Source organism: Cibotium barometz, chromosome 29 (assembly GCF_041138505.1).
Source record: "Cibotium barometz isolate CiBa-2024 chromosome 29, ASM4113850v1, whole genome shotgun sequence".
NCBI lineage: Eukaryota > Viridiplantae > Streptophyta > Polypodiopsida > Cyatheales > Cibotiaceae > Cibotium > Cibotium barometz.
Window position 1 is genome coordinate 12,622,303 of NC_141074.1, and position 69,421 is coordinate 12,691,723.

General features: G+C 39.2%; 2 protein-coding genes across 2 annotated transcripts in view; both read right to left on the reverse strand.

The window, feature by feature from the left end:
• LOC147621859 (small acidic-like protein) overlaps window positions 1-15,805 on the reverse strand; it is an 18,650-nt gene extending 2,845 nt beyond the window's left edge. The window contains exons 1-7 of the mRNA XM_086822881.1: window positions 15,648-15,805; window positions 15,485-15,567; window positions 15,348-15,386; window positions 15,038-15,090; window positions 14,859-14,922; window positions 13,435-13,477; window positions 13,306-13,353 (exon numbers count right to left, since the gene is read on the reverse strand). Coding sequence (XP_086679007.1) covers window positions 13,306-13,353; window positions 13,435-13,477; window positions 14,859-14,922; window positions 15,038-15,090; window positions 15,348-15,386; window positions 15,485-15,567; window positions 15,648-15,743 — 426 coding nt within the window. The 5' untranslated portion in view covers window positions 15,744-15,805. The remainder of the gene's footprint in view (window positions 1-13,305; window positions 13,354-13,434; window positions 13,478-14,858; window positions 14,923-15,037; window positions 15,091-15,347; window positions 15,387-15,484; window positions 15,568-15,647) is intronic.
• Window positions 15,806-27,735: 11,930 nt separating this feature from the next.
• Window positions 27,736-36,816, reverse strand: LOC147621860 (uncharacterized). The gene is made up of 2 exons (XM_086823512.1): window positions 35,884-36,816; window positions 27,736-27,813 (listed from the first exon to the last, which is right to left on the reverse strand). The coding sequence occupies exons 1-2, from the start codon at window positions 36,814-36,816 to the stop codon at window positions 27,736-27,738; spliced, it is 1,011 nt and encodes a 336-aa protein (XP_086679638.1).
• Window positions 36,817-69,421: the final 32,605 nt, after the last annotated feature.

Genomic DNA, 69,421 nt, shown 5'->3' on the forward strand with positions numbered 1-69,421 from the left:
CCTCCCCCTATCCAGGCTGTATGGACTGATTTCTAGCCTCATTTCTGAGATGTACCACTCCAACTGCTTGTTCTATTGCTGCCCAGAAATGCTCCAATGTTGGTCGGCCTCTTTTATGACTGCTTGAAGGCTCCAAAATGTTGTCCAACCTGATTTTAAGCTGTGAGTATAGCCTACCATATATGTGAATACATCCAACCAAGGCACTTTTTCCCCCTTTAGGAAGTTTTTTCCCTGTGCATGTGAACACCCTCTTATCCACTTATTGGAGTGTCCTTATCTTTTGTACTTGGCACTCATTTCATTATTAAATAATCCACATCAAGTTGTGTGCCTCTCTCACACACAACTGGGTTCATTGTGTGTCTTTGTGTGTGTGTAGTTGCTGCCCCCGACTCTACCCCAACATTTGGTATTAGAGCAGGTTTGCCTTCCCACCGTGACGACCCATCAGCTATCAGAGCACGCAGCTGGAAAACCACCACAGCCACTCAGCTCGGCCCTCTGGGGGGGGGGCGGGTGTGTGGGGGGGGCAGAGTTTGAGGGGGCAAGAACTTGGGCAGCGTACAGGCAGCAATGGGCTGAGCTCAGCCCCATGCAGCCGTACTTGGGCACCCTTAATTTTTCGCTCAGCTCTGACCAGAGGATTCTTTTTTGGGGTTTTCCATCGTCTTCGGTCCTCTCCAGTCTACTCTGACCTCAGCGTCGACCTACAGCAACCACCTCCAATCTAATCCAACCTTGGCGTCAACCTGCAGCAACCAACCTTCATCAATAGGTCTATATACTCTCTATCTTTACACGACTCTGCATTTTAGTACACTTGCAGGAGTTACTTGCGGTCATCACCAGTTTGCAGTCAGTGCTACTTCGTGTTTGGGTCAAAGAGATTATCTACAGGTCTATCAGTGGCCTACTTGCAACCATATAAGTTGCATTCATTGGCCTTGCACTCGCAAGAGTGTTGAGACAGTAGCATTTGGTGAGGGTCAGATATTGCATCTATTAGCAGTAATGGCTGGCAATGATGTATTTAGAATGCTTGGTATTGAGGATAAGTTGGATGGCACCCACTATCCACTGTGGTAATACATCATGAGGCATGTACTTATTGCCAAAGGCTTTTGGAATGTGGTGAGTGGGCTTGAGGCCCGCCCTGCATCGCAAGCACACCAACAGGCTGCTACAAGTGTTTTGGAGAGTGATACTGTGTCTACTTTGACGGCAGATCCACCACCCCCTCCTACCGTGGAGCAAACAAGATGGGATGCCAATGCACGTGCTTTGATAGCATTGTCTGTGAAGAGAAGCATAATTCCTCAATTTGCTCATGCAAGACTGCCAAAGAGGCTTGGGATGCGCTTTGTTGTGCTTTACCAGATTCGCAATGAGGTACGTGTTACCTTCTTGCGTGGGCAGCTTGAGTCAGAGCATATGAATAAGGGAGATTCTATTGGAGTGGAGATCAAGGCACACACGCAACAAGCAAGAACAGAGAGAAAAAGGTAGAAGCACAATACTCAAAGTAGATTGATGACAATGAGTAAAGTACAAGTGAAGTGACATGATAAGGTCACTTACACACACTCATAAGAGTGTACATATGCTCAGGGGGGAGGGGGGGGCATGGGGAACTCCTATAAAGGGAGAGTGCCCCAGCCCATTGTTAGCCTAAGTCCACACGTCACTACCATATAAATGCATACAACCCCCCTATAGGATGAGAGAGTCTTCGTGAACATATCTGCCATATTGTCGTGTGTAGAGATATAAGCCACGCTAATCTCTCCTGCAATGAGCCTCTCCTCGACATGGTGATAATCCTCCTCAATGTGCTTTGTGCGAGCATGAAACACTTGGTTCCTCACAACAGCTAATGCACTCTGAGCGTTAGTGAAGATGGAGGTGGTAAACTGTTCTCCAACACTTAGATTTGCCAAAAGGCATCTGAGCCATACACAGTCTACAGTCACTGTAAAAGCTGCCTTGTATTGAGGTTCACAGCTTGAAGTGGCCACTATCGGCTATCGGCTGCTTCACTATCACCAAGATGAAGGAAAAAGCCACTAGTAAACACTCGGGTGTCATAACATCTAGTCCAATTGAAATCACTGAAAGCATGCAAATGAATATCACCCCCATTCGCATAGAATAGACCAAGGGACTGAGTGTCCTGTAAGTATCTAAATATTCGCTTGGGCAGCTTGCCAATGCTTACTTCTGGGACCGCACATAAAATTGCTCAATTGGGAGACCCCAAACTAAATGTTTGGCCTCGTATTACATAGATAGATGTGTTGGGTAGGAGGGAAGCTAGCCTGCACACACACACACACACACACAACCTCAAGCACAGAGAAACTTGAGAGTGCTGGAAAAGATGTACTCAATAATGATATGAAATGAAAGTACAAGTGAGTACTAAAAGGCCTAGGGCAAAGTGCCCAACACGCATAAGTGTGTTCACACGGGGAAAAAACCTGTGTCCAGTCACAGGGAAAACGTCCCGTGAGTAAGCTGGGTTCACACCTGAACTAGCCGGGAGTGGACATGACCAACAAACCCCCCTCAAGTGAATGGTGTGAATGGGTAGCAGCAGGGTGATAAAGCTGTGAATGCTGCCCTGTACTATGCTCCACAATAAGAGTGAACTGCAGTGCCAATGGAAAAAGCAAGCACTATATGACGGGAAAAAGGAGAATCCCCAATGTCATAGTGCTAATGCTAGAGCACAGTAGTACATAGATGCATCACTAGAAATCCATGGAAAGATCATGTGGACATCAACTGCATCAAATCAAGAGGCATCGCATAATACCCCCCTGAAGGCAAGTACCAAATGCCAAGCTGAACTGCATGTAATCCACATCAATGCTCTGTAACTGCACCAGTGATAAGCATAAGAAGAGGTAGCAGATATACGCATGTGTAAAGGCAACAGGATCCAGAAGTCATGCTTGTGAGACATGCAATGTAAGCTGCAAAAGTGAAACTCATCAATGGAGGATCCGATGAGGAAAAATCAGCAATGGGAAAAGCTGAAAATGGGGAGAAAAAGTGGGGGCTCAAGGCGGGCATCAGCCAATGCTATGAGAGGATAGGTAAACTCTCAGCGATGCCATGATCAATGTGGCATGTATGGCAAATGTAAAGATGCATAATCCCACAATGAATAATATACATGTGACATGTCAAAACCATGAGAGCAAGCCAACACTTGGCCAAGTGAGTAAAAGGCACTCCCAGTAAACATCACATGTGAGAAAGTGACAATGTCAACACTATAGAAACAATCCCGCTGCAAGGGAAAACAGCATAAAAGGCATCTCTAGTAGACATCACATAAGAGAAAGCGTCTAGCATAGACGAGCATAGGGGTCAACAAGCATAAGTGACCATGAGGCATCACCAACTACATGTGGGCAAGTAGAATCCCCCCCTGAAATGCATCTACCAGACAATGCATATCATGGAGTACAGACTATAAAGCATAGTCATCAAAAGCAATGGCATCAGAAGACATCTCTGCAGGCAATGAAGATGTAAGTGTCAAGACTGACACGTGTGTAGCCAAATTGGCCTGATCTGCACCTGTGGAAGAAGATGCCAGCTTCTTCTTTTTTTCACTCTCAATACACTTCCTGCATTCCTCTATGGTGTGCCTTGTTTTCCTGCAATAGTTACAACACTTTTTCTTTTCAGGCTTGTCCTCTGTCTTGGGAGGATTCGATGGGCTAGGTTTAGGCCCAGATCTATTCCCACGAAAAGGAGCAACCGTTGCTCACTCAACAGACATCATGTTGTTCCTGTTGGAACGAGATTGCTCTTCACTGAGCAAGAGAGTCACAAGGTTGTCAAAAGTGACCGCATTAGGTGCATTGCCAGTCAACAACCGCAAAGTGGTGCCAAATGTCTGATAAGAGTCAGGCAAGTTGCACAAAACCGTCTGAACAAGATAGCTATCTGTCAAAACCTCATCAATGTTAATGAGATGCTCTCGTAGGTCCTTCACATGCGTAAGGTACTGATCGTCGATAGAGTCACCTTCAAGCATGCGGTCAGTCTCAAGCTTGCCCCGAAGGTAAGCTACACGAGCCTCATTGCGACTTGAATACAATGCCGCCAAGGTATCCCAAGCACCCTTTGCAGTGGTGCAAGATCGAATGTGCGGTATGATATGCCTGCGGCACGAGAGAGCAATCAATGCATGGGCCTGAGCATCCCAAGTACGCTGCTGCAGAGTAGGAGGAAGACGAGGAGGTGGACCTGCAGGAGGATGAGCGGGACCTGCAGGAGGATCACCTTCTGCTGGAGCAGGTGCAAGAGGACGCTCCTCAGTGCCATCCACATACAACCATACATTTTTGGCAACCAAAACATGACGCATCATATAAGCCCACATAGGGTAGTTGTCCCCATTGAGCTTGTCCTCTTGAGATAGCATTCCAAAGAGGTCATTATTACTGTTGGCCATGATAGGACAGCAAATCTGTCACAAGTCACCACGAGTATGCAATGTCCAGCAAAACCGTAAGAATGCGGGAGATAAGCAGCAGGATAACCAATGGACTGAAAGGGAACTCCTTCACTAGGAGAAATACATATGCATGTCCCAAATCTCCAAGTGTACTGCACGATGATGCAAATCTATCAAAGTGTCCACAATGGCATACATATACTGCAGCAAACCACAAATGTATACATGTGTCGTGAAAAACACAATCAACTAACACCTATAAGAGCTGCAAGTGCTCATTCTTGGCAGATCAAATGTAAATTGGTCGAATGCTCCAAAAATGGGCTCAATGTAGAAAAGCCCTAATTTTTAGGCAACCAATTAGACCACAGCTGAACCGGATCTGCACCTGTAAATCTGCTAATGCGATTGTCACATGTACCAAGTGCTGCAATGCCCAAAAATTGGGGGAAATGCCCCAATGCCAACCAAATGTGCGGGAAATGCCGCAATGCCAACCAGATGTGCCTGCAATACCCAAAATTGCCTGCAAATAGTGCCAATTTCTGCAAAATCGAGTCAATTGCTGCAAAATAGTGCCAATTTATGCAAAATCGAGTCAATTGCTGCAAAATAGTGCCAATTTCTACAAAATCCCCAAATCTCTAGTACAATTATGCACCAAATCTGCTGAAATCAATGCCAATGTGTGCCAATGTTGCAATTGCAAGCTCAATGGTGAAAAGCCCCAAATTTCAACAGGTAAAATGTGCAATTTCAGGTCAAAAATTTATAAATCCCTCAAACCTTGCAGATATGTAAACCTGTGGGCTGAAATTTTCGAAAAACTTCAAATGCCCCAAATTTTGTAGCGTGCTGGTGGGTGGAGATGTTGGGTAGGTATAGATCGGGCAGGTACAGCCAATGTTGGGTAGGTACAAAAGGCGAAGGCAGGGCGACGCAGTGCAACTGCAGTGGTGCTTGTACGATCGCGCGGCGCAAGTCAATGGTCAACACTGGTACAATCGACGGGCGGCGCTTGTACAGTCGACTGCGACGGCTCTGGTACAAGGCGGCACAGGGCAACGAGTGCGACGAGCAGCGCTCGTACAGTCGACGTCGACGGCGCACACAATCGAGTGCCGGCGGCAGCAAGTACAGTCAATGGTAATGAGTGCGATGGGATGCGCTCGTACAGTCAACGGCGACGGCGCACACAAGGCGGCGCAAAGCAGCGCTCGTACAGTCGACGACGACGGCGTAGAGTGGCGGCAACGGCGGCGCAGATCTGAGCGGCGGCGGCGGCGCACACAGAGGGCGTACGGTCGTGGGCACACCTGTGCGGAGCAGAGAATACACGCAGATCTAGAGAGAGTGTGTGGTGTCTAAAGTGTGCAATAGGCTGTAGCAAGGGGCAAACCCTAACCCTAATGTTTGGGAGCAACAGGGTGTAACCCTAACCCTAACCCTAACCAAGCTCTGATACCAATGTTGGGTAGGAGGGAAGCTAGCCTGCACACACACACACACACACACATACAACCTCAAGCACAGAGAAACGTGAGAGTGCTAGAAAAGATGTACTCAATAATGATATAAAATGAAAGTACAAGTGAGTACTAAAAGGCCTAGGGCAAAGTCCCCAACACACATAAGTGTGTTCACACAGGAAAAAACCTGTGTCCAGTCACAGGGAAAAAGTGCTCGTGAGTAAGCTGGGTTCACACTTGAACTAGCCGGGAGTGGACATGACCAACAAGATGCATAGTTGCATTCCGTACTGGTACGGAAAGTTAAGTCCGTACAGTACGGATCCGTACGCCGTACATGACAGGTCAACTTGTACTTTTTTTTATATTGAATCCGGTTCGCATCGCCTAGGGTTCCGTACCCTTTTTTTTAATCTCTCGTGTTTTGGGCCGCCCGTACCTGCGCTGCCCATCGCGTTTCCGTACCTGTGCACCGTACATGCGCCGTGACCCGCGTGACCTGTGCGCCCATCCGTCTACTACTGTACAGCTTCAAGGTGCCTGCCCATTGCCTCTCTCTCTCTCTCTCTCTCTCTCTCTCTCTCTCTCTCTCTCTCTCTACTTACTACTTAGAATTTAGTACCTATAGACTCTCTCTCTCATGAATCATGAATGATCATTGGTGACACACAAACTCTATTTTCAGCCTATTTTCAGCCCTCTATTAATTTTGTATTTTTTCCAATCATTCCCTCTATTTTCAGAAATTCAGCCCCTTGAACAATCCCTTTTCAATGTATTTTTTCCAATCTTCATTCCCGAATTCCTCTATTTTCAGAAATTCAGCCACTAATGTGGCTTCTAATGTTGATTTTTTTAAATTGCAGCTTGTCCAAGATGCCAAAGGCACCAAATCCTTACTGGGCTGCACACACCATCATACTTAATAGCACATCATCAGCAGGTTCAGGCACTCGTCATTGGAAGTGCCGTTATTGTAACTTGCAGCAGTCTAGCTCGATCACGCGGGTCATCCGCCACATGTCAAAGTTGGGGGGCAAGGGAATTGGTGGGTGCCCGTGTATTCCACAGGAGATGGCTGATGCTATTATAAGGGAGAATCCCAAGAAGTTTCCACATGGCACAGAGATTCGTAGCACTATCGTTGATGACGAAGTGTTGTTGGATCCTTTGCCTACAGATGCAGCACCTAGCAGAAACAGGGCTAGGATTTATGAGGATGAGGAAGTGCCTGCTTCTTCTGCACCTGTTGGGCAGCCTTCTACGCAACACAACATTAATTCCTCCTTGCACTCCATGTCATGGATCAAGGAGAGGCAACGTAGGGCTGAGATTGAGATAGAGCGCACTCTCGTTGAGTGTAATATCTCTTTCAATGTGCTACGCACAAACCAATGGAAGAGGATGATTGTCGCTGTTGCAGCTGTAGGTAATGTGGATGGGTGGACAGGTTTAGAGTACAATAAGATGAGGACCACCATGTTGGAGGAAGAGAAGGAGAGGATTGAGACTTCTCTCCAACCTGTCAAAGAAGGTTGGAAGAAGTTTGGTTGCACCATCATTTCAAATAGTTGGAGTGACACGAGGCGGCGCCACATAATAAATATCTTGGTCTCTTCATGTCTTGGCACCTACTTTTTGCGTGCAGTTGATGCAGGCAAGGCAAGGAAGCGGATCATAGCTAATTTTATCTACCACCACATTCGTCAAGCTATTGTGGAGGTGGGGGTAGAGAATGTGGTGCAAGTGGTAACAAACAATGCCTCTAACTGCAAGAGGATGGGTGAGCTGATTGAGGAAGAGTTTCCAAGCATTGTGTGGACTCCTTGTGCTGCACACTCCTTGGATCTTCTTATGGAAGATATTGGGAGCTTTAGTTGGGTGAAGCCCACTATCGAGGATGCTACACGCACAGCTTCTTTCTTTAGAAAGAAGCACTAGGCATTGGCTATTTTTCGCTCTCATAGTGCGAAAGATATCATACGACCCTCCAAGACCATATTCGCTTATATGTATTTGGTCTTGGAGCGTTTGTATGATGTTCGAGATGCTCTTCTCGCCAATCAGTGGTTGATGCACCTTGGAGGCAAATGCATAATGCAAATCATGAAGCCACAAGGACCATCCAAAGAAAAGTACTAGATGAGGAGTTTTGGACATAAGCACATAGCATCATGAATTGCTCAAGCGTTGATGCTCCTATATGCTGATGGATGAAACGCTAATGGATGATGTGCTAAATTCTCCAATCGTTTATGCTCCTTGTGCTGAAGGCTCCAAGCGTTGAGGTCTTCAAGGCTGAATATGAATGAATGAATGAATGATAAGCTTAGCTATTTATATGGACAATTGATGCTGGTCGGCTGGCTACAAAGCTGGCTGACTGCATCTTGTCCTGGATAAATGGATAAATGATGTCAAAATGCCCAATAAATGCTATAAATTATGGAAAAAATATTGGGTAAATTCTAATGAATGCTAGATGTTATCTAAAGGCTTTTGCAATGGTCTAAATGCCGTGGATGAATGCTATGCATTATGCAGAGTGCTTTCTAATGCAAACCCTAAGGCTTCTACTGACTCTACATGCATGAATGCATCTTCAAGTGGGTTAAGGGATTTGGACTGATTGACTGACTGTCTAAGGCTGGGGAATAACCTACATAGCTCGTGCCTGACTTATCCTGGATTGAGGATTACAATGGGGTTACGGCGTACGACAAATATCATCCTAAAAGGTACTAATAATGTACAATGTTGCACTAATGATGATGAGCCATCTTGTCACCATGCACTACAGTGCAGAGTGCATGTGACAAGGCATTTCAAAGCATGTACACACAGGCATAAGTCCCAATGGAAAGCCAAGTCCACCAGATATTTCGAACATGTACAGACGCACAAGTCTTAGCGGAACATCTAATCCCAAACATAACATTCAAGGCATAAACACATCGAGTCCCACTGGAAGATCATGTCCACAGTATCACATGACAGGCATCAATCCCATGCATAAGCATAAACCAATAGCCATGGACGCTAGTACAACGCATATACATAATGAGAAAGCAAGGGTGGACCATTTGGGTGGCCAAATGGTGACACACAACCATGCCTGACTCTTTCTTCTTCTCCTTCTCCAGCGGTTTTCTACATTTATTGTGCCTAGCTTTTGACACTAGTTGCTTTTGCCTTTCTTCTTAGACTTATCACCCCCCCTTCTCGACTGTCGACATCCTTTCCAAAAGACTTGGTTGATTTTACCTTTTGGCTTAACCCACCCTAAGAAAAGGCTTTGCCTTTACCTTTTTAACTGACAGCAAATGCATGATCTCCCACATGCAAACTAGTTTGGTTTTTTCGAGAATGATCTTCTTGCAAGAGCACTACAACGACCTCATCAAAAATAATGACATTAGGGTTAACCGTTAACCTTATCATGAGCCCAAGTGTAGATGCACAACCTTGGTATGAATCTCGTAGAGCTATGAAAACAATAGACACCAAAAATCTGTCCGAATAGGCCTCATCAATAAATGCAAGCTGCTTCCTGAGATCTTTAATCCTTGTGAAGAACTCATCCATTAAATCTCCCTCATTTATATGCTCTAACTCTAACTGCTTACGCAAGTAATCCACTCATGCCTCATGACACACGTGGTAAAGCACGGCAAGCGCATCCCAAGCATACTTCGCAGTTTTACATGAGCGAATATGAGAAATAATGCTCCTTTTCACTAGAAGTGCCACCAATGCATATGCCTGTGCACCCCTGCCATCCCACATGGCTTGTTCCGCTGTTGGAGGTGGATGCCACAAGAACTCATATCACAATCCAAAGTACATATACTATGTTACTGCGTTGGCGAGACAGGGCATGCCTCAATCCAAATAACAACATTTCAAATCCCTTTGGCGACTAATACATGGCACATCATATAGAAACACAATGGATATCCTCAATGGAAAGCATCCCAAATACATCACTACTTGCCATTTCAGCCTGCAAATAACTAATCTCTGACACAAAATGCAAATATCCCAACTACCTGCAGATATTGTCAATATCCATTGAATGCAATATGCAACCGAGATGGCTGCCGCTAGATCACCGATGGCAAACGAAACCTACAAAGTGCAATGTAGAGTGTGGAAATGATACTTAGCAGGAATACAGAAATCGATGATAGCATTGATGATGTCATTGAAGCTGTTGAAGATAATCTTGATGATACGATGTCCAAGATGACAAGAGCCCTGGCCCCTGTCTACACACCAAATGTTGTTGCTACAATGTAGAAAACCTAAAATCAAACAAAAGCAGTTCGAAGTGACACTCCCGAAATGTCTGCAAAAACCTTACAACATGCGGATGAGTCCCGAAACGCTCCGAAATGCGCATATATTCTCTTAACATGGTTATCGCAACTATAGAGTATACTTCTCCACCTAAAAGAGGATAGCTCAATTTGAGACCATCAAAAGAACAACTCAAGGAGAAGATGACAAGGAAGTGATAGCCAAGAGAACTTGCTCTAATACCAATTGTTGGAATGAAGATCAAGATAACACCACACGGATAGCTGCAGAAGCAAGAGAAGATAGATGGAAGCATAACACTCAAAGTAGATTGATTAGCATGAGCGAAGTACAAGTGAAGTGACGTGATAAGGTCACTTACACACACTCTTAAGAGTGTGTAATGCGCTCGGGAGAAAAAACCTCCTAAACATGGTTGTTTCTTGTACCGGTACGAACCTATTTATACCATACGGTTCGTACGATACGGTACCGTATAGTACGATATGACCGTTGGATCGTTTACAAAAGTGTCGTTTGGCTCGTTTTCTGCCTGTTTTTCCTATTGTTTTTCGACCTTTTTTTATTTGCATGTCTTGGCTTTACGCTTGAGCTCTTGAGCAACACCTTTAAAGTGTCCTCCCCCCTTCCAACCTTCCCTCACATTCAAGCTCGAAGCTCCGTAGTTTGTAAGTGTTTTTAAAAAAAACCATATTTTATCATACGGTATCTCAAAATTTTATATCGTACCAAAAATTCTCGTACGGTATCGTACCGTACAGTATCATATTTTCATATTGTGACAACTATGCTCCAAAAGAGGAAAAATATACCCCGGCTCATTATTAGCCTACGCCCACACATCACTACCATATAAATGGCTACAGATTCAATGGATGTTTTTCTCACATCAAAAATTCGAAAGAGCACCTTGCAAGTGTACATAAGATGTATCTTGATAACTCATTGGTTCCCTTTGTTCTCAATGCATTGCCGAACTCGTACCACAGTTTTGCCTCTACCATTAGACTCATGATGAAGGGCAATCCAAAGCTTTATCATTTGATGAGTTGGTGTCAATGCTCTTGCAAGAAGAGAAATCAAGCGAAGAACACATCTATTATGCATTTTAAAGAGCCAAAGGCAAAGCCTCCTCATAGGGTGGCTACAAGCCAAAGATTGATTCAGCTCAATCTGAAAGAACGCGGAGCACGGAGCACGGAGCACCATGCGGAACAGAGACGTAGCAAGCGGAAGGCCAACAACCTGGCCGGGTTCCCCCTTCCCTCCCCCCACCTTGAGATCCCATGGAACCACCAATAAGGTGGGGAAAAGAGGAGAGACCAAGGACATTTTGCCCTATATAGAGGGGTGAATTTACCCCAACCCACTATGTGGGATAAATGACTACCACATGACAACATGAGAAGCGGAGGGCAAGAATCCACCATTCCAACACCCCCCTGATGCGAAGCCCGAAGCCAAACAGCAAAAGCCGACGAGGCTTTGATACCATGAAAGAATGTAAAGCACAAAGCACCAAGCGAAACAGAGATGCAACACGTGGCAGGCCAACAACCTAGCCCCCCGCACCCCCCCCCCGCCCTCGCCACCCCACACCTAGAGATCCCATGGAGCCACCCATAAAGGTGGGGATAGAGAAGAGACCAAGGGCATTTTGCCCTATATAGAGGGGTGAATTTACCCCAACCCACTGTGGGATAAATGACTGCCACATGGCAGTGTGAGAAGCGGAGGGCAAGAATCCCCACCCCACATCCCGATGTTCACCATAAGTGGGAGATGAGGGAGACCATGGGGCAAAGTGCCCCATACAGGAGGGCCGTGAAGACCGAAACCACCATGTGAGATAGGTGCTGCCAACATGGCAATGTAGGAGCTGAGGGGTGGCGACGAATTTCAACGCCAACACCCCCCCAAAAAGAGACGCCCGAACGTAGCCAAGCAATAGCACTCAAACGAAGCCAAGCAACAGCCCAAGAGCCGAACAAGCTCTGATACCATGAAAGAAACGTGGAAGAGCCACCCAAGAGCACCGCCAGAATGCGAAGAGGACGGAGTTCTAGCCTGGCTGAAATGGTCTCCCCACCCCCAATCCCGGTGTCCACCATAAGTGGAGGATAAGGGAGACCATGGGGCGAAGTGCCCCAGATAGGAGGGCCGTGAAGATCGAAACCACCATGTGGAATAGCTGCTACAAACGTGGCAGCATAGGAGCTAAGGGGTGGCGAATTTCAACGCCAACATAGTCCTTTGGCAAGGATGCAGAGAAAGAAGGCGACAAACCTAAGAAGAAGCGCAAGTGCAACTATTGCACGAAACCTGATCATTACATAAATGAATGCAAGAAAAAGGCTAGAGAAGGAGAAGAAAATTCAAGCATGTTTGTGGCTCATGCAGTCATCAAGTTATCCACATGATGGTTGGGCTTTCATCGTGCGTTGTAATTATGATCTTTCTATTCATGATGTATGCTTATCAGGAACAGATGCACATGTTTGGTTCTTTGATAGTGGTGCTAGCAAGCACTTTGCTTCTCGGAGTGTTTTGTTTTCCTCCCTTGAGTCTGCTCCTTGAGATGATATAGTCACATGTGCAAACAACTCCTCATCCCTGGACCTTGGCAGAGGCGGGAACTCTACTAACCTGCATGTGCGCCACCTACAGTTGCCCTGCAATTCAATCCCCTCTCTAGTTAGCATGATTATCTCAAGTTCACTCCATCCCTCTATTGAAAAGATTCTTATATATAGGCTGGTTTTGGGAATCATGCAGCCGAGGGTTTTAAAAACAAGACATTTTCTAGTTAGTATTTTTAAACCATTAACTAGCATCAATCCCCAGAGTTAACTTGCGTATCTTTACAGCTATGGCAAACATGCATTTAAGTGCATAACATCACTCTACGAACTGCAAGCACATGCTCACCATAACAAATTAGAATTTTCACATGCAATGTTTTAAGAAGCTAAACCAAGCTTTACAAAGAACAAAAACTGCAAGGTTGACTAGCGCTTTATCCCTTCAGTCATCACTTACAGCACGAAGCAGAGTTCTTTTGTCCCTTTCCCGTAAGTTTCTCAGTGCCTGCAAGAATGAATGACAATTTAAACAAAATATGTAAAAATGTGCTACTAAACCAGCAGCTCACAACAGGCTTAAACTCACATGTTCAAGGATTTGCTGTTGCTCTTTTTCTTTCTCAGCATCCCTGCAAAAATCTACCATGTTTATTAATCACCTCTCTTCGAAAATAACCACCTTGACACAACATTGTGCTAGAAAACAGTGCCAGACAACGCGACCCAGTTTTGATCGCATTCAGAAATATGCGCTGTCTAGCACAGTCAGATTCGTGTGACATCTTTTTCTCAGCTCAGAAACAGAACAATTGATGAGAACAAGGTGACACCAAGCAAATGACATGACCTTAAAAAGCACCAACATCACATACTCTCAAGAATAAGCCCTTACAGCAGCCCAACTTTAGAAGTACAAAGCACATTCTTAAGTAGACCAGGAATAGACCAGAACGAGATTCACTGTTAAAACACCTGCCAGCATTCTTCTTCTGCAAGCCCCTTGGAAGCTCTCACATCCGCACAAGCTTCATGGTCACACGAGCACACCAATAGTCTGTAACACACATCACCTGTAGAGTAGCGTGTACAAGCCCGTCAGGGCAAGCACAGGTGCCACATTGCAGTGACATGTTGCAATGATGATGTGGTGGCAATGGCGTGGCAGGCTGTGGACCGAGCCAACTGCAGTAAAGTGAACCGACCGGTAGCATGGTGCATATATGTACATGGGTAGCCAAATCGTCATAATCATATGCTTTCCTCAACATTGGACTTCACAGAGCGTTTCAACTTTCTTTGTAGGCAAAGTGCTAGCCAAGAGTGTACTAGGTCATAGGGCTGCAGTTGACATTTTCACTCAGCCATAAGGTCGTTGATGGCTGTGCGTGTGTGTGTGTGTGTGTGTGTGTGAGAGAGAGAGAGAGAGAGAGAGAGTACTCTAAGAGAAAGAGAGAGAGGTGTTGCATGACTCAATGATATTGATTCATGTGATAATACTTAACCGAGTACAATGCTTTTATAGCCTTAGAAGCTCATATGAATGACATCATTGCTTATGTCATTCAGGTATAATATCTAGATATTTTTTCTAACCACTCTTTAAGAGTGGGTTCACACACACACACACACACACACACTCACCTACACTCACAAGTGAGTGTTTTCACACACACACACACACACATACAAGAACAATAACCCTTTTAGGGACTGTTCACACACTGACACAAATGAGTACACAAACAGGGATGCACGACCGATACGCACATACGAGACTCCGAATCCCTTAAGCCATCTCATTTTTCCAACAAAGGACCTCTTACATATTACAACTAATGGTTTCATTCGAAGACCAACATATTCACAAAGGCACATGCCACTGCTATGAGAGTTACCAAGGAGGAACATTAGAGAAGGGACAAAAGCGGAAAATTCAATGATGTGAAAGAGTTCAAACATTCAAACAAGATTTTGGTCCACTGAATTGTTTATGTAAGTTTAGAAGCTTACCTTCCAACTATCGTTTCCGAAGGCTGACAACATTTGGCACAAACATTTCTTTCCCTTGCACAAGCTGCAAATTAGCAATATGTTAAGAGGGACAAAGTTGGACAGCTGCCAGATTCAAGCCGATAATTTGAGTTTCACTAAATCTACATATGTCTTCACGAAAGTAATAAAGCTTCAACCTGAGCACAAGGCATGGTAAGCCTGGCGAACTGCCCGTTTGCTGCACTGGTTACTGCAGAAAATTATCATCATGGAGATGGAATGAAATTGCAATCTTTTCTCGAAAAAAGGGGAAACCAAAAGCTTCAAAGAATTGTATGCATGTAAAACAATCATACATGTATGTATCATGTGTATACATGGCATGGATGTGCTTGTATGTATGCATGTATAAACGCATAAGCATTACCACAGTAGATTCTTCGCCACCCAAAATCCTTATGCCACCAGAAAGAGTAACAAGAGATCCGCACAAAACATGCATCTTACCATTTTACTGGCTCAATCAAAGCCTTGTATTTACCATACCTGGAAAAACAACAAACTATAAACGATCTTTTCTTTGAAAATTACCAAGGATTTAAGAAAACAACAATGTAAACATCGATTAGGGTTTCTGTGCTTACTTTCTGCGCCATTCGATTTGGGCTTTGCAGCGAGGGCAAACCCCAGTGATTTCCGGATATGGGTGCAGCTTCCCTCCGAGTTCCTAGAAATGCTTGCATTGCTCAGCTTCACCAGTGTGTGTGTGTGTGTGTGTGTGATGAACAGGAGATGTGCTTCGATTACCTTGTCGTTCTTCTTGATCCCGGCATTGGCCTTCCACGCAGTCCTGTTTTGGTGTTTGGGAGGACCCTTGATAGCGCTCCCGTGTTTCGAAGACATCACTCTCTGTGGGCTGTAAAAGACATTAATCGCCCTAGATTACCCTTTTTGAACCTTTGCTTTGCTGGCACAAAGCAACAAGTCATTCTTTTTTAAACAAAAGATATTTAGTGGTCGGGTTCGATACCTAGGGGCTACACGACGGACAGCAGCACACATGGCACGCACAAATGCACCCTCTCGAAAAAAATAAAGATAAAATCTAGCATTTACAAAGGATCTCCTGCCACAACCATCCTACTCCAAATCCCGATTTGGTCCCACCTCTCCTCCTCCCAAACAAAAGATGAATGCTCCCAGGAAACATGATAACCCAATTGCATACATGCCACAAGTAGAGACTCAGAGGTACATCCCTTAGGAGTCTGTGCTTCAAAATAATCTCCCTTTGTCCAAATTTTCACATCTGGTCTCAAGCCCAAAGGATTTTAAGGCAAAGAAACACAATGTAGGCATTAATATAAGGATTGTGTTAGCAATTACAATCCTATCATGAAAAGGTACTCTAATCCCTTCCCATTTCTTTATCTTGTTAAGGAACCTTTCAATTGCCCAATTAGTTACATCCTTGCTTGTCACTCCAACTCCAAAAGGTACCCCCAAATGTCTAATGATTTGCCCCTTCTTTATAGCTTCATATCCCCATCTCCCCATGTCAAAGCTATCCTCCTCAGTCAAGTTTATAATACTAGACTTGTGTATATTACATCTGGAATCATAAGCATCATCACAAATAACTGAACTATTTGCAAGGCATTCCTTAAATTCTCATTATTAGCCTTCAAAAATAGAAGAGAGTCATCAGCAAAATGATAAAATGCAAGCAAAGTGATGAGCTATGGTGGATCAAATGCAAGAATCAATATCATTAGCATGTAATTAAGATGATGATTAAGATGAGATTAGTGAGTAATTAAGCTAATAGGATAATGTAGGCATGGATACTCAAAAACCAACAAATACTCATTAGGCCAATGCCTCAATTTATAGGGTTTATATCCACAAGATGCTAAGCATCTAATCCCACTGATTTCTCCTTGATTTGTGGCACCTCCCCTGCATCTAAGGGCACCTTTTCCTAGAATCTTTCCACACCCCTATATTCACTCATTCTACCCTTGATTCTCTCAGTAGATTCCTCTCACCTTTTCACTGCTACCCACTTAATTACAGACTTCCTTTTACAGCCTCTTGCTAAGGGCTTGTTCCCGCACACACCCATTCACTCGTATATTTCACTTTATGCTCCCCATTCTTTAGCTTTAACCTAGTCATCAGCCCTCTTTCACAAGCTTCTTCCAGAGCCACTATCAAGGGGCTAGAAGCAATGGCAAAGAGTAAAGGGGCCAAAGGACATCCCTGCCATACATACCTTTTGATTTCAAATCCCCCCACTAATCTCCCATTTAGCAACAACTGGAGTGACCTCTAGCAACAGTAAGAGTATAAATGCATGTGGCCATCCTACTTCCAATCCTACTTCCAAAGCCCAGTTTTTCCATAACCCTTGCTCAAAGGACCAATGAACCCTTTCATAAGCTTTCTCCAAATCTAGTTGAAATATTACACATTTTTTACTAGTTCTTTGAGCCACTTCCTTCCCTAGAATTCCTAAAAGGATGTTGGCATATATGGATCTTCATTTAATGAACCCATATTGTTTTTTGAAGATCACCTCTTGCAAGGTTGGACTGATCCTCGATGTAATGACCTTCGCTAGTACCTTGTAAATCACTATAAGCAAGGTAATAGGTCGCCAATGGTTGAAGTTGCTACAAGCAAGCTGTTTAGGAGTTAGCTTCACAATACCTTCAAATCATTATCTAGCCTTCCTATGGCAAAGAATCCCACCCAAGGGGCTTCTCCTTCCCAAGATTTTATAGAGCCTCCTAGCATTCTTCCATTTCCACATCCCTTTCCAACCACCTAGCTCTATCAAACCTAGTAGCCTGTTTATTGCTTGAAATCTTCTTTGGGACCCTTCCTCCTTTAGACTCAAAGTGACTCCCAGGAACTCAACCCATTTTAAGGCAATCTGATTAATATCCCCAATCTCTTGACTTCTCTCACCCCTAATCTGTCCTAACACTTCCCTAGTCCCTTTTTCTTTCGCTAACCCAAATAAGTACCTAGCTAGCTTCCTCCTGTTATTAAAAGATTTCCACTTGTCCCCCTTTTCTCTTTCCCTAGTCAGCTTATCATCTTCTCCCTTCAAATGAACTTGGCACTCCACATATTGATTAATATCTGCCTCAAAAAGACCTCCAACTTGTCGTAAATTCTCCAAAAGTTCACCCCAAACCTTCCTCTCCTGTCACTTCTCCTCAACCCTTAGCTTACCCATTCTCCTGTCACTTCTCCTCAACCCTTAGCTTACCCACTCTCCTGATTATACCTTTCATCTTATTAGCAAAATTCCTCTAGGATCCCTGTTGGATAAATGTAATCCCAACTCCTTAGTCCAATTTAATGTGTGGTTGTTAGGCTAGTGGTCAGTGGTTGGTGTGTAAAGCCTACAAATGGTTGGTGCATGTTGTTCATGCAACTCATGCAACTAAAAATAGGGTAGAGGAGTCTCTAAATAAGATACAAGTCGTGATCAAGTGATTATTTAAGTTTGGTTCATGCCTAATTATAATGTTAATTAGTGTCTTCTTGTGTTAATCTCAATACAATTTTCTACATATACCAGTTTTTATTCCTCATATTCATGATGTTTTGTACTTGCTTTGATCCACCTTGAGTATGTTTTGATCAATCTTCATAGTTGAATTGACACATCCAACATTTGGTATCAGAGCATGACCCAATTAGGTTTAGTTGATTAGCAAAAATCTTAATCAATCTCTTAATCACCATAGCCAGTTTTTCTCTATTTGGACAGCATGCTGTAGATTTCTTCCATGCTTGCATTTGAGGAGATGATACTCTAATATTTTGATATAGGCTTTTAGCTTTGCTCCCACGCATGTCCTAAAACGGAAATCATAGGCCGATTTGATCGCTGTTGCACGAATTTCTCATCGCCATCAACGCAGTCCGTTTTCTGCGCTCATCGCATCAATTCGTCGTCGTCTCAACGAATTCGCCTAATTCCTCTGAGGTGATTCAAGGGTATCATGTGAGGATTCAGCATACAAAATCTTGAAGCATATGGTCCACCGAAGTTGCTGTACGAAGCTGTTTTCCAGTCGCCTATTTTCTGTCTTTTTTGCTCCAACAACATGGTGATTCTTATTTTGATTTATATTGATGATATTTGTATTATTTGGGCTTAAATCATCTATATGAGCAAGTTATCAACATCAAGTATCATATTTCATCATCATGAGCTCCAAATTCCCCGACAAATTCAACGGAACTGGGTTTCATACCCGGCAAATCAAGGTGAAGGGCTACCTCGTGAAGAAAAATCTGTGGAGTACGATCAAGCCACTTACTAAAGATGAAGCAGGTATTTCTGCTGCAGTTACAAGAGCTACATCGGCTGCACTTCAAGCAAAAGATGAGCAAGCACTTGGTATTATCATTACTGCTTTAGAAGATGATTTTATTCATTATATTGATGATGTTGAGTCAACTATGGAAGCTTGGGAATTACTAGAACGTACTTTTGGTGCAAAGGCAAAGCATTCCAAGATCAGTTTGAAGATGCAACTCTTTGATCTAACCATGGAGAGTAATGAAAATGCTTAATGACACAATTGGTTTATGTTAAATCTCCTGTTCCTGAAGAAGATGCTATTACTATATTGCTTAAAAGCTTACCTTCAAGCTTTAAGCAAATTGTGACGGTACTTAAAGAGAAGGAGCCAGTCCCTTCCTTGGAAAGTATCATAAATTCTTTGCAGGAAGAAGACAAGAAGATTACAAAGGATGTGATAGATCCTTATGCATATGCTATTACTTCGACATCGGCAAAGAAGAAGTGTACTATTTGTGGTCGTACAAATCATCTTACTAAGGATTGTTTCTCCAAACATCCTTGTGAGTATTGTGGAAAGACGAATCATCCATCCTCAAAGAGCTACCAAAAAGATCAAAAGCTAGCAAAGGCACATGTAGTTGAAGAAGTCAACCAACAGGAAGAAACAAATCTTTGTTCTAGCCTTAGTATAAAAGATGTAGATGATGAGTATGCTTTTTAGATTATGTTATGTATGTGGTTGAGTCAAGACTTATGTTGTTCCAACTTGACGAGTTGTAGAGGAGAGTACACCACCCTATGTTGTTGTTAAGGGGGGACTCTTACTCATTGTGTCAAGGAGGTATGCTAGACTTGGTTCATGTTCTTGTAAGAAGTTGGTCTTAAGGGGGGATTGTTGGATAAATGTAATCCCAACTCCTTAGTCCAATTTAATGTGTGGTTGTTAGGCTAGTGGTCAATGGTTGGTGTGTAAAGTCTACAAATGGTTGGTGCATGTTGTTCATGCAACTCATGCAACTAAAAATAGGGTAGAGGAGTCTCTAAATAAGATACAAGTCATGATCAAAGTGATTATGTAAGTTTGGTTCATACCTAATTATAATTAGTGTCTTCTTGTGTTAATCTCAATACAATTTTCTGCATATACCAGTTTTTGTCCCTCATGGGGTACCAAGGAAAAGAATTCTCAGGCCCCCTACTAGCCGACACTTCAAGCAAAATTCAAGGTAGTTACACCACTTATACACCCAATATGAAATTGCCTTTTTCACAGATTCGACTGTCTTTAAAGCAATCTTTTAATGAAACCATAGTATTACTGATCATAATCCTCCAAAATATCCAGTCCATTGTCTTACAAAAATATCATCCGGACTCTTCGTTGAAGACCAGCTAGTCAACCAACAACGAGATCCAATCTTGAATTCCAGTTCACATAAATAATTCCTTTCCAGTCCATCCATATCTTCTTCGACATACGCATGGGTGTCCTAGCAACCGCAAGCCCGTACATCACCTAGTCAGAACCCTCTAGGATCCTACTTAGGTGTCCTAGCACTTCACTCAAGGACCGCTTCATCGGTCCTAGCCCCATCGTACTAGAAGCAAACCATTTTAACCATACCGAGGCTGGTCAAGACCTCGACAAGCTTTGCTGGCCGGCGAGCGACGTCATTTGATGACTCCCCGCCAGCTGTTGTTTGCAACAACGAATTTCTCCTTAGTTAAACATAAGCCAAATGCTTCCTCCAGCATTTTGGCGTAAAACAATCCTTTTCAAAAACAGAGTTTCTATGCAAGTAAGAATTTTCCCGTTTTGAGCTTGATCCCACAAGAGAACCCTTTTTCTTGAAAACCCGACTTTCTTAATGAAAATCATGAATCTCTTATCAAGATAATCCACCCATCAATTTCAATGAATTTCCGGCTCATTTCTTGATGATATCGATCTAGGAAAACTTCCCTAAATCAGTCCTCTCTGGATGATAAGTTGTACTGAGATCTAAGGAAGCAGTCCAGAACCTTGATGTGAACTTAGAATCTCTGTCGCTTACTATTCTTCTGGGTAAGCCATGCAGTGTGAAAATCTCCTTTTGAGGAAGCCTCTGGCAACATCCACTGCAGAGTAGGTTTCTTTTACTGGAATCAGATGGGCAACCTTGGTCAATCTGTCAACTACCACAAAAATGGATTTGTAACCTGATTGCACTGACGGTAATCCAGTAACGAAACCCATACTGATACATTCCCACTTCATCTATGGAATGTTGAAGGGATGCAGCTTACCTAGCATTTTAACCCTTTTTGCCTTGACTCTTTGACATGTTAAGCACTGACGTACATGATCATGTCCAGCTATTGGGATCTCATGGGCTTCCCTCAAAATTTACCCCTTTGTTTCCTCATCATTAGGAATGCACAACCAATTATTGTAGTATATGCATCCTTCATCCATTTTGTACCCAAGAACTCGACTCATTTCTTGAGGAGTCTTGCATTCCTGCATCAGTAGGGTAGCAATGGGGGCAAAGAATCTGCATGATTTTCTCTCTTGCTTCACTGATCAATGGATTTGACACCAATGTAGTTGCAAGCAAGGAGGCTTTCCTACTGAGTGCATCGGCTACCACATTTTCTTTCCAAAGAGTTGGTGCTTTATCTCAAAGTCAAATTCCTGTAAGGTCTACATCCACCTTCTTTGACGCATGTTGGACACCAATGTAGTTGCAAGCAAGGAGGCTTTCCTACTGAGTACACTTGCTCTTCTTTGCAAAGAGTGCTTCCTTAGGATCTCCAGGACTTTGCGCACATGATCTTCATGATCAGCTGCATTCTTGGAGTATACCAAGATGTCATCAAAGAAGACAAGAACGAATTCATCCAAGTATTCTCTGAGAATGTCCTACATGATGAGACGATTAAAGGTGCTGGGGTATTAGTTAATCTGAATGGCATGACTGTGAACTCATAATGCCCATAGCGAGTATTGAAAGCTGTCTTCGGGATGTCTTGTTCCTTGATTCTGATCTGGTAGTACCCAGATTTAAGATCTATCTTCATGAACATTTGGGTTCCACTTAACCAATCCAGAAGTTTATCGATCCTAGGGATATGATACTTATTTTTAATTGTTAGCTGATTTAATCCTCTGTAATCAATACAGAGTCTTAACGTTCCATCTTTCTTTTTCTGAAAGAGAACGGGCGCACCCTAAGGTGAAACACTGGGTCTTACAAATCCTTGCTCTAGTAGTTGTCTTAACTGCTCCTTAAGTTCTATGGCTTACTGGCATTTTGTATGCACGTTGGGCTACTGGTTGAGCTCCAGGGGTTAACTCCATCTCATGATCTACTTCACAAGTCGGAGGCATCTCAGTCAACTCTTCAGGGAACACATCGGCATACTCACTTAACCACTCTAGCTTAGCCTTGCATTTTATGTCTACTAGATTCATCTTAACGACATAAACAGCTTACCTCTTTCTGAGTCTCTTTAACAATTTAGAAGCTTTAACTAATTGCAGGACTGGGGATTCAAAAATTCCAGCTCCTTGAACTTTATTCCCGTGAAGGTCAAGGAAAGAGATGGTTCCATTGTGACAGTGAATGTCAGCCTGATTCTTATGGAGCCAATCCATTCCAAGGATTCCATCATAGATTCCCAAGGGTAGGGCTCTGATTGGTAATTTGTTACATTTCCATCTAGATTAAATTGAATATGGTATGTCTCAAGGTGTGTGAAAAGAATCTTTCCACTGGCCAATTCCACTTGCATAGGTTTCCCTTATTTCTGATTTAGGACTAACTTACGCAGACTTCCTTGGGAAATAAAAGAATGTGTACTGCCTGAATCAATCAAAAGCCTGAATTTCTTACCCTTGTACTCTAATGGAGTCTGGAGAACTGAGAATTAACGATTTGGCCCCTGATGCTCAATGGCGGCATAGATCAATCCTTTTTCTTTCTACACTTCCTTTTTCTTACCCTTGTACTCTACTGGAGTCTGGAGGACTGAGAATTGACGATTTGGCCCCTGATGCTCAATGGCGGCATAGATCAATCCTTTTTCTTCCTCCACTTCCTTAGCTATTGTGACGGCTCTAGCCGCTGCAATCTAAGGTGGAACTCTGTCTCTTTGGTTTTCCCAATTCTGGGAGGGAGTTTTGAGACTACGTGATTCCACCAGGAAAACCATCTAACGAGAGATTTATCTAATGCGTCAAGGCCTTAACTATCTAATCTGATCCGACCGAACCCGTAGGTCACATGGCCAGATCAAGGAAGAGACACCCAACCACTGTATTGGTGGGATCCCTTTATATAAAAATTTGGTTATGTTTGTCTCAGGTGCCAAGGAAAAGAGTTCCCAGGCCCCCCAGCCGGCGCTTCAAGCAAAATTCAAGGTAGTCATGCCACTTACACACCCAATATGAAATTGCTTTTTTCACAGATTCGGCTGTCTTTAAAGCAATCTTTTAATGAAACCATAGTATTACTGATCATAATCCTCCAAAATATCCAGTCCATTGTTTTACAAAAATATCATCCGGACTCTCCGTTGAAGACCAACTAGTCAACGAGATCCAATCTTGAATTCCAGTTCACATAAATAATTCCTTTCCAGTCCATCCATATCTTCCTCGACAAGGTGTCCTGGCACTTCACTCAGGGACCGCTTCGTCGATCCTCGCCCATCGTACCGGAAGTGCACCATTTTAACCATATCGAGGCTGGTCAAGACCTCAGCAAACTTTGCCGCCGCCCGCGAGCGACGTCCTTTGACAACTCCCCGCCAGCTGTTGTTGCAACGAATTTGTCCTTAGTTAAACATAAGCCAAATACTTCCTCCAACATTTTGGCGTAAAACAATCCTTTTCAAAAACAGAGTTTCTATGCAAGTAAGAATTTTTCCATTTTGAGCTTGATCCCACAAAAGAACCCTTTTTTCTTGAAAACTCGACTTTCTTAATGAAAATCATGAATCTCTTATCAGGGTAATCCACCCATTAATTTCAATGAATTTCTAGCTCATTTCTTGATGATATCGGTCTAGGAAAACTTTCCTAAATCAGCCACACTGGTAGTCTATTCTTCGTATTGAAGATTTGGAATTGGTCACGAGATTTTGCTTGATTCAGATCCGAGAGATGGGCAAGCTGTTGAGAGATATAATCACGGTGTTGTGTGTATGTGGGAAAGCACCCTAGAGGTGCAAGATATTGTGGTGAGATGGAATACCACATGTAATATTGTATGGTGTGTGTGTTGACCAAAAGAGTGGAAAAGGAGTTGCCACATGGATGATGATGTGTAAAGTGGGATAAGGCTAGAGAGCCTATATCATTGTATGGTTCATTGTGATATGAAATACAAGGGAATAGTGTTGAGTGTGCAATCTCTCTCTCTCTCATGGAGTTCTTAGTGTGGTTTAATCCACCTTAACTATCTTATGCTTAATCTATGTCCTTCACCATGATCAATTCCATTTCTAGGATTGTTAACATGGTATCAGAGCTTGGGTGGGCTCTTGATCATGGTGATTATTATGTATATTAGCTTGCTTATGAGTTCTTTGATTAAGCATTATTTTTAGTCTATTATGAAAAAATTTATGCACACTCATATTATCATTTGGATTTGCATTTGTGAGGATTTGAGAGAAAGATTGCACACTCAACACTATTCCCTTGTATTTCATATCACAATGAACCATACAATGATATAGGCTCTCTAGCCTTATCCCACTTTACACATCATCCATGTGGCAACTCCTTTTCCACTCTTTTGGTCAACACTCACACACCACACAATATTACATGTGGTATTCCATCTCACCACAATATCTTGCACCTCTAGGGTGCTTTCCCACATACACACAACACCGCGATTATATCTCTCAACACCCCCTCTTAATCGAGGTGTTCCACAACTCACCCATCATCCATCACCCATATCAATGTAGCATTGCACAACCGCAATCGCTACCTCTCAACACAAGCAAAATTAATTTAGACATTTTTCTACTTAAATACAACGAAAGATTCTCTTTTAAATAAATAAAAATATTCCATAATTTGAAATATGCCAAAAAATCATCCTCTTTTAACATCAAAACTAATTTAGACATTTTATCTACTTAAATACAACGAAAGATTCTCTTTTAAATAAATAAAAATATCCATAATTTGGAATATGCCAAAAATTCATCGTTTAACATTTAAATGTTCGCATCTCGAATATCATGGGAATTCCTCTTTTAACATCTAAATTTCTATGTATCAAGATAAATATATAAAAAATTTCTCTTTTCTCTTAATTAAATAATTATGCATAAATACAAAAAAGTATTTTTCCTAAATATGATAAAAATCATTCTTTTAGCATAAAATATTTTAATCTAGAATATGATAGGAATTCCTCTTTTAGCTTTATTAAGATTATGCATAAAAATAAGATTTATAATTTTTTCTGAAAAATTTACCATAGCTTCACTGCAATTACTGAGAATATTTAATTTTCTCTTTTAAAATAAATACTTGTAATGAAAATATTATAGAAACTCCTCTTTTAGACCAATTAATTATGCATACATAACATGATTATATCCATAATTTTAAGCATAATTATAATTAATTCTCTTGATTAAACTAAAATAACCATTCCTCATTTCTAAAAATGTTAGCGTAACTCTCTTTCAATTTAGAATGAGTTGATATGATTTTTCTTACTCATAATCAAGCTAAAAAGAATTAACCATCATTTTTACTAGATTAAAAATCATGAAAATATCTAATCTCTTTCTTTAGCTTATCAAGCTTAGAGTTTAGATTATATAAAGAGATTATCACTGAGAATCAACCTTCTACCAAGGATCTAGCCATGAGAATGACTAATCTTTCCAAAAGATAGTTTTTTTTAAAGAAAATATTATAATTAAGCATAGAGATTAACTTTAATCTAATTTAACATTATGAATCTTTGGAAATCTTGATTTGAAGAAAAGGCCATTGATTTGAAAGCTTCTCAAGCTTTAGAGCGTTTGAGAAGAAGAAAATCATTGAGAGAATTGAAAAAAACACCATTAAATTAGGTTTACCTTTGATTTGGGCTTGTTTCTTTGGCTAGAAGTGAAGCCCCCAAGCAAGTCCTTGGCCACCAAGAGGGGGAGAGTAATCTCCAAGAGAGGATGGAGGAGAGAGAAGCTCCAAAGCTCTCAAGAGAAGAGGCAAATTAGAGGGATAATAGAAATATGCTAATTTAGAGATAATACTGGCATGGTAATGCTCCAATATGAAAATACAAAGGAATGAGAGTCTATTTATAGGTGAGGGAGGCCACTAACCAAGCCCAATTGGGTTCTAGAGCCTTCCAGCTTCAGTTTGACCTAATTTGGACAAGATTTGGATTAGTTTGGCTCCCTTTTTTATCCAGTTTGCTCCAGGAGAGAGGAGAGATAAAAATATCACATTTTTTTGAATTAAAAAACCCAAGCAATGATGATAAAAAAGGCGCCTACCTCAAGTGGCTTTCCCTCCTTACTGAGGTGTCAAAAATGCATCATTTCATCTAAATATCTCAATTTTTTACTAATAAACCTTAATTTTTAACTAATAAACCCTTTACTCAGTCAACTCTTCATCTTATGTGAGCATTTACTCATTTTTGGGGTATTTTCTTTATTCTTTGTATTTATCTCATCCCAACACTTGGATTACTTCTATTGGCTCCTTGGAACCTTATTTGGACCTTAATCCAAAAATTTCTGAAAATGTGGACCCTTAGGCTAAGGCCTTTAATACACATATTTAATTAATTCCTAATGGACATTGGAAAATTCATTTTGAACTTCTGCTTCAGGGGAATTCATCTTAGATGTTAGGAGAAATTTTTATATTCAAGAATATCTCAATTCTAAATTATCTCTTTCTAGGCCAAAACAAGAGAAAACAATATTTTTCTTGCATTATGAAATAGGGGATGGTTATAGGGGGATTGAGGTATGAGTTTATACATTATTCAGAGTTGAGGAGGAGTCTTACAAACATGCTTCTTTACCATATTGAATTCCCCCATAATGAATGATACATGGGCAATGAATATCCAACCTAGCAATCTGGTCCCACATCTCCACTCTAATCTTATGATTATGAGCTGCATATATGTTGACTATCCACACCTTCTCTTCATCTACTTGAATCTCCACAACTAAGATTCTACCATTGGGATGATTAGTAATAATACTAGGTTTTAAGTCCTTCTTAATAATAGTCAAAACCCCACTAAAGCCTGAATTCACTGCCCATACAAAACCATCCAATCTCTAAACCTCTCGTTTCTCCAACACTTCATACCAAATAGATTATGTTCCTAAATTGCAATGACTGACAACCCCCAAGCCTTCACTAACCCCCAAAGGCCGAGTTCTTCTTCTTGTCCCTTAATCCCTTAGCATTCCAAGTGCACCCCTTCACTTCACTTTTCCTAATCATTCCAGGGAAGTAGCCGGAACCATCTCCATTTTAGCCTCCTCTTTCCTAGCTGATCTTTCCCTTTTCCCCCCCTCACCTCATTGGTGAATGTATGGAGATGAGGTCCCCACGTCCCTCTGCTGCTCCCGTTGTTGAGCATAATCACTGATGTCTCCCTTGAAATATTGTTGCACTAAATCATTAAGAATGTGCAAAAGAGGTCATATACAAGAACTAAAGCACACCTCGTCCCAGTCCACGCTGATGCAAGGCCAATGTAGTCCCTTGCATGCTCTAGCAAGGGTCCCAGTTCCGACAAAGCAATCTAGAATTACATCCCCTCAATTGGTGAATGTCCTGAATGAGTAACCACTTGTTGCCAATACATGCTTCTTTCATTTACATATATATATTTGAACGAGCAACAATACAAAAGACAACGAATATAGAACGAATACACTACTTGAAAAACGAATTGCAAAATGAAGTAAATGCCACATGAAGCTCTAGTCTTACCTTGCAAAAGCCTCATTGTGCTCAGCAACATATCGAATAGGATTCCCATCTTCATCCAACATGTATGGGTGGGTTTGGGGGAAATTTTTTGGCGAGCATTTTCCAGTGAGCGATTCCAGCGCTTTTTTCTCTCTCGACTCTCTGTTTACTCTCACTCCCTCACTCTTGCACTCTCTCCCTAGGATCCTCTTTCATTCTCTCTCTCTCTCGATCTCACTCTTGCACTCTCCCTAGGATCCTCTTTCATTCTCTCTCTCTCGATCTCACTCTTACATCCATGCTCTCCCTCTCTCTGTAAACCCCCTGTCTTATTTTTTATCTCTTTACACCCCTATGCTAACTCCTCATCTCTTGATGCAACTCAAAATTAATATACAAGGTACAAGATACAGCCCACTCCCTCTCTCTATGTTAATCCAATTCTAGGATTATTAAGAGCTACCGCCATTATCTTACATCAAGGAGTCACGGTAGATACACCAAAGGGTCATACATTCAAGATATGAAGAAATTCATGGATATACTATGAGAGTAGTTATTGTAATAGCATTAGGCCTCTTATGATCCTAAAGTGCCGGTCGGCCATAGTTTAAGTGAGTGTGAACACTTATGGCCATGTATATAAGTGAATTTCTCTCATAATATAACAGACTCTCCCATTGTGCAACTGAGTCTTACTCTTGCTAATCCTCTTGCTAATCTCTCTCCCTAATGCATGCTAGTGAGTGTGTGTGAGTGAAGTGAGGTGAGAGGAGGGATGAGGACTCGTAGTGCAATGTGGAGATGTGACAACGCTCGTGGAGACGCGGTGGAATTGCTTCTCAAGGAGTTGTAGAGCTTGGAGACCTCAAGGGTTACAAGCTCGGCCATTGGAAAGATCCTCACGAGACAGTTACGGTTCACTAGGTAATCTCTTTTTGGATGTGTTTCACGGAGGGTTAGGGTGAGCCATAACATTTTTGTCACCGCTCTGCCGAGCCATCCCTTGGCTTTTTCCATTGTTTTGCCTCTAATCTACACATAACCCATTGCCCATTATCTTGATTAATGGTTTCCCATGAAAAAGATGTGGATTTGATGGTGATTTGTGTGAGATTTGGTGTAGAATAGCTATCTTTTTTGTTTTTTGAAAAGAATATGGGTAAATATGACAAAACAATAGACCCTGTTCTATTGCAATTTTTCTCTATCCCCCTCTTGCTAGGAGGCAGTGTCCTTAGCTCTTCTCCCCCCCCCTCCTACCCCATGTGAAGAGACTTATAGCAGCCTTCTCCCCTTCAGCAAAACATTTTTAAGGACATCTCACAATTCCCCCCCTCCCCCCCATTTGCGTGGACTTTAGTAAGAGGTTTTAGCCTTGCACTGTGGTCTTTTGCTCATACGGTGAGCAAACAATCTCAGAATTGAGATATGGCTGGAGCGTTTCGACGACAGCGAGCCCTACAAGATGACGTCCAAGATGGCCCCTTCTCGAAAACGTCAAAATATTACCTTCTGAGAGGAGCACGCAATAAACGAGATTAGAGAAGCTGCTCCCAATGTGGCTCCAACCCTCCCTTTGCAAGCTACTCAAGGAAATGGTGCCCAGGTTAGCTTGGTCATCTTTTAAAGAAGAGTTTTTTTTAAATATTAGTGTTAATAAATGTGTATCTTTTCCTTTTAAAATAATGACATAAAATTGTATGAAGTTACGAATTAAGTGATGATGTATTTAATGAATTGCATTGAAATTGTTATCTTACAGAGTGCAAGTTTTTCCTGGCTTCGACGCTAACTCCGTTCCGTGCTTGTGTAGCCAGGCGGCGTCATTAGAAAAGCCCGAGAATGGCCCAAGGTATCCCTTATACCATTGGGAGAATAAGGTTTGCCGATTGAGGCGAGAGATTATGATGCTGTCTAGTTCTGAGGGCCCAGGCTAGTGCGGTGAATAAGCCCACCCTAGTGTGCAGACATCCCTCTGAGGGGCGGGAGGATCGAGCGATGGAGCCTGAGAGGGCGACAGGCCGGCTTGAGTCCTCGCTAGCAGCCGACAATGAGGTGTATGGTCCCGCAGGGTTTTGCCCAGCATGTAGAGGCTGGAAAATAATTCTAGATCATCGGCAGTATAAAGGAAAATAATAAGAGAGCCGATTTTGGCTTGTATGGAATTGATTCATGTATAAACTTTTTATATATATCTTGTCTTTGGCATTATTGTATTGTGGAAAAAGACTGTTTTAAAAGGGCCTTAATTAAGAAACATGTTTATTTATGTCAAATAGTGTGGTAGGATTAATTAGAAAACAAATTGACACGTGAGTAGGGTGGAAAGTGGGAGGATGGAATGCCCTGACGGCACCATCCTACGGACGGGTGGGCCCGATTAGTCGGGTAGCTTTCCAACAGATTAAGAGAAAGCCCTACGCTAGATAAATAGGTTCTTGGCCAACTCTATTCTAGAAGACTAGGCCAGCGGGGCTGTGCCTTGCATGGATGAGGAAAAAAGCGTTACCTCTAGAAATCAAGTCTAGTAGTTGCCCGATTTATGATCAATTACCCTATGGGTGATTTCATTTTTAGAAGATCACGCTCCCCCTGTGCGGGATAGGACTAGATAAATAGGTTCTTGGCTAACTCTATTCTAGAAGACTAGGCCAGTGGTTGTGCCTTGCATGGATGAGGAAAAAAGCGTTGCCTCTAGAAATCAAGTCTAGTAGTTACCCGATTTATGAGATCAATTACCCAATGGGTGATTTGATTTTTAGAAGATCACGCTCCTCCTGCGGGATAGGACTAGGTCTTACCTATGAATCGTATCCTTGAATCTCTACATGGTCAAGGTGTTGATGAATAGGAAATTTTCTCCAAGTTAAGACTTAGTGGACTATCTTAAGTGTTTTCCCTATTTTAGAAGGGGGAAACCTTACATGATATAATGTGAATGGATATAGGAATGATGTGAATGGATGTAGGAATGATGTGAATGGATGTGAACGGATATAGGATGATGTGAATGGATGTAAGAATGATGTGAATAGATGTGAACTGATGTAGGATGATGTGAATGGATGTGATATGATGTGACTGGATGTAAGAATGGTGTGAATGGATGTGATATGATGTGATTGGATGTGAACGGATGTAGGATGATGTGAATGGATGTAGGAATGATGTGAATGGATGTGAACTAATGTAGGATGATGTGAATGGATGTGATATGATGTGACTGGATGTAGGAATGGTGTGAATGGATGTGATATGATGTGACTGGATGTAGGAATGGTGTGAATGGATGTGATATGATGTGACTGGGTGTAGGAATGGTGTGAATGGATATGAGTTGATATAGGAATGATGTGATTGGATGAATTAATGTAGAAAATGTGAGATAATAATAAATGACATGGAATAATGAGAAATGACGTGGAATGGGATGATGAGAAATGATGTGGAATGATGAGAAAAGATGGGAATTCTGTTTGGAACTGTATTTGTAGATGAAACCTGTTTTTTTTAAAGATTGTTTTATGTCAAGAATGCTGGGGAACACCATATTGGAAAATTTGGGAATTTCCTAAGTCCCACTTTGAGAAATAGACCTATTTTTTGTGCATTTTGTATAGAAATATTTGTATTTTTATAGCCAAACCTAAAAGTTTACCTTATCTATGAGAATAAAGCAAATTAAATGTTGAAAAAATAACTAGAAAACTATAGAGTATGTGTGTTTTCCTAAGGAATTTCTTCTTTACTTCACTTTATATTAATACATGATGCTTGGACATCAATGCATTCTCTCTCTCTCTCTCTCTCTCTCTCTCTCTCTCTCTCTCTCTCTCTCTCTCCAACCCTTGACCTTTGACTACATATGCATAGTCGCCATACAATATAATAGTATGGTTATAATTCTGGTTAGCTCTTTCTAGTAAGTTGGAAAGAATATGTATGTGTGGTTAATAGTCTCGAAAAGAAAATCCCAAAAAAATATTACTTAGAATTATTTGAGATCAAAGCACACTATATTCTTTTTGTCTATATTTGTGCTGAATGTTTCTAAGTTGGAAAAAGGATATCTACGTTACCCTTGAAAATAAAAATCAAAACAACAATAATGAGACTAATTTGAGATTTAATATATCTAGTATACTTTGCATTCATACTGCAGTCATTTAATATCAAAGCACAGTTGGTATATTTTTTCATCAAAGCCCGTTCTCTCCATCAAAATATAGTTGGAATATCACTCTTCCACGATGATCTTGTTTACAAAACAATCAAGTCTTCTATGAAATCACAACCCAAAAACCTTGAGCTAGTCTCCAATTATAAACACCAAGGTATAAGTTAGAGACATGAATGTATTGTTGCCTTGTCACATCATTTTTGCGGAAGGTAAAATTCTAAAGTTTTTTAATGAAGTGTCTAGCTACATGACCACAAGATACTTCATAAAAGTATATTTTTGACCGTGTGGCCAAAGATCACAAAAGACAATATTATAGGACTATTGAATTAAGAAGCAACAATGCATATAGTTGCAATGAACATTTTAGAATATATTTCCATACACACATGCTACAACACTTCCCACATTAATATGCATACACGACATATGTGTAGATCATACTTAGAAAAACATATTTTAAGAGGAAAAATATTCGACCATGTGGCCAAATATCAATAGACACCAACTTGATACCTTTGATAATATAAGTCATACCAATATTTCAATCAAAGCAGTGCAATTGCAATTGGCAAAAGCATTGTAGCTATATGATACAAAAAAAATTCTTCCTATATATTTGACCATGTGGTAAAACATCAAAAGATCCAACACTTTAGACAAATATTTGGATCAAAGTAATGCAATTGGAATTGATTCAAGCATTCTAGCTACCATACAAGAAATTGCTTCTTCCAATATAACTTCAACAATATACTTGAAAATAAAATTCAAAACAACAATACCGAGACTAATTTGAGATTTAAACTTTTCTAGTATATTTTGCATTCATGCACGCATTCATTTAATATCAAAGCACAATTAGTATACCTTTTCATAAAAACACATTTTCTCCATCAAATTACATTTAGAATATCATTCTTCATTGAGGAGCTTGTATATAATACAATGAATTCTTCCATGAAATCACAATCCAGAAATCTTGAGCTAGTCTCTCTGATGTTGAACGCATTTATAAACACCAAGGTACAAGTTGTAGAAAAGAGTGTATTATTTTTGTGTCACATCATTTTCGTGGAAAGTACAAATTTTGAAGGTTTTTTATGAAGTGTCTAGCTACACGACCATTTATGTAGTCATCCTTATATCCTAGCTGATGAGCAAGTTGCATTGCTTCCATATCCTTTAGAGTAGAAACCAAAGGAATCCGCTTTAACCTCGATACTTGTGAGACACCCAATGGATGGGTTGGATGAATTGAGACTCTTGATGATGATCCTTGTAGAATTGATGATCTCTTCAAGCAAGAAGTGATTGAAGATTGTTTCATATATATTCCATCTCCACGATTGATGTTCTTGGGTTGTACTGATGATGAAGAAGATGACATAGCATTATCATCTCCTTTAAGCCATGTGTCAATCACAACCTTGAATTGTGTGTACAACTCATGTCCATATTGAACTGGCTCAAGTCCATATCGATCAAATTTTATGACTTCACATGCATCATGGGATCCACTTAAGCGAGTCAAGTAGGGTAGAAGTTCCTCAATCAAGATTGAGTCTCCTTGGTTAACATCAAATGTCTGTGGATAGATGCAGTTCTCAAGAGGGTTAGGACACCCCTTGTAGGGACTATCATCTATCAAAATAGTCTTGCTATGTTCACAAACATTGCCATATTCGTTCCACACATACTGAAGGGGCTTAAACATTGCTTCCACCCCCATCTTGTCTGGCCGATAGATGATCTTGAGTGGATGCGTATGGCATTTCTCCTGTCCCCAAATCATGAAAAAAGGATATCTCCTTTTTGCATAGCTCTCCAAGCAATTGATTATTGCGATGACATTTTTGTGTGAAGCTGTAGACCAAACTCCCACTTGGAATCTTGCAAATGTAGCTTCAAGAAACTCAATGCATCCTGGTCGAAGAACAACCCATTGCTTGCCCACTCGAAAACTTTGGAACCTCTTTGATGTGGAAAAACAACGTTGTAAAAGAAGACCATTGAGATCAAGTATCACACATAGTTTGGTAGCACTTTTCGCCAAGGCCACATCACTTACTTTGTTTGCTCTGCTCAAATCTGCCAAATATGCAAATAGACTATTCTTAGTCAAATTTGAATCATTCTATCATACAACACAAAGGTTAAGAACAAAATAGACATCTAGTCTCTTACAAGTTTTTTTTTCATTTTAGAGCTAGTAAGCTAAGATAAAAACATTATATATAGTTCAATAGGGCTAAGTTTATAGTTCAATAGGGCTAAGTTTATTATACTATTCCATATATACATTGTATAAGACATTAAATTTAATATGCAAATAGTATGCATGGATGGTAGATACTTCATCAAAATATATTTTTGACCATCTGGCAAAAAAATCTCAAAAAGTAATATTATATGACTATTGAATTAAGATACAACAATGTATATAGTTGCATTGAACATTTTAGAATATTTTTCCATACACACATGCTACAATATTCCACATTGATGTGCATGTAGGACATGCATGTTGAGCATACTTAGAAAAACATATTTCAAGAGAAAAAATATTAGATCATGTGGCCTAATATCAATAGACACCACATTGACACCTTTGATAATACAAGTCATACCAATGTTTCAATCAAAGCACTGCAATTGAAATTGAAAAACTCAATGTAGTTGTATGACACAAAACATTTTCTTCTAATATATTTGACCACATGGCAAAATATTGAAGGACACAAAACTTTAGAGAAAACCAATACCAACATTTGGATCAAAGTAATGTAACAGCAATTGATTGAAGCATTCTAGCTATACCGTACAAGAAAATATTTCTTCCAACATTATCATGTACTTCATACTTGTATTTTAATACAGAAGCACAAACTTTTTGCAACCAATTTTAGGTACAATATGATGAAAATATTTCTAGAAATAAGGACTCTTAAACAATAAACACAAAATTGAGAGAAATAGGCTTGTAAGGCTTGCTTTAGATAGCACCACTAAATGAGAAAATATGTAGGAAATATTATGTCATGAAATCATCCTCCAAAACACAAGTTCAACCTTACACCATAGTGTTCTCATTGACAAAAGTTAGAGATAGAGAGGTTCAAACACCTGAAGTAGCCTTCAACCTCTCTTTCATAATAATATTTGCTATGTCTTGGCTTGATTCATCCACACCCTCCGGCGGTAGGTCAAGAGCTAGAGCACCAATGGGAGGAACCTCTTGAGCACTTGTAGGTGGGTTGGCGCTCTCATGGGCTCTCCAACATGCCGCTTCAATCTCTCTTTGCTCTTGACTATTGCACACCACTGCAATAGTCTTCATGTGATGTTCCAATGCGAGCGTTGATGCAACACCACATGAGAATATATCACATACAACCTCATGTGCATCATTGAATGCCTTGATTGTAGCCTTGATGACCTTCTTTTTCTTTCTAAATATGGCCTTTGCAATAATTTGTTCTTCTTCAAGCTCTCCATCCTTTCCTTCTTTGTCAATGGCTTCAATGGATTCATTATCCAAAATGCATGGCTTGTTGGAATTTCCAACATATCGATCTAGATTGATGAAGCTTTTCTCCATGGTCACAAGTGTCAACACAACAAATGAATCCATGGCCCCAAAAGCAAGACTCTTGGCCATTGGTAGGAAGTCAACACTTCCAACTTGCATATGGTACTTGCATGAAAGATTCTCAAGGGCCTCCTCCATAGCTGCCATTTGTTTGCGGTTGAGAAATGACAACAAAATGAATTGTTTAGGCTCACATGTCATTTTTAACAATGTGAAGACCACCTTTCCAAACATGATAGAATCCCATGTCATGCCCCCAACTCCATGTGCCGCTTCTAGGACAACCACACCAATGGTAATAGGATCTTTATACACATTGTATATAAGATCGAATGCCGCAAGGTTGCACCCCACAATATATACTTGCCAAGGTAAGCTAGTAGAAGAATGAAGAGGATCTTGCTTCTTCACAATAAGAAAGTTCACAATGTCTTTTGCACCATTTGGTAATGGTCCTGCATCAGCCCCACGTGTGAGCTTTTTTGACACCCAATCACTGCAAACACCTAAAATCTTTGTGTATACATCGTTGGTGATGTCGTATTCAGCAACAAGATCTTCCCAACTCTTCATCATACTATTGCTAGCATGAGTTGAGGCATTGAAGAGAGAAACTAGCTCCTCATGGAGCACCCTATCTTGCTTGATTTGCTTTGCCCTTGTCTCCATGTCAACAACATCCTCTTTGTCCCATTTGTTTCTAAGAAAGACGATGTGTCCATCATTAACTTCCTTTTGTAATGTGAGGATGTCCCCATCCTTTAGACCCATAAGGCAACGAAAAGTTGCGGGAGAAGGCTGTCTTCCCTTCTTTGTGGTGGTATCCTCTTGAGATGAAAGCTCCCCCTTTGAGTATCTCTTCATGATGGTAATCCAACCATCAAATATCTCTTGTGTGCTCACTATCATATGACAATCACGTGATGCACACTTTTCTCCAATGTATTCTAGAAATCTCTATCAAAAATAAAATATGAAATGAGAAAGAAAACACCAAATGCATCTTGAATAAGACAAGCTAAGGTTGTACATCATTACCTCCCATGGTACTCTTTGAGGACTACCCTTTGGAAGCCCTTGTTGAGGTTTTGGTGGAGACCCAAATGCTATCCATTGATCCCTTACTTGTTGAAGTTGCTCAAGATAAGGACCATTCTTCATAACATTGTGGGATTCCATATTTGTCATCCTAGAAAGCTCAATGCACATTTCAGCAGGACAGTCCACCAAGATTCTTGCATTCCTTGTGGCATATAGATGTTTGGTTGCTAGGCATCGATGAGTGCTACTTAGGATATAGATCTTTGCCGTATGGATTGAGTGAAGACCTGATATGATCCAATAGGAGTAAGAATGTAGCTTATCCACTTCCACCTCGTCACGATGCATGGGTCGCTTCACATCACTCTCCTCCAAAAAGGGCATGAGGTATGCTACTGTTGCTGGATTCATGGGATTCTTTACAAAAGATGATGTCAACTTTTGCACATAATCCCAACAAAGTGTTCTATAGGCATATAAAGGTGGTGCCTCATAGCATCTACCAACATCAATAGGAAACTGTGTGGTTGAGCCAAATGGAAAGTATTTTTCAAACATGTGAAATCCTGAACCATCCTTTTTACCCTTCTTCTTAACCATGTCTGGAAAGTCAAAGGTTCTTTCAACACCCTTGACTTCAAGTGACACCAAAGGTGTTGCTTGGATTACTTGTGCCTTTGAAGATTGGTTTGTGTTGTCTAGAGGAGTGTTAGGAGGTACACTCACACCAAGAGCCTGTGAGTTTGAAGCTATTGATTGTGCTTGTGCATCTTGAATCTTTGTCCTCTTCTTTGGTCGAACACCATGTTTTGTAGGAGAAAGAAGTTCACTATGCTTGATAGACTCAAATGTAGCTATTATGTCATGTGTGCCTGATATCTCCTCTGGGAGGCTCCAACCCATTGCTCTCAAAGAGTATACTTCATCCTCTTTTATATGTGTAGATTGAAAAGATAAGGGATCCAGGTTGTATTCAATGTTCTTTCCCTTGATCTTTACTACAATACATGGGATCCCTTCCTTCCCAGCACATCCATCCATCAACCCCTCAATGATCCCAACTCGATCATATGTTGAATCCTCAAGCTTTGAAGCATAAGGACATTGTTTGCCCTTTTTCCTTCTTTGTCATAAACATCCATAAACCAAGGCCACACAAAATCCCCACTAACTCCATCAATGATTTGATTCTCCTTCCTTGCCGAAGTAGATTTCTTTGCCATTGAATAAACCTACATAAGTACAAAAAATAAGATATATTAGAAACAAATCTCAAGTTTTGACCACATGGCCAAAGCTTTACTCAATAGTGTTATGATTACCATATGCATGCATAGGATTTGACCAATGTATGTCCAAATATCATCATAGAAAGGGTTTAAGTTAGAATTTAACCATATGGCAAGATATTGCATTGAATAAACCTACATAAGTACAAAAAATAAAATATATTAGAAACAAATCTCAAGTTTTGACCACATGGCCAAAGCTTTACTCAATAGTGTTATGATTACCATATGCATGCATAGGATTTGACCAATGTATGTCCAAATATCATCATAGAAAGGGTTTAAGTTAGAATTTAACCATATGGCAAGATATTGCATTGAATAAACCTACATAAGTACAAAAAATAAAATATATTAGAAACAAATCTCAAGTTTTGACCACATGGCCAAAGCTTTACTCAATAGTGTTATGATTACCATATGCATGCATAGGATTTGACCAATGTATGTCCAAATATCATCATAGAAAGGGTTTAAGTTAGAATTTAACCATATGGCAAGATATTGCATTGAATAAACCTACATAAGTACAAAAAATAAGATATATTAGAAACAAATCTCAAGTTTTGACCACATGGCCAAAGCTTTACTCAATAGTGTTATGATTACCATATGCATGCATAGGATTTGACCAATGTATGTCCAAATATCATCATAGAAAGGGTTTAAGTTAGAATTTAACCATCTGGCAAGATATTGCATTGAATAAACCTACATAAGTACAAAAAATAAGATATATTAGAAACAAATCTCAAGTTTTGACCACATGGCCAAAGCTTTACTCAATAGTGTTATGATTACCATATGCATGCATAGGATTTGACCAATGTATGTCCAAATATCATCATAGAAAGGGTTTAAGTTAGAATTTAACCATATGGCAAGATATTGCATTGAATAAACCTACATAAGTACAAAAAATAAGATATATTAGAAACAAATCTCAAGTTTTGACCACATGGCCAAAGCTTTACTCAATAGTGTTATGATTACCATATGCATGCATAGGATTTGACCAATGTATGTCCAAATATCATCATAGAAAGGGTTTAAGTTAGAATTTAACCATATGGCAAGATATTGCATTGAATAAACCTACATAAGTACAAAAAATAAGATATATTAGAAACAAATCTCAAGTTTTGACCACATGGCCAAAGCTTTACTCAATAGTGTTATGATTACCATATGCATGCATAGGATTTGACCAATGTATGTCCAAATATCATCATAGAAAGGGTTTAAGTTAGAATTTAACCATATGGCAAGATATTGCATAGAAATATTAGGTTTTGACCACATGGCCAAAACTTTATTCAATAGTGTTATGATTATAATATGCATGCATAGGATTTGACCATATGGCAAAAACTTTTCTCTTTCTAGTTTTACTCTGAGAAGGAATCTCTACCTAGCCTTGAGGCTTTTCCATATACAAGTGATCTTGATCCATATACAATTTCAGAACACAAAAAAGAACCATCTTTGTAAGCTAGGTGCTCATAGATTTTAGCTATAATTACATGCAACAATCAAACACAGGTGAGCATGGATTTTATCCATACTCTCATGCCACAATGAAAGGTTTATTTGTAATGCCAATTTTCATGTAGACATGGTCATAGGTTCATCATGGACCTATTATAGTGGAAGTGGCCAATTGATAATTCATATTCATGGGCTTTTGAAGAGATGTCTTCTATAGAATTTGACCATGTGGAAAAAACTTTGCTTTGTTTAGTTTTACTCTTAGAAGACACCTCTACTTGGCCAACTTCCTTGAGGCCTTTCAATATACAAGTGATCTTGTAATTAAGATGATTGAAAAAGAATTTTAGAACAGAAAAAGAACCATCTTAGTAACCTAGGTGTCCATGGATTTTAACCATGATTCCATGCAACAATCAAACATAGGTGCTCGTGGATTTTAGCCATACTATTATGCAACATTGAAAGAATACATGATTTTCTTACTTTTTTTCCATAATTTCAAATTTTGTTTGACATGAAATAGAGAGACAATGTGTTACATGTAACAATTGAGATACAAAGATTTGACCACAAGGCAAAAGCCTATGTGTCCAAAATGTTGAATGTAATAATTATAAGGTAGAATTTGACCATATGAACAAATCTTGTGACAATGGAGAGCACTAATGTTAGAGATCACTAATGGATATACAGAAGTGAGCATGGATTTTATCCATACTCTCATGCCACAATGTTTGGTTTTTTTGTAATACCAAATTTCATGTAGACATCGTCATAGATTCATCGTGGACATATTGTCATGAAAGTGGCCATTTGATAATTTATATTCTATGTGTAGCATGGGTTTTTGAAGGAGATGTCTTCTATAGAATTTGACCATATGGTAAAAACTTTGCTATGTTTGGTTTTACTCTTAGAAGACATCTCTACTTGGCCAACTTCCTTAAATCCTTTCAATGTACAAGTGATCTTGGATATAAGATGATTAAAAAAATTAGAACACAAAAAGAACCATCTTAATAACCTAGGTGTCCATGGATTTTAACCATAATTCTATGTAACAATCAAACATAGGTGCCCATGGATTTTAGCCATATTATTATGTGACATTGAAAGTATGCATGATTTTCTTACTTTCATCTGATTTTAGTCTGATATGTAATAGAGACACAACATGTTACGTCTAATAGTTGATGTACAAAGATTTCACCACAAGGCAATATCCTATGGCTATTTCAGAAAGAAGCTTTCATATTGACCATGGCTTTTGGCCACACAGTCACTTTTGTTTGAAGCATCATATAACCAGAAGTATATTTTTGTTACCTCTTTTGTAAGCACAAGTATATGTGTGTCTTGAAAAAGTCATTTCATGTGAAATGCATACATATACAGAGAATTATTCTACAATGTCCAATTAGTCTCTATTGTGCTACATGGATAGATCACTATTTTTTGCACAGCGAGTGATTACACATATGTGCAAGTAGTATATAGAAGTACGCTTATACAAGCAAGGTCAACGCAGCATACAAGAAGAATCAGCAAGACAGAAGCATTCTCAAGGGACAAGGTCGCATCTTTGCCAACCATAACAATAGCGTTGAAAAACTGATCAAGGTTAGTTTCATACTTGTTTTCTTATTTCTGCATTGTTTGTTTTTTCAAGTAGGCTCTTAGTCAAGAAACATTCTCGATTTTAAGAAAACTGGGTGTGAAGTTAACCATATTTTTATTTTTATGTCATGAATGTACTATATGATCTCATTTATCTTACTAGGCTAATTATGATTAAGAAAGATTACTTATATAATTAAGTATTATGAACCAGAAAATCAAGAAAACAAAGAACATGCAAGAGGCAAAGAGCCTACCTTTAAATGGCTATGGTTACGATGCTTGCTGGCAAAGTTCTGATTAGCGTCAATATTGTGAATGACTGTTGTTGTTGCGAAGCTTGCTGGAGAAGTCGCTTCTGATTAGCGTCTGATTAGCGTGTGAAGATAGAAACAAGAAGATGAAAAGAAGTAGATATGCAGATGAAACATACATGAAGGGTCAAAATCTTGCTTAAGCACAACTAAATCTTTTGATTAGAGAGCTTAGGTGAGGCGTAATGCAGAGAAAACATCACAGAGAGAGCAAGAACAAAAACCAGGGTCGAAAGTGCGAGCAAGAAGAAGAGTACATTTTTAGGAGAAGAGGGAAATCGTAGAGAGAGAAGATAGAAAGAGAGGGCCAAATTCAAATTCTTAGAAAAGGTTCACATCAGTAAAGGATATCTTCTTTAATGAAGCATATATTCTCAAGAATATATCACATTTAATGAAGAACATTTATAAAAAATGGACGTTTGACAATAAATGAAATTATTTAAAAAATCACTTTTAGGTTCACATCATTAAAGGATATCTTCTTTAATAAAGCATATATTCTCAAGAATATATCACATTTAATGAGAACGTTTATAAAAAATGGACGTTTGACAATAAATGGAATTATCTTTAAAAAATCACTTTTATCAAAGTTCGTAATAAGAATTAAGCCCCCGGACCCCGCCACTGGGGGCGTTGCCCCCCGTCCCCCCCGGACCCCCCCACCCACTGGGGACGTTGCCCCCCCGTCCCCCCCCGGACCCCCCACTGGGGGCGTTGCCCCCAGACCCCCACCAAGGGTGCTGCCTCCTAGACTCCCATTAGGGATCATTGCCCATAGCAACTAGTGCCTCAAATGTCGTTTAGAGTTTCCAAGAAATCCACCACTATAGTGAACAATATTATAATATTATTATATTTCAAAATATACTATTATAATATAATATTATTTTATATTATGATAATAAGTTATATTATTAAATATTATATTAAATAATAAATATTAAAATATTATGTTATTTAATATAATATTAATTTATTGATATATTTTTTATAAGACAACATAGAAAGTAATAAGTTAGTTACATAGGATTACTCATTTTGCATCATTTATTGCTTTGCTAAAAGAGTTCCTATGTCTATATAGATATTTCAAGAGGTGTTGAGGCTATTCTAATATTAATGCCATATAAAATAAGATTCATATCTTGCTATTCTATTTTCACGACCTTTACTTTTCATTATATGGATAAATCTACTCTTTTCAAATCTACTTTTTAATTTGACACAACTCATATTAGTTACTTCTTGATGTATATTACTGACAATGTGCACTACATTTAGGCCATAATACCAACTATTGGTATATGATTATTCAATTTTGCATCCAAAATTATTGCTTGTGCATGCACTAACATTTGTGCTTCCCAATATATTAATAACTATTCTACTTACCACGTGGACATAAACTTTGCACCAACCAAATCTTATTCATACTATGCCTGCAATACATTAAACCTTGAGAGGATTTGACCATGTGGCTAAAACATTCTCTACACTAGCACACAATAAATTGTCTTCCTTCGAAAAGTTACATGTGGCCTGTAAATATTTTAAGAACGATAAGCCTTGAGAGGATTCGACCATGTGGCTAAAACATTCTCTAAACTTGCACACCATAAATTGTCTTCCCATGGAAAAGTCACATATGATCTAAGTATATTTTAAGAATGATAATCCTTGAGAGGATTCAACCATGTGGCTAAAACATTCTCTACACTAGTTCACAATAAATTGTCCTCCATGAAAAAGTAACATATGATCTATAGATATTATAAGAATGATAAGGCTTGAGAGGATCGGACCATGTAGCTAAAACATTCTCTACACTAGCACATAATAAAGTGTCCTCCGCAAAAAAGTAACATATGATCTACATATGTTTTAGGAATGATAATCCTTGAGAGGATTCAACCATGTGGCTATAACATTCTTTACACTAGCACACAATATACTGTCTTCCATGGAAAAGTAACATATGATTTGTACATATTATAAGAACAATAAGCTTTGATAGGATTTGATCATGTGGCTAAAACAGTATCTACACTAGCACACAATAAATTGTCTTCCCATGGAAAAGTAACAGATGATCTACCCATGTCTTAAGAATGATAAGCCGTGCGAGAATTTGTCCATGTGGCTAAAACATTATGTAGACCATCACACACACCATGAATACTTTTTATACTAAAGTAAGATATGATGTGCATATATACTAAAGTAAGATATGATGTGCATATATTATAGGCTATTGAAGTTTTGGCCATATGGTCAAAGCATCCATTTCAAAATGAAGCAATGATGACTACATAGACATTTTTAATCTAGTAACTCAAGTAATCTAGATCAAGGATATACTACCATGTTCATTGAGAAAACAAGTTTTGGCCATGTGGTCAAATTTATTCTCTCTCTTATGATGTTGGAAAATGGAATACTGCACTAATTTTGCAATGTATACTTCAGCTTGTCATCTATTAATGCATGTTTTCATTATCAATGCTATGTGATTACTTGATGAATATAAGATCACTCAATCTCTTATGATTAAATGTCTTATGATGAATATAAGATCACTCAATCTCTTATGATTAAATGTCTTATGATGAATATAAGATCACTCAATCGCTTATGATTAAATCTCAAATTTTTTCACTTACTCAGGCAACATGGACCAAGACTTTCATTGTGGGGATCGTGTCAATTTGATGATGGATTGAGATGTTGTTGCACTTGGAACAGTATGTGCAATACGTCCAACTGACACATGCCAGATGGATTTTTGTCAGTTTCTATCGACAACTGCCTAAATGATGTAGCTTGCTTGCCATTTCCAAACAACAATGCAACAAAGGTCATTCAAGCAGTGGGTAGTTTTGTAAAGTGGGAAAAGAAAGATGTGGTGGTTGTTACAGGTGCCGTCATGATTGTTAATGATGATCATGCGGTGCCACCTTCTAATGATTTTAATGCTGTTGGAGATGAGGACACTCCAAGTATCCGTGAAAGTTGGAAAGAGCGTAAAGTGATGCTCTGGACAGAAGGCAATGAGAAGTACGTTGGAACAGGGATTATTCTCTTAACATTTCCATATGATGTGATTAACTTTGATCTATTAGGAGAAGAAGATGTGGGTGTGGTGGTAGATCAGATCCTTGATCCAACTACAGGGACAGACACATGTGACATGCTTCAGTGCGTCAATTTGGTTAGGTGGCCTATCAAACAGGTCACCTTTGATGATGGTACACCACTGCTACATGAACAGGAAACACAAGCTTTCACATCTCCAAATGAGAGCATAAAAGATGTGTGTGAGGAAACTGAGGACTTTATTTCAGGTTCAAAATCCATTTTCTTACAGAAGAGATCATATTGTATGATCAATAGAAGGCCTAGAATTCTTGCTCTCAAAGCTTCGAACTTGAGAACCTCAATGGAATCAGTTTTACTTGTTGCTACAATTGATTGTTGTCCTACAAAGTGTTGTCAATATGCTGATAGAGATGCAGTACACCAATTGCGGAGGCACTTCTGGGGGTTACGTTTGGAAGAATGTACCAACTATGTTTATGATGTTTTGGAGTCATCATGCCGCATTGACAATATGGGTACACAAAAATACAGTTTTATATTCAATGGGAAAGTTGTATGCAGTAGGGCATGGTATGGGATGCATGGCATCCCCAAAACATCTTTCTATAGGTATAGGTTGCATTTTGAGAATGGTGTAAGGAGGGCAATGCATGGCAATAAAGGAGCAATTAGAGCAGCTTGGGATCACACACAAATGGGCAGGGCAATCTTGAGAGACTTTATTGAGAAGAATGCAGAGCAAATGCCACATAAAAGTAGAACCATGCAGGATGGTTCCAGAGAGACACAATTGGTCATCCTAGATGTTTATAAGCAAATAGACATATGGGGAGAAGTGAATGCCACATTAGATGCTATTGGATGTAAGCAAATGTCTTTGTCCACATTCAATCGAATTTGGAATACAGAGTTCAAGCATGTCACCTTAGCAAAGACAAGCGAGTTCTCCAAATGTAGTGTCTGCTCAGAGATCAAAGAGCAACTTGCAGCAACCAAATGCCTTGAAGAATGCAACATACTATTGAGGAAGCGTCGAAGTCACATGCTGCAACAACAAAGTTATCGAAACATATACTATGGATGGCGTCTAGCATCAGTGCTAAATCCTGAAAAGAACTTGTGCATCATACATGACAAGATGGACCAACAAAAGACAGCTATCCCGAGGTTGAGAGTTCGATCAAAAGAGACAGATAGATCCACTCAACTACTAGTTTCCTTGACAGGCATGATCACACATGGGCATGGGGAAGGAAGATATGGGCACTTTGCGATTGATCTTTGGCCCCATGATCCTAACTTCACAGTTGCCTCATTGTCTCTGTGTTTCAAGAACTTGGAGCGACTTGACAGGCATGAAGCTGGTGATCTACAACTAGATGGAATGCCAAGATCAAGCTCTTTGTTGCTAAATGCTTTAAACTCAAGGAAAGCACTAGACTACCATCAACAAGGTTCTCATACTACTACACAAATGGAGGACATAATACTACAGGATGGACAACAAGGTTTTAGACGACTACCAGAGAACTTGTTGCTACAGCTAGATAATTGTGGATCAGAAAACAAAAACCGTTATCTCTTTGCATATTTATCATTGCTTGTGGCACGAGGGACCTTCAAGATGATCCAAGTTGGGTTTCTCATGGTGGGTCACACACATGAAGACATTGATGCAATGTTCAGCAAGTTCTCAAAGAAGCTTAGAACAAGCATGACATTCACTTTTCCTCACCTTATGCGGCATTTTCAATTGTGCCAGTCAACAAGGCCTTCTCCTTTTTTGTTGACACATGTACCAGACTTCAAGAGTTACATTGAAGGATACTTATGTGACTCCAAGGATGCACTTGTTGGTCACTCAAAACCACTTCACTTTCGTTTCTACATGCAAGGGGATACACCTCTAATGCAATACAAGATCCATCCTAAGTCAGTAGAATGGTTGCCAAGAGAAGGCGGTATTGAACTATGGAAAAGAGACTCAACAACAGGAAAGCCTACCCTTCCAAAGGGTCTTCCAACCTTGCTACCCATGTCTGAGTATATTAAAGATCATCAAGAGAGGTGGTAAGTGGAATCAAAGACTATCTCAAGTATTGGGAAAGATGGTCAAGTGTACAAGGTCCTGAAGCGGAGTACACAAAGTTCATAACACCAGTGATTGATTATTGGAAAACCATGCTCAAGCTCCAAATGTCCAAGAAGCAAGAGTATTCATGGACTTTTGGCCAAGGACACAAGCTGATACATTATTTCAAGACATAGATGATGTGGATGACTTTCTTGGCTTGGAGGAGTTGAATGACCACTACTGTGGTCCTCTCAGCAAGCGACCAAAAGATGCATTTCAACCAATGATAGATGTCAAGAAAGACGACTTTGTACTTGTTCGACCTTCACATCCAATATATCCAGTATGGCTTGGTGTTGCACAAAGTGAGGTTGATACAAATAAAAAATCAAGCAACTATCAAAAGATCTGTATACAATATTGGGCACCAGTTTGTGGTCGACAAAATGCTACAGATGAGGAGGTATATCAGAATTGCTGGGATAAATACTGGATGTGCAACAAGAAAGACCCTCACCGTTGGGAGAGAGTGGATACAATTGTTTTCTCTTGGATAACAAAAGCTACCAAAGCTCCCAAAAAAATTAAAATCCCTCCAAAGGTTGTCTTGAAGGCTAAAGCCAATCTACAAGAATCATTGGGCTAAAGACTTCCATGCTGGAGCCAAAGATAAGGTGTTTATTATCACCACCTATTTAAGATTTTATCAATATCTTCTACATATACAATAAATATACTTCACCAATATTCAAGGTTCCAAATTAATGAAATTCCCAAATTCACGGGATTCATTTTGATTTGGAATTCCCAAACTATTGGGAGATTCCCAAATTCTCGAATATGGTGTTGGGGAAGCATTTTGACCATCTTGTGAATGAGGTCATGGGGACCTAAGTGAGAAAGTTACGATAGAGCCGACGGAGAAGAACGTCTCGCGGGGCAAGATCAACCGAGGTCTTGACCAGCCTTGATTCGATTAAAATGGTGAGCTTCCGGTACGGTGGATGAGGGACCAAGGAAGCGGCCTATGAGTGAAGCTCTAGGTGACCTGGGAAGGACCCTAGAGGGTGCTGACCATATGGTGCTTGAGCTTTGGGTCGCTGAAGATACCCACACGTCCGTTTGGGAAAGAAAATGAGTTGGAGCTGTTTTCTCAACACGTGCATGGATCTGGTTGATTGACCTTGCTGTTCTTCAAAAACGGATGAGTTCATGGCTCTTTTACATGGATCTTGTTGGTTGATCTTGCTGATTCCCAACTGAGTGTCCATATGGTTTTTATGTGATTAAACTCCTGTACTATGTCAGAGATTGAGCTTGCCGAGGCCTTGAGGGTCCTGCCGCGACATAGTTGCCCAGGGGAGGACGGACTGACGCCGGCCTTTTTTATGCGCTATTGGGACCTTTTGGGGCCAGGCCTCCGCAGGGGCTTTCAGCATGTTTTGGACACTGGGGTGATGCCGCAGAGCTTTTCAGAGGGCTTGATCTATCTTATCCCCAAGGGGGAGGGAGTATCAGATGACATTCGGCATTGGAGGCCTATTATGATCCTCAATACTGTCTACTGTCTACAAGGGGGAGTTGATTCATGCTACTCAGACAGGATTTGTCAAGGAGCGCAGTATCCTTGACAACATCTTTACTTTCTGGGAGGCGACGGCCCGAGCTAGATTTCTTGGCGAGGACTTGGTCGTGATGCTTCTCGATTTTGAGAAGGCATACGATAGAGTTGATTGGGGTTTCTTAGAGGGCACTATGCTTCGCCTGGGCTTTGAGCCAGGATGGATCAGAGGGGTGGCAGCTCTGTATTCCACAGCTCGCAGCCAGGTGCTGATTGCAGGAGGACGGGGGCCGAGTTTTGAGCTGACCAGATCAGTCCGTCAGGGGTGTCCTCTCGCCCCTTTCCTTTTTCTTTTCTTTGCGGAGGCTATGAGTATGTATTTGACGGCAGAAGAGGTTGGTTTGAGAGGACTGCAGCTCCCAGTCCGGGGGGAGGACCTGCTTGATGCTGAGTTTGCAGACGACACGGGCTTATTTTTGCATGGCCATGAGGCCAATCTTATTTGGGCTGAGCAGTCGCTCCAGGTTTTTAGTGCAGCTTCGGGAGCATTGATCAATTGGCGCAAGATAGTGGCCTTTTGGATCAGTAGTGCTCCCACTCCGGCATGGAGCCCGGTCCCCGATTTTAGATGGATTCCTCCAGGCACAGCAGTGCGGTATTTGGGATGCCAGATTGGCCTAGATTTGTCACCTGAGCAGCAGATTGCCCCGCTTATTTTGAGCATTCGGAAGAAGCTATTGTATTGGAGTACAGCTCGACTATCCTTGGCTGGGAGGGTGGTGGTGGTGCTATTAGCGACCATGTGGTACATTACATCTTGCTGGATTTTCTCGAGCTCTTGCATCAGCCAGGTACAGAGGCTGATCAGGAACTTTCTGTGGTCTGGGAGGGACGGTCAGCCAGCTCGGGCAAAGGTTGCATGGGCAGTTATTACACTTCTGCTGGCTCAGGGCGGTTTGGGCATTATAGATCCAGTCGATCAAAGTAGAGCCTTATTGGGGAAGCTTATTGTTCGGGGGTTGCTTCCAGGCGCTGAGCCTTGGAAAGAGCTCCTCTTGCAGCGACTCTGCAGGCTCGGGCGCCCCCAGCAGGGGGTACTTGGGCACCAGAGATTCGCTGGATCTTCATAGAGATGAGGAGGACAGGCCTCAGTAGAGGATGGGAGGACAGATTTGCTTTGAGTATCCTGAGAGCTTGGGAGCTGCTGAGACCGGGGCTCTCTCAGCGGCCTCCTTCTTGTGTTGAGGAGCGGGCCAGGCAGCCGCTCATCTGGAGCCCAGCGGTTCGCACGGAGCAGGGTCATATGCTGGGTTCTCGGCCTCGTCTAGCCTAGGGACCTTTAGCGGCAGGCCCAGCTCATAGTTTTGGAGACTGGCAGGCTTTCTGCAGTCTACCAGAGGAGATCCAGGTGGAGAGGCTGAGTCACTTCATAGGGGGGTTGATTATGAGGGATGATATACAGGAGGCACTCTCACAGAGGAGTGGTTCACTCCTCTCGAGCCAGTGGCCCCACAGTGGATGGGAGCCTTTACACAGTTGGAGATCCTGATTGCTGTCAGAGCTAGCACTGAGGATGGCAGATGCCTCTACTATGAGATTCAGGATGAGGGCAGACTCCAGAGAGTGGAGGTGGAGTCGCCTTTGGTTGCAGAGTGCACCTTTCAGAGGATTCGGGTAGTGGCCGCCGCTTCTCGGAAGTGGCATATTGACCCCAACCTTGCTGTGATGTGCTCCCGGATTGGCGCATATGGGCATATGCAGTGCGCCCCTTGGCTCGGCTACAGTGGGACCCCAGGGAGTACGAGTGGCATGATCCTTATGCATCCCTTGAGGCCACAGAGATCACCTTTTTCCAGTATACTGTTCGGCTGGGACGGCATATTTTGACAGCGAGGAGGACGGTTTCTCCAGCGGGCAGCGGGGCATTGGCGACTACAGGGACTCTCACAGGAGTTCCTGGAGGATTTCTGGGCTCGGCTCTGGGCTAGTCGGCAGGCCCGCAGGATCTCGGCTTTTCAGTGGTGGCTGGTCGCCCACAGGGGCTCAGCAGTTGGCACTTGGCTTGTTTACAGCAGTCTTCCGGCAGCCTGCGTCCGATGCGGCCACCCTATGGAGACACAGAGACATTGCCTTTGGGACTGCCCTCAGGCACAGCAGATTTGGCTGCGGATGCTGCGTATTCTGGCTCCCCTCTCTCCAGAGGGTATGTTTACGTGGGGTGCCGTTGCTTGGTCGACTTCGTCAGGGCCTGCTACTATGGGCTATGAGATGGAGCAGGGCAGTCAGGCCATCAGATTTATTAGGGGCCAGCCTCGCCTGGTTCCGGCACCGGATTTCTCGTCCGCCAGTTGGACACAGGAGAGGGATTTACGATGGGAGCTCCTCAGCAGCCTCACCATCTGGTTCACCTGGAGGGCCCGGTGCTTTACGGCCTTTGTTGAGGGGAGATTGGAGCCACCAGCAGAGACTATACGAGGGATTTGGCAGGAGTTGATCCATACCCTGCGAGGACAGTACGACCGCATCTCGAGGAGACTCGGATGAGGCGATCTTACGGCGCCAGGCCTTTCACACCACTTGGCGCTGTGGCCCTTTCTACACCTCACACACGGGATCCCCCCGTTGGCACTACAGGCCACCTGTTTGGCTCTTCCCCCCCCTATTGTATGATTTAGTCGCTCAATTCTTTGTACTGATGCTTGTATTTTGCAGCACCTAGGGAGAGTCTCCCGGGCTGCCATGATGTATTCGCCGCTCTATCTCTCTTAGGAGCAGGAGAGATATTTTGTAGCCCTACGGGCGTTTTTATATAACTAATGAAAGGATCTTTTCTCGAAAAAAAAAGAACCTAAAATTGCTACAGGTAGAAGTGATGGAGAAATTCCGAACTTGGAAACCCATCAACGAGGAATCCAAAATGGAGGAAGGGTTTACAACCATAGAAGAAGAGGGTAACATAGCTAACTTGGCTGTAGAAGTAGAGGACCGACTCTATACCAAGAAGGATATTGAGTTAATGATCAATCACCCTACATTCTTACAAGACATGGAGCTCTTAATTACACAGAGATGCACATAGGCTACTATTGGGGAATCCCACTACTAGACTAGTCCATGAACCCAAGATACCTAGAAGAGCCAATACAGGTAGGGGACGAGGTTTAGGAAGGGGGGGAACAATTCCCCAGAGACCTAGAAATGATCCAACCATGGACCTTAATGTGGCCACAAGGGCAGACTTGTTAAATATGGCAGTAGAGATGGGCAGAGGGATGGTCAGGGAACTAGGCTCTACTCGAGAACTCCGACCTTCCCATATGAAACCCCATATCATTTCAAAACTTGTCCAAAAGTTCTATGGGGATGGGGATCCTATCCAATATGTAGAGATTTTTGAATCTACATGTGAAACCTGCGGATCGGTCAGTGACGTGACCATGATACATGCCTTCTCGTCGCTAACCTTAGAAGGAAAAGCTCATCAATGGTTCAGAACCCTTAAGCCTGAGGACAAGGTTAATTTTACAAGATTAAAGAATGTTTTTGTGCCCAGCTTTGCACGTAGTGGTGACAGATGGAGCCCTGTGTGGCACAACTACATAACATCAAACAAAAGTAAAAAAGAGTAATCCCCTTCGTTAGAGTATTCTAAAAGTGTCATTTTCATTCATGCATAGAAAGATACATATTGATTAATTTTTATAAAGAATGATTTTCAATAGAATTAAATTCTACGAAAGATACTTATTGATAATTTTTTAATTATGAAAGTGTTACTTTTTTCATTATCAATTTTTTTGCATAAAAGTATATATATTTTTTTATTACAAAAGAGTTACTTTTATCATATTGAATTTTATGCCCAAAAGTATGCATAAAAGAATTTTTTTATTATAAAAGTGTTACTTTTATCATTATTGATTTTTATGCATAAAAGAATATTTTTTATTATTATAAAAGTGTTACTTTTATCATTATTGATTTCTATGCATAAAAGAATATTTTCTTTATTATAAAAGTGTTACTTTTATCATTATTGATTTCTATGCATAAAAGTATGCATAAAAGAATATTTTTTTATTATAAAAATGTTACTTTTATCATTATTAATTTCTACAGATAAAAGTATGCATAAAAGATATTTTTTAAAATTAAAAGTGTGGTTTTCATCATAAATGATTTTATGCATAAAAGATATATTTTTTATATTAAAAGTGTGATTTTCATCATAAATGATTTTTATGCATAACCATATGCATAAAAGATATATTTTTTATATTAAAAGTATGATTTTCATCGTAAATGATTTTTATGCATAAACATATGCATAAAAGATATTTTTTTATATTAAAAGTGTGATTTTCGTCATAAATGATTTTTATGCATAAATGGATGCATAAAAGAAATTCTTTTATATTAAAAGAGTGATTTTCATCATAAATGATTTGTATGCATAAAAGATATTTTTATATTAAAAGTGTGATTCTCATCATAAATGATTTTTATGCATAAATGGATGCATAAAAGAAATTCTTTTATATTAAAAGATGATTTTCATCATAAATGATTTGTATGCATAAAAGATATTTTTATATTAAAAGTGTGATTTTCATCATAAATGATTTTAATGCATAAATGGATGCATAAAAGAAATTCTTTCATATTAAAAGAGTGATTTTCATCATAAATGATTTTTATGATGATAAAAGTGTGACTTTCATCAGAATTAGATTTTATGAATAAACAGATGCATATAGAATTTTTATATTTAAATAAGGGTTCTCTTAATCCTCTGTTTAATTTTCATAAAAATTAGAAAAATGAATAAGTAGATAATCTGTGAGAAGAAATGCTACCGTTTCATATTCACTAAGATGGTAATGAGAAAATTCAATTAAACTATCAAAGTCTGAGATTGAGATAAATGATTATTTTATTCCTCATAAGAAATTCATGTTTTAGAAATCTGTAAGCAAATATTCGTCGAACGAAATTTAGAAAAAGAGAAATTGAAATAGTACCTTTCGAGAAAGATAGTTTAGGAAGAACCTTTCCAGACCCAAACTCCGATTCAGACTATTGACCAAGACCTAATTCCTTCATCAATTTCTATCAATGATGATGTGCCCAGTTCAAGAAAAATGTACTCAAATCTCCCACCGAATCTGAAACTAAGTTAAGACTTTTGATTTTGATCTGAGGATCAAGTTAATAGAATTCGAGGAATTCTGTTTAGAATTCAGACCTGGATCTAGAAGTATTGAGATATAGATTTAAGATTATTCATGGTTTTCAAACAAAATCAAAACTGAAAACTTGCATAGAAACCTTGTTTTCTTAAAGGACTGTCTTACGCCAGCATGCTGGAGGGAGCATTTGGCATATATGCTGGAGGGAGCATTTGGCATATATGCTTATCTAAAGGAAGTTCGGTTGCAAAATAGGTGGGGAGTGTTCGAGGGACAGCTCACGCGGCAAAAACCTGCCCAGGTCTTGACCAGCCCGGGTATGGTGAAAAATGGTGTGCTTCCGGTACGATGGGCGAGAACCGACGAAGCGGTCTGTGTGAGTGAAGTACCAGGACACCTAAGGAGGATCCTGGAGGAGTCTGACCAGGCGATGCACGGGCTCGTGGTGCTTAGGACACCCCGCCAGTGGGAAGACTCTTTTCACTCACCATGAGATAGATCTTATCCAGTTCAATCTAGATGGTAATGTAACCGACTGTCAGTTCAAAGTCTTACCTCTGGGAGTTTTTGACGGGATCCTTGGAATGGATTGGCTCCACAAAAATCAAGCTAACATACACTGTCATAATGGAACCATTTCCTTCCTTGACCTTCACGGGAACAAAGTTCAAGGAACTGGAGTTTTCGGATCCCCAGACCTTCAGTTAGTAAAAGCTTCTAAGTTGCTGAAAGGACTTAGAAAGAAGCAGCAAATTTATGTTGTCAAAATGAACCCAGTAGACTCAAAGCTTAAGGCTAAAGAACCAGAATGGTTAAATGAATTTGATGATCTATTTCCAGCAAAGCTAGTGGGATCCGAGATTCTAAGGAAGCACCAACTCTTTGCAAAAAAGAGCAAATGCACTTTCTCTGCCGACCATGTTGAATACTTGGGCTTTTTGGTATCCAAAGATGGAATTTCTCTAGATTTTGCGAAAGTCCAAGCAGTCATCATAGATTGGCCTGAACCAAAGATAGTGAAAGAAGTCAGAGGATTCTTGGGATTGACTGGTTGTTGGTATAGGATTTTTATACCAAAGTATGCTCTCATATCTTCCCCCCTGACTAACCTTCTCAAAAAGAATACCCCATTTCAGTGGTCTGCCAGGTGCCAGAGTGCTTTTGATAAGCTAAAGACCGCCTTGGTAACCAGTCCCATTCTGAAGCTGCCAGATTTCTCTCTACCCTTTGAGGTAGTAACTGATGCAAGTGGTTTTGCCCTGGGAGGTGCACTCATGCAAGAAGGTCATGCAGTGGCCTATGAATCCCGAAAGCTCAGAACGCAAGAGAGGAATTATGCTATCCACGACCTGGAATTACTTTCAGTAGTCTATGCCTTAAGGTTGTGGAGACATTACCTATTGGGAAAAAGATTCACTTTGATGTGACAGCAAATCATCAGAGCTTAAAGTGGATCTTTACTCAGAAGGACCTCAACATGCGCCAAAGAAGGTGGATGCAGACCTTACAGGAATTTGATTTTGAAATCAAGTACTTCCCAGGCAAAGAAAATGTGGTAGCAGATGCCCTCAGCAGAAAAGCCTCCTTGCTTGCAATTACTGTAATATCAAATCCCTTGATTATTGAAGCAAGTGAGAAGATCATGCACGATAGATTCTTTAGCCCTATTGCTACCCTACTTATGCAGGAAAGCAAAACTCCACAGGAGTTGAATAGAGTTCAAGGGTACAGCCTGGATGATGGCTTTATGTATTATAATCGCAGGCTATGCATTCCCATGATGAGGGAACCAAGGGTCAAATTTTGAATGAAGCCCATGATAGCCTTATAGCAGGACATCCAGGTTTCATCAAAACCTACATGTCTGTAAAGAAAAGCTTCTTTTGGCCTGGTCTGAAAAAGGATGTACTGAATCATGTACGTCAATGTCTGACATGCCAGAAAGTCAAAGCTGAAAGAGTAAAAATGCCTGGGAAGTTACATCCATTGGACATCCCCCAGATGAAGTGGGAATGTATCAGTATGGACTTTATTACTGGATTACCTTCAGTGCAATCACTTTACAACTCCATTTTTGTGGTAGTTTGACAGACTAACCAAAGTTGCCCATCTGATCCCAGTAAAAGAAACCTACATTGCAGTAGATGTGGCCAGAGTGTTCCTCAAAGAAATCTTCAGATTGCATGGCCTACCTAGGAGAATAGTAAGTGATCGAGATCCCAAGTTTACTTCAAGGTTTTGGACTGCATTTTTCGAAGCAGTGGGAACTTTCTTGGATCTCAGCACAGCTTATCACCCTGAGATCGATGGTCAAATTGAAAGGGTAAACCAAGTAATCGAGATATACTTCGATCATGCTGTGGCGGCAGGGAACCCAAGAAGTGGCTAAGCTATCTGCACCTAGTCGAGTTCGCCTACAATGCTTCTTATCACCAAAGTATCGGGATGAGCCCTTTTAAGGCTCTGTATGGACAAGATTGCTTAACTCCATTAACTTGGTCCGACCCATTGATTAGGGTCGAGATGTCCAGACAGATGCTTGACGACATGGAGCAGCAGATGCAGTCAATTCGTAAAGATATTAAAGCTGCCTAGGATCGACAGAAGTTGTATGCAAATAAGAAGAGGAGAGACAGAAAGTTTGAAGAAGCAGATATGGCCTTCATTAGAGTACGGCCCAAAAGAAGTTCTCTATCTCTTGGGAAGTACAAGAAGTTATCCCCCAGATATTGTGGGCCATATCTGATTACAAAGAAAGTAGGTGACTTAGCCTATGAGCTTCTTCTGCTTCCTCATCTCAAAGTTCATAATGTATTTCATGTAAGCCTTCTAAAGAAATATGTGCCAAGCCTAAATCATGTACTTGATGATGATGAAATCATAACCTCTTCAACCCAAGGGAAGATGGAACTCCAACCTGAAGAAATTCTTGATGTTTGAGAGAAGATTCCTAGGAACAGAATTCTCAAAGAATTATTGGTAAAATGGAAGTTCTATCCTTTTGAAGATGCCACCTGGGAGAATGAAGCCGATTTGTTTTGCGGGGTTACCCCCAGTTTGCGAGATGAGGGCATCTCGTATTTTTCAAGTGGGAGAGAATGTAAGATTCCTCCCCAGCCTCTTAAGATGTCCAACATCTTCCCCTGTAATCAAATCCCTCTTCAGAAATATAAAAGATCTTGTTTCTACCAGTTTTGGCCCAGAGAGAGAAAATATTCTAGAGAGAGAATATTCAGATTTTAAATATTTTTGGATAGAAAAATATCTCATCTTATTAAAATAAGTTCCCTTGAAACAGAAGTTCAAAAAGATTTTCAGAAGGTGCGTTAGAAATTAAGTATAATCTGTTGAAGAGGCACTATCCTGGGGATCAAGATTTTTTTCGAAATTTTAAATTATGGTTCCTATGGACCAATAAGATTCATCCAAATGTAGGGAGGAGATAAATGAAGAAATAAAAGGAAAATCCCCCTAAAATGAGTAAATACTCACATAAGATGAAGAGTTGACTAAGGACAAGGTTAATAGTTAAAAAAGAGATATATTTAGAAGTAATGATGCATTTTTGACACCTCAGTATGGGGGAATTCCCCTCATGAAGGAGGCGCCTATTTCACATGTGTGGGAGAGTTTTAAACTCCCAAATAATGAGATATTTTTATCTCTCCTCTCTCCTGTTTCAACTAGATCCAAAAAGTGGACTAAACTGACCCAAAAATGGTCAAAAATTGACCAAACTGATGTGGAAAATTCTAGAATCAGTTGGCCTGGTTAGAAGCTCACTTTTTCCTATAAATAGAAGCCTCCCCCTTTGTTGAAACTCAATAGTGTTTTGCACTGTTACCCTACCTCTCCCAAGTGCCAAAAACTGTGAATTTTACTCATGATTCATTAGTTTTTGACCTTCCCTCTTCTAAAAGATTGGTGGCCACTCTTGTTTCAAACAAGAGTAGAACCCTCAGACCGTCAAGCCAAAGGAAAGCTCTCAAATTATCCATGTAAGTTGGAGATTCTTCTCTTTTCTACTTCTTTTATGGTTTTTTTTAATGATTTTTGTCTTCTCTAAAATGAAATGATGTTATGCCTCATTGAAAAAAGGCATTCCCCTCTCTTCTTTAGTAAATCCAACCATTCTTTATCCTAGATGATTGATTATTGGATAAAATCAAATTTTTCATAATGTTCTCTTAAATAAGTAGAAAATGTTTACACTAGAATGATTTAAATACTCTTGGTGAACTTCTAATTAATTTTAGTGAGTTAAAAATTGAAAAATGGTTAGCCATACAAAGGAGGTAATGGTAAAATTTTCTAAAATTTTGTGAATATTTTTTAATTATAAAAGTGTTACTTTTATCATTATTGATTTTTATGCATAAAAGTATGCATAAAAGAATTTTTTTTAATTATAAAAGTGTTACTTTTATCATTATTGATTTCTATGCATAAAAGAATATTTTCTTTATTATAAAAGTGTTACTTTTATCATTATTGATTTCTATGCATAAAAGTATGCATAAAAGAATATTTTTTTAATTATAAAAGTGTTACTTTTATCATTATTGATTTCTATGCATAAAAGTATGCATAAAAGATATTTTTTTAATTAAAAGTGTGGTTTTCATCATAAATGATTTTATGCATAAAATATATTTTTTATATATTAAAAGTGTGATTTTCATCATAAACGATTTTTATGCATAAACATATGCATAAAAGATATTTTTTAAATATTAAAAGTGTGATTTTCATCATAAATGATTTTTATGCATAAATGGATGCATAGAAGAAATTCTTTTATATTAAAATAGTGATTTTCATCATAAATGATTTGTATGCATAAACATATGCATAAAAGATATTTTTATATTAAAAGTGTGATTTTCATCATAAATGATTTTTATGCATAAATGGATGCATAAAAGAAATTCTTTTATATTAAAAGAGTGATTTTCATCATAAATGATTTTTATGATGATAAAAGTGTGACTTTCATCAGAATTAGATTTTATGCATAAATAGATGCATATAGAATTTTTATATTTAAATAAGGGTTCTCTTAATCCTCTGTTTAATTTTTGCAAAAATTAGAAAAACGAATAAGTAGATAATCTGTGAGAAGAAATGCTACCGTTTCATATTCACTAAGATGGTAATGAGAAAATTCAATTAAACTATCAAAGTTTGAGATTGGGATAAATGATTATTTTATTCCTCTCATAAGAAATTCATGTTTTAGAAATCTGTAAGCAAATATTCGTCGAATGAAATTTAGAAAAAGAGAAATTGAAATAGTACCTTTCGAGAAAGATAGTTTAGGAAGAACCTTTCCAGACCCAAACTCTGATTCATACTATTGACCACCAAGACCTAATTCCTTCATCAATTTCTATCAATGATGACGTGCCCAGTTTAGGAAAAATGTACTCAAATCCCCCACCGAATCTGAAACTAAGTTAAGACTTTTGATTTTGATCTGAGGATCAAGTTAACAGAATTCGAGGAATTCTGTTTGGAATTCAGACCTGGATCTAGAAGTATTGAGATACAGATTTAAGATTATTCATGGTTTTCAAACAAAATCAAAACTGAAAACTTGCATAGAAACCCTGTTTTTTTAAAGGAATGTCTTACGCCAGAATGCTGGAGGGAGCATTTGGCATATATGTTTATCTAAGGGAAGTTCGGTTGCAACAGCTAGTGGGGAGTGTTCGAGGGACAGCTCACGTGGCAAAAACCTGCCCAGGTCTTGACCAGCCTGGGTATGGTGAAAAATGGTGTGCTTCTGGTACGATGGGTGAGGGCTGACGAAGCGGTCCCTGAGTGAAGTACCAGGACACCTAAGGAGGATCCTGGAGGGTTCCGACCAGGCGATGCACGGGCTCGCAGTGCTTAGGACACCCATTCATATGTCGAGGAAGATATATATATGTATGTTGACGAAATGATTATTGTAATTTATTACTGGATCTCGTTGCTGATCAGTTGGTCCCAACGGAGAGTCCAGAGTGGTACTATTTTTGTGAAACAAGGGGTTGAATGGAAATTTTGAGTTATGAAATCTGTGATCATATCTGTTTTGTCAATGGATTATTTTTTATTTCAAAGTTTTAAAGAGGAGTGTGTGCGTATCTGTTTTCTAAAGCTAAAGTTAAGAAAGGCATTTCAATTATGGGTGGGTGAGTACTTGTTTGGTTCTACCGATTCCAGTGGTAGGGTGGTGGCTAACCCATGGGCCGGATGGGGTTAGGCTGGAATCAGTAGAGTTTTAATAATCAAACTGAAAAATCTTAGGATTATGCTAGGATTCGAGTAGCTAGTTAATTCCCTGATAAATTTCTCAATTGAGTGGATCAACGGCTGTGCCTAATCTTGATTAGAAAAAAAGCGTTGAATTTAATCAGATGATCAAATTATATCAGCGATAATTTCCTTCTATCTGGTTTATTCAGGTGAAGGATAGTTTAGAATTGATCTTGTTAGAAAAATTCGTTAAGAAAATTCAATAAGGTGGAATCGTCCCCGCTTTCCGGGCATGGAAAATTTTCCCGGTTTCGGTTTTCGGAGGAGTGACCACCAGCCTAGTCTCGTGCCCGGACACTCGTGGGTGAGGCCCCGAGTGAGAAACCCTACCCCGCTCATGAGGGGGCTACTTACGCTGTCAGTACTATTGGGAGTCCGGTGCGCGGAGGGGGTAGAGGGATCTCACAATTTCGATCTCGATAGATTTTGTGAATTTTCTTTTTACAATCCGTGTGAATATAAAATGATAGAAATTTTCCTATTAGAGTATTTAATTATTGATTTATCAATTAATCATAGAATTTAAGAGAATTCTAATTTTGATATAAAAATTCTTTATGCATCTATTTATGCATAAAAATTAATTTTTATAAGAATAACGCTTTTATAATAAAAAAATTCCTTTATGCATCTTTGTATGCATAAAAATCAAATTTAATAAGAATAACACTTTTGTAATAACTTTTTTTTTTCCTTTTTGCATCTTTCTATGCATAGAAATCAATTTTAATAAGAATAACACTTTATAATGAAAAAAATCCTTTATGCATCTTTCTATGCATAGAAATCAAATTTAATAATTAATATCAGTGATATCCATGCATATTCATAGGTGAATATGTACATGGAGTAATTAGAATATTTCTTTTAGATGCAAAAATGGTTCTTTTAGATGCAAAAATGGTGGGAATTACTCTTTTGGAATAATATAAAAACAAACTTTCTTTTTCACAATTCTGGAAATTTTTTCCATAACCTCCTTTGTATGGTTGACCATTTCTCATTTTTATCTTTCTTCCTTAACTTAATTAACCCAATTTAGAATTATAGAACTCTAATCTACACAATTTTCTAAATTCAAGAGAGTAAACAATAAGAAGACTTTAATTAATCACTTAGTTAATCTTTCTAGAATTAAGAAAGGTTGAAATGTAAAGAAGAGAAGGGGGTGGCCTTTTCATCAAAGGCATAGCATTTGAATTTAGTTCAATCATTTGCAAAACATAAAAATCAAGAAAACCATAGATCTTTCATTAAAATTCGTAAACAAAGTAAGAAAATTAGCTTACATGGAGCTTGTAAGCTCTCCTTTGCCTTGAGGGATTGAGGGTTCTACTCTTGTTTGAAGCAATAGTGGCCACCAATTCACTTTGGAGAGGATTAGGCCAAAAAAACAATTGAATTATTAAAAAATTCAATGTAGATGGCTCACGATAGGAGTAGAGCAATAGTGCATAAACACCATTAAGCTTTTACAAAGGGGGCTTCTATTTATAGGAAAAAGTGAGCCTCTAACCAAGCAAACTGATTTTAGAATTTTCTAGATCAGTTTGGTCAATTTTGACCATTTTTGGGTTAGTTCAGCTTACTTTTTGAAACTGGAGAGAGGAGAGATGAAAATATCTCATTTTATTGATTAAAAATTGGGGGTAATGATGAGAAAAAGGTGCCTACTTCATGAGGGGAGATCCCCACACTAAGGTGTCAAAATTCAATTTTTTAATTCTTTTCTTTGGTCCTTAGTCCACTCTTCATCTTATGTGAGCATTTACTCATTTTTGGGAGATTTTTTCTCCTTTTTTTTTCAATTTATCTCCTCCCTACATTTGGGTTAATCTCATTGCCCTGTCAAACCTTTGTTTGGACCTTAATCTAAAATTTTCTGAAAATTGGGACCCTTAGGCTAAGGTCTTTTGTGCACATTATAATTTATTACTAATGCACCTTAGGAATTTCTTTTTAAACTTCTATTTCGGGGAAATTTATTTTAATAAGAAGGGATATTTTTCCATCCAAAGATATCTAAAAACTGAATTATCTCTCTCTAGGCCAAAACAGGTAGAAACAAGATCTTTTATTATTCTGAAAAGGGGATTGATTATAGGGGAAGAAACTGAACATCTTGAGGGGATGGGGATTTAATCTTACACACCAACCACAACAACAAGTGGCGACCACGCCCAATGACATGCTAGGTGCTAACCTGCACTAAATGTGGAATTGATCATTTGATCAAAGATTGTCCCTACCGAGCAAGTGGTTCTGCTTTTACTGCTAATCAGGCCACCATCTGTACCATTAGTGTACAATCTAGAAAGATCACACCGCTCAATGTCCTAACACGAGCTCAACCTCAGTTAGGAGACAAGGGAAGGAACTGGGTGGATGCAACTATTTCCAGATCTGGCCAGCCAAAGGAGGAGAGTGAAGAAATTAGGAAAGGGGGACACACGGGTTACAATCCAAGATGGATCCGAAGAAGATACAATTGATACCAGATCCACACAATCAAACGAAGAAGGGAATAAGGGATCAATGTGGGAGGATTAGACTTGGGAAAGCAAAGGAGAACAACCAACAACTCCAAAGGGGGTTGGTGAGTATCCCAATGTCGAGGATGAAGAAATAAGGAAGCTAGAAGATGCCAAAGCCTTAGTCGAAGAGTACCAACAACTTCATAAAACTAAGCCAAGGGCCAGTCGAGTAAGGGATGCCATCTATCCACGAGATGAACTACCTCCGAATAGGGTCTTGAACATGCCAACCCCGATTTCGGAGGGAACTGAAGAGGACTCCCAAACAAACACAATGACTAAAATGTTTGAGGAAAATGAGTTGGGGGGATCTATTCATTCCTTCCCCTTGGAAGAATAGGAGACACCTCAATGGGAAGAACACTCTTTATACAAGGAACCCAAGGACATAGGAAGCCTCACGGCTGTACTATCCACACCTATCCAGATGCCCTTGGGACAACTGTTACTACGCAATTCACCCACCTTATGGATAGATGTAAAAGAATGGGTCGAGGGAGGTCTAAGGCCAGCTGATAATGTTGACGAGACTCTACCACCCTTGGCAGAAAGACCCTTGACGCATACTAAGAAAACACGAGTCATTAAGATACCAGTTAACCAACTGGGATGCTACTATGAAAGTGACGACACAAACGCTACCATCCCAATTTATCATAATGGATAATAGGCATTGGCTATCCTGGATGGTGGGGCAGGTGTCAGCATCATTACCATACATTGTTAGGAAAACTGGGGAAAGCCTGATCTAAAAAGAGCAGATCTAATCGTTAAGATGGCTGATGGGACATCTTTGAGACCCTTGGGCTCTTGGAAAATATTAAATTCAGACTTTTTACATTTTACTATCGTCATACATTTGTGGTCATGGACTTCCTATGCCAACCTGATACATATGACATAATATTGGGATGACCCTTCATGACAGCTAAGGGCATTGCAAACAAGTGTTGCATTAATAGATATAGGGTCCAACCACAACTTAATCTCATATGATACTTGTATAGCCTTAGGGAGACCACACAGATGCGCAAGTTCAATAATAGGCTTTCCACATTGCACATGTGAACGTTTTCAAAATTGAGAGGGAAAGTGCCTGGAATACATACCATGCAAGCACTTGTACTTCATTTACTTGCAAGTATTGCGATTAGATTCAATAGCTCCTGATTTCATGCACCAGGCAGCACTAACTAAGGTGGAGTTATTTCAAACACTTCTTGGCAGATGATGCCATGTGGCAACATAATATACAGATGTTGATATGGCCTTTTGATGTCATATGCGATGGTTCATTTTTTACTAGCCTCGACTTGGGCGTACTTTGATCGTTGGAGTACATCATCTTTTAAGAAAATCTTATTTTGAAGTGGATGTGGTTTTGATAGGATTTAATGCTATTGTTTTTAACTAGAATGCAATTTCGTGCTGGCATGTGGTTGTTTGGAATGTAATGCTACTCTTTGGAGTTGCATCAAGCAGTTGGTGGTAGACGGTGTCATGTGCCAACTAAAATGAAATATCGTGATGGCGAATTCTTGTTTGGAATGTGATGCTCTTCTCTTTTGTGTGGAGGTTGTTTGACAGGGGTTTTGCTCAGCTTTCCCTTCGCTCGAAAAATCTTGCTCGGGTAACGTAACCCCCCTGTAACATGAAATAAAAGTAGATCTCACAATTCATTAAAAGTATACTTAACAATTAATTATAAAGAATACTAAATAGGATGACACATACTCTAAAATGGTAACAAATTGCTTGTTGTTTGTAAAACTTCCTACAACATTTATAGTAAAAACTTTTTTTGAAGTCTTGACTTTGGTCTCATAGGCATTATTATGAAAAAATACCTTAATAAAGCATTCGATAAAATTGCACACATGAGAAAGCAACATTAAAACACCAACATCGCACCAAGCATAATATTTTTAAAATATACATCATTTGGCATTGTGGTTTGTGTATTGTTATGCCAAATGTAAGTCGAAGAGGGAATTTCCTCCATCTCATTTCAAATGAAAGTTGTGATGTACTAGGATGAAAGTTATCTTGGGAATATACTTAAAATATACTTGGAATGAAACTTATTGTGTGAATGAACACTATGTCTCCCATATTACTACCAGTATTAATTTTTACCTCTAATAGCTTGGAATGAAAGTTATCGTGGGAATGAACACTATGTCTCCCATATTACTACCAGTATTAATTTTTACCTCTAATAGCTTGGAATGAAAGTTATCGTGGGAATAAACACTTTGTCTCCTAAAGAAATATTTATGTTAGTCTAAATAGGTATCTTAATACTTTTAAGAACCTATGCTACTCTAGAATTCTTACCCTAGGCTTTAAAGAATGAATCTTAAGATCTTCTTGATCTAGGTTTGATTTGAAATTTACAAGATGTGCTTTACAAGATCCGCATACCGTGTATTAAGACTATTTTGATAGTCTAATTTTAACGAGAATTCCAATCACCACGAATGGAGGAGGAGGCTTCTTTCATGAGGAGATCTGCACCTTTTTCGAGATGTCTCATCAAAACGTGGCTCCTTCTTTATATTATATTAAGGAAAGAAGGTGGATGTGCCACGTGGTAGCCAGAGAAGAATTTGAATTTGGATTTATATTATTTTAAGGAAAATGAAAAAAAAGTGTGTGCCATGTGGCAGCTAGAGAGGAATTCGAATTTGAATTTTTGGGAAAGAAGAGGAGCATTCAATGAAAACTTTTTTGAATTTGAAAATGAATGCTTTTGGGGAGAGGAAGGTAGGTTTATGATTGCCTCGGTTTGGGAGAAGATTTGGAGGTGGGGGACCTATACATCTCCCTCCCTTTCTTTTCTTTTCTGTTGATTTTTGACTTCTTCTTTGCATGCTTGCTTACAGGTTGTAGGTTGCTTACAAGTTGCAGGTTACTTTTGACTATTTTCTTTTGCTTAACTCACCTTCTACTATTTCTTTTGCTTTTAATTTCTTCTTCTTCTTTTCTCTTGAGTGTGATGTAGAGAGAATCAATTTTCTACTATCGACTATTTTCTTTTGCTTAACTCACCTTCTACTATTTCTTTTGCTTTTAATTTCTTTACATGCTTGCTTACAGTTTGTAGGTTGCTTTTACAAGTTGCAGGTTACTTTCGACTATTTTCTTTTGCTTAACTCACCTTCTACTATTTCTTTTGCTTTTAATTTCTTCTTCTTCTTTTCTCTTGAATGTGATGTAGAGAGAATCAATTTTCTAACTTCTTCTTCTTTGCAGGTTTTTACAGTTTTGTAAGTTGTAGGTTTTCCTCAACTATTAAAGGTGAGAGTTCAGTTAACTGCTTTTCTTAATGGTTTAATATGTGTGGCATACTTTTTTAAAACTTTTCTATTATATATGTTATTAAAACTATGTAAGTGTGTGTGTGTGTGTGAGAGAGAGAGAGAGAGAGAGAGAGAGAGAGAGAGAGAGAGAGAGAGAGAGAGAGAGAGAATATTTGTTTTTTTTCTAGTTATGATGTACAAAGACAAAACTCATGCTCTTTTAAAACTTTTTAAACGTTTAGGATCAGAAGAAAGAGAGAGAATATAGTTTAGGCTATGTATATATGTACGAGATATGTACATATATAGAGAAAGATGTATATATAGATATTTTAGTCTAGGTATTTATTAGGCTGCACACACACACACACACACACACACACACACACACACACACATTAAGCTATATGTATTTTAATAAATGTGTGTATATATATTAAAATATATATATATATATGTGTGTGTGTGTGTGTGTGTGTATACTTATTTATAATATATATATATTTTTATTATGTACAAATACAAAAATGAAATGAAATACATATAGCCTAATGTGTGTGTGTGTGTGTGTGTGTGTGGGTGGGTGAGTGGGTGTGTGGATATGTGTGTGTGTGTGTGTGTGTGTGTGTGTGTGTGTGTAATGTAATATATAAATATAGACATATAGTTTAGGCTATATATATATGTGTGTGTGTGTGTGTGTGTGTGTGTATAATGTAATATATAAATATAGACATATAGTTTAGGCTATATATATATATATTTTGTGCGTGTGTGTGTGTGTGTGTGTGTGTTTACACTATTCATATTTTAGGCCACATGCGCATACCCTCACATATGGCTGAAAATGTATAAGGCTATATATATGTTAGTACACACACACACACACACACACACACACACACACACAAAGCCCAATATATATACTGCCTAAAATATATTCAATACAATATATAAACATAGATATATAGACACACACACACACACACACACACACACACACATAAGGGTTTATATATGTTTTAGGATATATATATTTGTCTGTGTGTGGGGCCTAAAATATGTATAATGCACACACACACACACACACACACACACATTAGGCTAAAAATCTCTTAGGATATATGTATTTTAGTGTATATATATATATATATATATATTTATAAACTATATATTTTAGAATATACATAAATACAAAAATAAAATGAAATACATATAGCCTAATATGTGTGTGTGTGTGTAAGATTCTTCCTCAGCCTAAATAATGAACAAGCCTTTACTTTAATCCCCTGTAATCATTTCCTATTTTTGAATACAAGAAAATATTATTTTTCCTTGTTTTTGCCTAAAGAGATGAAAAATTCTAGAGAGTGGTAATTCAATATTGAGATATTTTTGGATATATAATTTTTAAAAATATCAAAAATATATTTCCCTAAAATAGAAAATCAAAATAAATTTTCCAAGGTGCATTAGGAATCAATTAAAAATGATTTAAAAGAACTTAGCCTAAGGGTCAAGATTTTCTAAAAATTTTGGATTATGGTCCAATTAAGATTCCTATGGGCCAATAAGATTAATCCAAGTGTTGGAATGAGATAAATCCAATGAATAAAAGAAAATACCCAAAAATGTGTAAATGCCCACATAAGCTGAAGAGTTGACTGAGTACAAGGTTTATTAGTTAAAAACTATAAGATATTACTACAAAAATGAGATATTTTGGAGTAATCATACAATTTTGACACCTTGGTAAGGAAAGGGGGAGACTTCAAGGAGGCACCTATTTCACACATGGGAATGAGTTTTAAATTCAAAAATATTAAGATATTTTTATCTCTCCTCTCTCCTGGATCAAACTGGATCAAAAAGGGAGCTAAATTGGATCAAAAAGGGAGCTAAACTGGTCCAAATCTTGTACAAATTCAGCCTAACTAAAGCTGAAAAATTCTAGAACTTAGTTGGACTCAGTTAGTGGCCTCCCTCACCTATAAATAGACCCTTATTCTTTTGTATCCTTATCTGTGAACTAGACCATGCCAGTATTACATTAAAATAAGTATATTTTCTATTATCCCCTAAAAATCCTCTACAATCTATTATCCCCTAAAATTCCTCTACAATTTGGAGAGATTGGAGCTTCTCTCTCTCTCTCTCTCTCTCTCTCTCTCTCTCTCTCTTCAACCTTCCTTGGAGCTTTCTTCTCAACATACTAACCAATCGATTGGTTGGGGGCTTCTTCTAAGATTAGAGAAGCAAGAAAAACAAGAGGTAAGATGTGACTTTATGGTTTTTTCTCTAGTATTCTAAATGTTTTTCACTTCTCAACCCCTCTCAAGCTTGAGAAGTATTCAAATGAATGATTTTTCAATGCAAATGAAGCTCTCTAATGAATTCTAATGATTAATCATAAAAAGTTTACATTTATGCTTAATTTAGGATGTTTTTTAAGTATATATCTCTCTCCCCCAAAGAATGGTCATTCCTATGACCAATTCTCTATTCAAATGATGCTTCTCATGGAGCAATTCTTAATTCTAAAATCAAACTCTATGCTAGTCAAGCTAGAGGCTAAAGAAATAGCTTTTTAATGCTTTTATGTTACATAAATTATGATAAAATTATGATCTAGATCTATTGATAGTTAATCTACATAAGTGTATTACTAAGTCTTATGCTTTTTAAAATTATTGAAAATTATCAGTTATAGTAGTGGAGCTATGGCAAAATTTTTAGAAATTAACACATAAATCATTTTTATGCATAATGTGAAAAGAGGACTTCCTACCATATTCTAGGATTAGTCATCCTATGTTAAAAGAATAATTCTCATCGTATCTATGGAAAATTAATTTTTCATGTTTATGCATAAATAGTTAATTAGAGAAAAAGAGAAACTTTTAGTAATTTAATTTTTATGATAAAAGAGGAATTTCCATGATAATGGAGATCCATGTATTTCAATGGGGAAAGAGAAAAATAGGTATATTAAAATAATGAATATTTTATTTAAAATTAAAGAGAAATTTTAGTTAAATTTATTTTTATGCATGAATAAATTTAAATGATGAAAGAGAAATTCCCATCATATTTGGAATTCAATCATTTAAATGAGAAAAGTGGAGTTCTTTTAGTATAATGGAATTAATGGATATTTTTATTTAATTTTTAAGAGAAATTTTAGTTAAAATTATTTTATGCATGTATAAATTTAAATGATGAAAGAGAAATTCTCATCATATTTTGAATTCAATCATTTAAATGGAAAAAGAGGAGTTCTTGGTATATTTGGAATATTGAATATTTTTATTTAATTTAAAGAGAAATTTTAGATAGATTTAATTTATGATAAAAGAGGAATTCCCATGACATTTGGATTGCACTCATTAAATGAGAAAAAGAGGGATTTCAAGCTTATTTAAAAAAATAGATATTGGTATTTAGTTAAAAGAAAAAATTTATGATATTTAAGTAAAGAAAGAATTGAAATTAAATTTTGGTGTCAAAAGATGAAATTTCACCATAATTCTGCCTAGGGAATTAAGGTTGAGAAATTAAATAGTAGAAAGAATATCTTTAGATATTTTATGTGTTTAAATCACTAAATTGGTATTTATCCAAAAATAGATGTTTATTTGAACTAAATCCTTGTTAGGACTAAACCGAATGATTTTGGTTAGACTATGAGAAGGACGGA

Excerpts from the sequence above, each read along its gene's own strand:
- LOC147621860 (XM_086823512.1), bottom strand. The coding sequence starts at position 36,816 with ATGATAGTGAGCACACAAGAGATATTTGATGGTTGGATTACCATCATG. Across the intron at positions 27,814-35,883 it reads TCATCAATCTAGATCGATAT|GGAGACATCAGTGATTATGC; the intron begins GTTGGAAATTCC and ends CAATATTTCAAG.